Raw genomic sequence first — 72,089 nt, forward strand, 5'->3', positions numbered from 1 at the left:
CTGTACCACCTAGCTGCCCTCATATTTTGTCTTTTAATACCATAATAATTGAGACTTCTCTGATACAAATGGAGAGCCAAAATTTTTTTATGGATTTTTCAGATCATGAGGGTGCTGTACCCTGAACCTTGACAATGTGGAAGAGATAATTGTACTAAGTAAATCCAAAGAAGGCACATATAGTGGATATTTAGTCTAGCCTACACTATGCTCATCAAAGACCTTTACTACTGTGATGAAGAAGAACCAGCTCTGGGCACATAAAGCCCAAAATGAAACAAAATTTAAAGAAAGACAAAAGTAACACAACATAAATGATATTATATCGAGGGTGGAATAGTTGTAATTATTAGGGAGATAAGAAGGGTCTCATATAGAAGACTGCATTTCAGCTGAAAGGGTTGGAGCCAAAGTTTCTGAGAGGCAGAAGTGAGGGGTAAGAACATTTTGATATGGGGGAGTGGCTGGGCAAAGGCAACATGGATATATTGTTACATGAACAGAATTAATTTGGCTAATTTGCATGGACAGTAGAATTCATGAGTAAAGATAATGAAATTGGTCTGGAAAGATTGATTGGAGTCAGATTGTGAAAGCTTTTAAATACCACACAGAGGAGTTTGTATCTTATCCTCAAAGACATATAGAGCCACTGAAGTGTTACATAAAGCAGTTTGGCTTTTTCTTGGCATTTGGGCCTAAAGCTGACTTGCATGTATCCCTCAAAGACCAACTTTTTCTTTCTTAATACATTAGGGCAACATATCAAAGACTGTGAGTTCATGGGTATGTGAGCTCCCAGTGATGCATAATGCTACCATCTAGAATGTTACCATCTCGTGGTCTTATAGAGTCACTGAGATTCAGAGGGTTAAGCTGCTTACCCATGGTCACAGGGTTTGACCCCAGGAACTGTCCAAAGTGGGATTTAGAACTAACTCTTCCTGAATGTGAGTCCAGCAAGCATTGCCTCTGAGTGATGATCAGGCAGCAGGCCTTGCCTCACAAAGCGGTGAAATTAAAAAAAAAAAAAAACTCTTTTTAAATCTGCTCTGGTGACTGGATTGGCATCTAATCTGTTCACTGAGACAAACCACCAGACCCAGATTCCCAGTTTCAGTACATTCTTTCGCTTTTTTCTTTTTTAAACAAAGTTGTGCTTTCTTTCATCTGGCATGTTTTTATTATTATTACTACAACTCTGGAAGCCACATATATATCAGGATAAAAGCATCTATTTTAGATAATCAAACCTATAAATCTTGTAGCTGTTCGCATACAACCAATTAGCTGAGCTTTCTCTGGATAACTGGAACTACCAAATGTCCTAAATAGGGAGATGTAGATTTTGCAATTATGACAAGGCCTTGGTAACAGTATCCCAAGAACTAGACCTATGACTAGTATAAAGTGAATGTGCTCCATTATCAGATATCCACATCTTGTAGGGTGGCCGTGATGATACATTTCATTTTTGAAAAGGGGACTCTTTTATGCATCTTCCCTGTGCTGACTGTCATCTTTGATAGCTGACATTTATATAACACTTTAAGGCTGCAAAACACTTCACAAATATCCTGTCATTTGGTCCTTATAATCACCCTGAGAGATTGGTGTTTTTAGCTTTCCCATTTTACAGATGAGGAAACTAAGTTTGATTTTTTTTGTTCATTTCTTTTATTTGTGTGTGTCTCTTCACGACCCCATTTGAGATTTTCTTTGCAGAGATATTGCAGTAGTTTTGTCATTTCTTTCTTCAGCTCATTTTACAGATAAGGAAACCAAGGCATACAGGGTTAAGTGCCTTGCCAAGGATCACACAGTAAGGAAATATCTGAGATAGGATTTGAATTTAGTATAAATCTAGCATTCTTTCCACTGTGTCACCTGTCGCCCCAAGACTTGTCTTATGGCTATCTGAGGGATGACTTTCCGTTTCTTGAAAGGCACAAGTGGATCCATGATAGAGTTGCTCTTATTCTACCTTTCTCCTTGTGGCACTTGTTTTTAGACTCTCCTTTTTACTTTAGTGTCTCCTTCCATCTAGCCTGAAATTGTCCCAGGTTCAGTTTTGGCTACTTATGTCTGGGTTATAGGAAGAAGATATTTTTCTAGTCTTATCAACTGTACCCTCATTCACTTCTGTAGTCACTAAGTTAAGCAAAATGACTTTCTAGCTGTTTCTCAGACAGGACATTCCATTTCCATCTTCCATGCCTTTTGCATTGGCTATCTCCCATGCCCAAAATGCATCCTCTCTTTCTCTCCAACTCCTCTGAATTCTCTTTTAATTATTCCTCTTTATCCTATGGTTATCCCCCTCACCCAGGGCTATAAAGTTTCTTTATTTAAAGGCCCACAAAACAAAGTTTTTGTTTTTACTATAGTCCGGCCCTCCCACAGACTGAGGGACAGTGAACTGGCCCCCTATTTAAAAAGTTTGAGGACCCCTGCAGTTTGTTTGTTTGTGCATATTTATTTGTTTGTTGTCTCCTCCACTAGATCATAAGCTTCTTGAGGATAGTGCAATAAACCTTTGAGGGCAATACATTTATTAATTGACTGATTCTTTCTCTAAAAATCTCCTCTTTTTTTCTAAATTTAGGTCAAGTGCTCCCTTTTATATGACACTTTTCCTGATCCCTCAATTGTCTCTCATTCAAGCCACCTTATACCTATTCTGTATATATATATATATATATACACATATATACATATACATATATACATACATATATATACACATATATACATAATATATATATGTAAGTTGTACATATATGTATACATACATGATATGTATTATATTGTATAAACATAATATAAATTTTCTATATATATATAGTACTGAAAGATAGACTGAAAGAACCAAGATCTCAAATGCTTTGTGAAGGAGGAATGGCAAAGAAAAAATATCAAGAAAGAAATGTGCAAATATATGAGCTTTATTAATATTCTTTTTATTAAGGTTTCAAAATTTGATTTGTACACTTGTGTGTGTATGTATTTGTATGTGTGTGTATATGGATATATACACACACATACATATTATCTTTCCTGATTAAATATAAGCTATTAGAGGACATAGATTGATTTTTTTTCTTTTATCCCCTTCACTTAGTTCAGCTCCTGGTACATGACTTGTGCTTAATAAATACTTCTTGATTGATTGATTGAAGGTACAAATGTTTCCAAGTCCTTTAGTGCTCATTTGAATCCCAAATAAGACAATGCTTTTAGCTGTATGCTGATTTCTTCATTAGTGCTGTTGATGTGCTCATCAGTGCATTAGGACATTAGGAATGACCTTCTTAGAGCCATTGACATTTGATTGTCCAGAAGCTGAGTAGTTTCTTTACCTGAAAACATGGGAATATTTCCTTTGTTAAGGACTCTCCACATTCCACACCCACATTGGAATGATGCTCTGTTGCCTTGCCTACAGCACAAATGTGTGTGTGTGTGTGTGTGTGTGTGTGTGTGTGTGTGACAAACACACTCATGCCTGTGTGCATGCACATACGTGTTTAAGCCATACAAGCAATCTGCACAGAAATAATGCAGCCAATATGTGACTGATAAGCAATGATTTCCTATTTTTTTAATTCAGTTTTATCTTCATACTGGATTCCCTGGACAAAATATAACTAAGACAGTTTGATTCTTGAGTATTTGAATATTATAAACTGAACCTGAAGCACTTTCCTGCAAAACTCACATCCCTTGAACTTTCTGGGGCCAGGACTGTACCCTACAGGATCGCATGGGTTTGATTGCCTTTTGGTGGATATCAACATTTGATTTAAACCAGCAAACTTAATAAATGTTTTTTTTAATCACTAAGAATAATCACTTTTGGACATCTGGGATCCTGGCTTCTATTGAATTAAAATTTATCACATGCTTTTAATGTTGTGTTTTAAGAGCTCTGTTTTTTAGACAGCCAAATTTCCTCTGAATTCTTTTGTGTGTGTAATAACATGCTGAGCCAGCCTGGGAAGTGCTTAGATCTAGTTTTGAAACCTGAATAGAAAGAATGTTGACAAAGCTTGTGTATTTGCACATTTCTTTCCTGATATTGTTTCTCCAGTATCTCTTCCCATCCTTCTTCCCAAAGCATTTGAGATCTTGATTCTTTGAGTCTGTCTTTAAGTGTATGTAAGTATAAGTAGACTATTGGCTAAGTTTATTCTCATATACAAATTTTGCTCTCTGAAATATTTCCTTAATATTCATTTTGTGGTTTTTGATGAGTTGTAATAAGAAAATAATTGGACCCAAGCTATTCATTCCATATATAAATCAGTAGTTTTAGATATTTCTTTCAACAAGAAACTCAGCAATGGTATGTGAAAATTGTATTTAGTCATTTTCAGTCCCATCCAACTCTTCATTACTTCTTTTTAGAGTTTTCTTGGCAAAGATATGGATTAGTTTCCCGTTTCCTTCTTCAGCTCATTTCACAAATGAAGAAACTGAGGCAAATAGGGTTAACTTACTTGCTCAGTCTCAGACAACTAGTAAATATCTGAGGTTGGATTTGAACCCTTCCTGATTCCTGGTCTTCTTGATTTCTGGGCCGGCAGTCTATCCACTGTGCTATATAGCTGCCCATAAGAATAAGAATATGAAGTTGTTACAATTGTCCATCTACACAAGAATAAGTTTGTAGAGAGGGATAATTCTTATTCCAAAGATTAGTTTATTTAGTTAATGGCTCTTGAATTCATTAGAGTGGGTAAACATATATTTGAAAAGCCTGGAATATACTCTTCTTGAATTTGCTCTTCAGATAAAATGGAGGCCAGTTAGTCTGGGTATTAGTACAAGTGGGTTAGTAACTTTGAGGAGAGAAGATTAAAACAACTTTGTTCTGCTCCATGGATAGAATAGTAGTGCTTCTAAAGAGTGGCAAAAATAAATGCCATAGAAGTAGAAGTAGACATAAAATGAGCTAGTTGAAAAATGGGGTTATTCATTCCCATCTTATCCCTGCTCCTGGTGTTTGTCTTCAGAATCACACTGTGCCTTCCTGCCTCATTCCTTCAGTGCCCGGAGTTCCTCACCCTAGAATACCGAACCATTCCTGGATTTTCCCAACCTGGATTATCTCTCTCTAAGGTCTGCCTACTTCTCCCATTGGTGAGTTCCTTCTAGAGCCTCCATTTTATAGAGGATGCTGTTTATTCTCCTGATCCTCTTCCTGACTTCTAACTTCAAAACAATGTGCTAGCACCATGTGTGTTCCTTACTCCTTTCCCTTTCCCTTTTCAGCTCTTATCTTTCCTATTAGAATTGTAAGCTCCTGGAAAGCAGAACCGGGAATGTTGTCTTTTCCTTTTATTTGTATCCACAGCATTTAGCAAGTATCTGCCCATAGTGTTTAATAAAGGATTGTTTCTTTCCTTTCGTCCTTTATGCCAGAAGATGGAAATTAAAGGGCTCTTTTCACTTTTCAAGGTTAATTGGTAATTTAAAAACAAACCAAAACAAGCAAAACTATTTTTAATTCTAGTGAGAAATGAAGACAGGAAGTAAACCAATTTTTAATTTGAAAAAAAGAAATTGAAGTTTGTTTCCTTGGCTCTGATACTTACTAGATGTGTGAACATGAACAAATCACTGATTATCAAAAAAGTTATTTCAGCAGCTACATATCCCAAAGGGTCCTGTGTGATTTTAAGTTGGGACTCATCTTGATCAAGAAGAACCCTCAAGGCTGAATTTTGTTTGATGACTAAAGAATTTTCTAGGTACTCAAAAAACATTTTGCCAAGAGAAGAGATATGGTAACTATGTTTAGTCATTTTTCAGTTGTGTTCCACTCTTCATGATCCCTTTTGGGGTTTGGGGATTTTCTTGGCAAAGATATTGGAGTGGTTTGCCATTTCCTTCTCCAGCTCATTTTGCAGATGGGGAAATTGAGACAAGCAAGATTAAGTAATTTGCCCTGTTAGTAAGTGTCTGTGGTTAGATTCAAATTCAGGAAGATTAGTTTTCCTGATTTCTTGCCTGGCACTTCATCCATTGTACCACACCTAGCATGCCCATGTCAATACTTGTGGTAAACTAAGTCACACCATCTCCCAAGAAAATGAAAACCATTTGAGTGAAACAGAATATTTGGCAAAAGTTCCAACTTAGATCTACAAAGGAACATTTGAAGATAAAACAACAGACAGCAAATAAAGGCTAGCAGAACAAATCTGTTGACACCTTTTATACTCTGCTTTTATTTATGATGATATCTCTTTAAAGTGGGGCTATGCTTGAATTTAGAAGTTAGAAGTAATGAGTAAAACTTACAAAAAGTCATATTTTTGGCTTAATATCAGGAAAAAGTTTTACAACATGAAAACTATTCCTAAAATAGAATGAATTGCTGTATATGGTGGTGAATTCTCTATTAATGGATGTTTTTAAGTGGGAGTTAAATCAATACTTGGGAATGGTATAGGGCAGCTAGGTGACACAGTGGATAGAGTACTGAACCTAGAGAGTCAGGAAGACTTATCTTTCTGAGTTCCAATCAGGCCTCAGACACTTGTCATTTGTGTGATCTTGGGCAAGTTACTTAAACCAGTTTGCTCAATTTTCCATCCACAAAATAAGTTGGAGAAGGAAATGGCAAACCACTCTAGTATCTTTTCCAAGAAAACTCCAAATGGAGTCACAAAGAATTGAACACGACTGCAATGATTTAACAACAATATTCTGGGTTTACAAGTATAAACAAATAGGAATCTTCCCTGAAGAAGCATCGAGTCTAATGAATAAAGGTAGGACATAAAAGGGATCTTGAAGGAGTTATCACAAAATGATGTGGAGGCCTGGTTCAGGGCAAGATAGGGTGAAAATTCACTTAGCATAACCTAGAGTTCCAGGTACAGGGTTCAGGATCTGGTAGGAAAGGATTGAAGATGATTGGAGTATAGGAAACATGGTCTGGAAATGGTCAACTGCTACCATTACAAGGTGCGTTATCATAAGCAAATTATTATCTTTTCCTAGGTTAAATATTTTCAAATGTACAATGAAGAGGTGTGTAGGTGGTAGTGGTAGGATAAAAGTTAGATGATCTCAAATTGCCCTTTCTGTTCAAATATTCTGGTATTCTCTGCATAGAGGATTTAAGATCCTGCTATAACTATTAAGTGATTAATTTTCTTTTAATTTGGTTTAGAACTCCATCTAATTAAATCAAGTGAAGACAAACAGTGAGATGGATCAACTTTGTTGGAGGGAGAGAGAGGGAAATGTGGATAAATGTAGGAATAAATGAGAGTGAAATGAGAATGGAATAGACTAGTTTTGTCTGCCCACCCTACTGATTTTGTTTTCTTTCCCATTTGATCTCCTTACCCTCATGAACAATTTTCCTCTCTCTTACTCCAATTTAGCTCCCCCCCCCATTTTTTTTCTGGAAACAGTGCTGACATGTGCATAACTGGAATTTCTTTTTGCATTCTTTTCCTTATTCCTCTACCTCTTTGAAATATAAGTCTCACCATTTCAACCCTAGGTCACATAATATAAAAATAATCTACTACACTGTTCTAATTCATTTGCACAGTGAGGACTATTGTTAGTGTGGAGGAAGAGCAGGGGTTGGAAGAGTGGGCTTGGAAACTAGGCCAAAATTAGAGTAATAACAGCAGACAATAATTTTGCTTATGTACCATGCATTCCAAATAGCCATGCTTCTGACTGGCTTCCTTTTTGCTAGCCAAGGGAAATATAACCTACTAAAGGTGGTTACCTTTGTTTCAAGCCAACTGAGACTGAGCCAGCATTCAGTAATTACAGCCATACAGTTTCTAGGAGGCTCCTTCTTCAGCTCTGTCGTCTCATGTCCCTATTTGTAACATGGTTCATTATATTCAGCCTGCTGCCGGGCTCAGGAACTTTCAAAAGGCATTCTGGGGGCTATCTTGCTGTAGGACATGGATAATGAAATAGTTAGATGTGACTGGTATTATAATCGGCTCACCTAACCCTCATTTAGCTTGAAAAGTAGACTTAATAAAAGCAAGAGTGACTGGCACTTCATGTTTTTAATAAGGCATCTCAGATGGTATTACCTGCTGTTTTTCATTTTGTATCGCTTCTCCTGGTTTTCCTTTGAGAGACATGACAGAAGGTAGTGGAGACCGTCTCTTAATCTTTGAGCATTTAAGAAGCGATTGCAGTAATCTACCAGATCGATCAATAACTCCTGACTAACGGGGCTGATTGCCAAATAACACATGGGTATTTAGAAAGCTGGTCTAATCCACCTGCTAACAAGTCTAGGCAGGCTGGTTGGAGAGGCTTCCATAGTGGAACTCCACTATTCCTGAATGCACTATTTTCTATAAATGATTCTATATCTCTTATTCTCTCTGCTGCTCTGGTGGGCCCAGGATGATTTTAACAGATTAAGGAAAAATAGATGAGACATTGTCTTTTGCCAGGGCCGTGGTGTGCAAACATGGAGTTGAGTTCTGAGACAACTTAAATCACATAAGATAAAGGAGGGGGATCAAGTGAGTAAATGCCAGTGAATCAACTCGCAATTATCAAGCACCTAGACCAAGTTAGACACTGTGCTAGATGCTGTGATACTATGACACACAAAAGTGAAGCCCTCTCTGTCCTCAGGGAGTTGATATTCTGTCGAGGGAAGCCATATTTACTTATCAGAGAACAAAGTGACAAACCAAGCCAGTATCTTTGCCAAGAAAACCCCAAATGGGATCACAAGGAGTTGGACATGACTGATCAAGTAAACAACAACCACAAATACGTACATGTGTAGGTAGTTAAAGGAAAAGGTAGTTTTTGGGCTCGGGGCCGATTAGGGGATCAGGAAAGTAGGAGATGGCACTCAAGCACTCCAAATTAAAAAAAATATGAATAGGGTGTAAAAATCTTCTAAGGTGAAATTGCTTGCTTCAGAATTCTGATCAATGCCATAACAACTGACTCTAGAGGACTGATGGAGGTGATCCACATCTTGCTTCAGAGGTAGTACACTATAGATACAGAATGTGGCATATGTTGTCAGATGTGGTCAATATTTTGATTTATTTTGCTTAACTGTAGTATTGCTACAAAGGAAAATCCTATTAAAGAGAAGGTGTCATTTAAGAATTGATAGTTAAAGATGACAAGAAAAAATAATGATGAATGTTTGAGGGGATGCAGGAAAACTGGGACACTGATGCATTGTTGGTGGAGTTGTGAATGAATCCAACCATTCTGGAGAGCAATCTGGAATTATGTCCCAAAAGTTATCAAACTGTGCATATCCTTTGATCCAGGCTTATACCCCAAGGAGATACTAAAGAAGGGAAAGGGACCTGTATGCACCAAAATGTTTGTGGCAGCCCTGTTTGTAGTGGCTAGAAACTGGAAAATGAATGAATGCTCATCAATTATTGGAGAATGGCTGAATAAGTTGTAGTATATGAATGTTATGGAATATTATTGTTCTGTAAGAAATGACCAGCAGGATGAATACAGAGAGGCCCGGAGAGACTTACATGAACTGATGCTGAGTGAAATGAGCAGAACCAGGAGATCATTATATACTTCAACAATGGTATTGTAGGAGGATAAATTCTGATGGAATTAAATATCTTTGACAGAGAAGATCTAATTCAGTTTCAATTGATCAATGATGGGCAGAAGCAGCTACCAATTCTGAATCTCAAAGAAATCAAATAAGGAAAAGGACCCTTTGTACAAAAATGTTTATAGCATGTCTTTTTGTGGAAGCCTGGATTCTAGCACTATCTATTAATTAGCTATGTAACTTAGGGAATTCAGTTCAACAAGCACTTATTAAACACCTACTATGTGAAAGATATTGTGCTAGATGCTGGGGAAACAAAGACAACAATGAAAAAAATATGTTTTCAAAGAAGCTTATATAGTACTGGAGGCCTGATTTTGGGGTCTGAAGTTTCCTTATCTGTAAAATGAGTAAGTTAGATTGCCTAGTCTCTAAGGTTTCTTTTAGGTGTAGTCTCATAATCTTATTATATAGGTTTTGGACTTTAGGTAAGTAACTTAGTTTTTCCATCTATAACATGGGAGGATTGGGTTAGATGAAGTCTGAAGTCTTTTAGCTTCTGTGATTCTATGATTCTAGGGGCTGAAGCAAAGGTGGGTATAGTATCAGAAACCAGGAAGAACCCAATTTTGCATGTGTTTAGCAATAATAATAACTAATATGTATATAATGTTGACTACATTCTGGGTTCTGTGCTAATTACTTTGCAATTATTATCTCATTTGATTCTCCCTAAACTCTGAGAGATAGATACCATTATCATTCCCCTTTTTTCAGTTAAGAAAACTAAGGGAAATAGAGGTTAAGATACTTGTTTAGGGCCACTCAGCTAATAAGTATCTGAGGCAGAATTTGAACTCGGGGATTGCACACAGATTTACCTAAATGAGTAGGAACAGACTCTAGATGTGGGAATCAGGGGTCCCTGAACAAGTGTTAAGTACCTACCATGGAGAGCAAGGTTGCACAGTGGAAAATGAATTCTCTTTAGCCTCAAAAGAGCCAGTTCTGACAATACCTAGTTGTGTGGCTTTGGGCAAACTATGTTACATAATCTCTCTGATTCCACTTTCCAATGGATATGAGTACTTAGAATACTTTTCTCACAATGTTGAGAGAAGCCATTTCTGAGCTGTAATGTGCTATGTAAATGTGATAAATTATTATCATTACAATTTGGAATCACTGATCTGAAAGTACTAAGCAAGTCTCTATATGTGTACCTTTAAAATTCTTACACCAGCAGTTCTATGATATGGGGTATGATAAATTGGTATGAAGTGGAAAATTGGTCATTGGCCATGCCCCTGGGTCACAGATATGGTGTGTCTTCAGTTTGATCCTTTGAAATATTTTTGCTTTGTCTAAGACTAAAATCCAACATGCTTTGCTGTCGATTCACCCATAAATGGGCTCCTTCTGCTGCCTGGGCTAACTACTCAGTGACCAACAGACACCACTGTTTTCATGTACAAGGTGAAATGACATTTCTTGTGTCATTTTCATTTGGAAATGAGCCTCCTGAGTACATTAGGCCAACAGGAATATCTTAGGGTCTGTTGTATCTCTGATTCAGTTGAATCATACTGGGAAAAGCCATCTTTTAGACTAAAACAGGTTTTTGTTTTTTTTTTTTTTTTAACAGGCTGCATCCACTTAGATGGGGAAAAAATGTTTTCACTTCAAACTAAAATTTAACTTTTCCTTCTTTAATAAATTGTACACATGATATTCAAGGGAAAATACATCTATGGGATTCACCCGATTGCCAAAGAGGTTTTTGACTTAAGAAAAGATAATGGGACATTTTAGTGTGGGGGGTAAAATATGAAAAAACCCTATCCTAGTACATGTGACATTTTTTTCTTCTCTGTTGGTTATCAGTAACAGCTGATTCTCTAATAGGAGTCGCCTTTCAGTCACCTTTGTATAGTCCTGTGTAACCATTGCCTCATACAATGTTGGTCCTTAATAACGAGTTATTGATCGAACTTGATTTTCTTTCCCCTCATTCTGTATTCACTCAGCTCAATTCAACCCAATACTCATCTTGACCTGTCAGCCATGTGCAATGCTGATACTATTCTTCACCAAATAAATGAAATAATTATGTCTGTGTTTTTCTTTTCTTAAGGATGTCATCTAAATTTCACACAATGCCACACTGAAGAAGACTAATGCTTTTTAAAATTTTTTTCATTTACTTTTCAATTAATGAAAATTTATCCTTTCTCTAAGAAAAAAATAAAGAAAAACTAAGCCAAACTATTGTAAAAATATAAACAGTCAAGCAAAATAGATTTGGACATTGTCCATGTCCAAAAATTGTCTCATTCTGTATCTTGAACCCATAACCTCTCTGTTAGAAAGTAGCTATTGTGAATTATTTACAATGGCCTATTTGTGTAAATTATATAGCATTATATCCCAGCCCTAAGGTTTTACAGGGAAGAGCCAAGTTGTATGTATTTTTTTTTTTTTACATATATTCAGTATGGAGCCAACCTCATTTCTATTTCTTAAATTGGGAAATCTCTCTTACATTTAACTATTTTTCTTATATAGTAAGTGTATTGATTGGCTTTAGTTCTGATGATACAGAACATATTAAAAATGAATCTTCAAAATCCATCATTGAATATCTTGATTAAGGGAACTGATCCATCAGTATAGAAATTGTTCCAAACTCCTAATCATAGACTGACATGTAGATGGGTATGCAAATATTGGTTATAAAGGCAGATGAGATGTCAGAGATTGTTGGTGGTTCATTGGTCCCAAGTCATATTAGCCCCTTTCAAGACTCACTGGAAAGTTCCCTCAGCAAAAACATAGAGTAAGACCATTGGAAACAATCTCATTCAATCCTGGATTATTGGAAATCTTTATGCTGTTTTGTCTGGTAGCTGGTTCTGCCCCACTTTTCATTTCTCTATATATTTTTCCTGCTTGTAGAATTTGCATGTGTCTTTTATATGCTCCTGAGAATGAGTGCCCCTTAGGGGAACATATTATTTGAAGGGGTGAGAACGTAGAAGGAAGGATCAGAAGGAGTCTAGCTAGAGTCATTAAGTGAGGAGATGATAAAAAATGCTAATAATGTATTCATTAGATTGTGTTGGCTTTTAGGTGGGGTTTGATAGGCCTAAGGTCTTCAGTGTTTGTCATTTGAAGACAAGCTTCTGCCACATTAAGAGATATGTAGTATTCATAAGAAAGGAAGAACAAATCTCATTGTACTTCTTGTCAAACCATATCTGGATTATTGTGTTCAATTCTGGATCTACATTTTGTAAAAAAACATAGGAAAATTGGCCATATCTAGAAACATAGAGTTGGGGAGGAGCTTAGAGAGCATCTGGATTAGGTTCCTTCCTGATTGGATTCTCATTACCTTAAAAGATGCAATTTAAATAAAAATAGTTATTCATCTTCTCTCTACCCTTTTGTCAGTCAGTCAATACACATTTATTCAATGTTCATTGTATGTATGATGCTAAATGTTGGGGATATAATGTTAGTCCCTGCCCTTTTTATATTTTAATCTGGAAGGCAATATATATGAGTCTCATGTAAAATATGCACAGAATAGATGGAAGGTAAGCTCTGTGGCAAAGTGTAGAGAACTACAGAAGTGGGGTAACTCTGGGTGACGAAAAGACCCTTCAGCCCAGAGGGAACCTGCTGACAATGTCTGGTTTGGTTCCCCATTTCCCCTAAGGGCTCTCACCCTTCCTGAGAAGTCAAGAAGAGGGTGACCAGCTGTGTTCTTCTTGAAACAAGGGATACTTACAGTAAAGATTCATTTACATATCAATAGCAGTGTGCTTATGGTTAGCACTTGCCCAGTGTGCTGTGGTGATGTAATTGTACCAAGACCAAGGACTCGGGCTGGTCCCAAGGTCCTCCCGAGAGCTAGTCCAGATGGTATATTTTGGCACCCCAGCGTGGGATCTACAGAAAGCACACTACAGCAAGGACATCAATAGGTGAGGGGAACAGCAAGTATCTCTTGATGAAGATAGGATCTGAAGCTGAAGGAAAACCAAGAGGTAAGGAAAGGAAGGAGAGCATGACAGGCATGAATGATAGCTAGCTCATAAGCCCAGAGATGGGAGATGAGGTTTTTTTTTTTTTTTTTTAAATGTTATTTTTTTCCTATTGCATATGAAAATCATTTTAAACATTCATTTTATAAAGATTTTATAAGATTTTGAGTTCCAAATTTTCTCCCTTCCTTCCCTTCTCCCTCATTAAAATGGTAAGCCAGTTGATTTAGATTATATATGTGAAATCATGTAAACATATTTCCATATTAGTCATCTTGTGAAAGAAGAAACAAAACAAAAGGAAAAAAAACAACAAAAAAAAGTGAAAATACTATGCTTCAATATGCACTCTGACTGCATAGCTTTTTCTTGGGATGTAGAAAGCATTTTTTGTCATGAGTCTTTTGTCTTGAATTATTGTATAGCTCGAGAAGAGTAAAGTCAATCATAGTTGATTATTGCACAATGTTGCTGTTAGTGTGTGCATTCTCCTGGCTCTGCTATCTTCACTCAGTATTAGTTCACATAAGTCTTTCCAGTTTTTTTTTCCCTGAAATCAGTTTTCTCATCATTGCTTGTAGCACAACTGTATTCCATGACATTCATATACCAGTTTGGTTAGTCATTTCTCAATTAATGGGCATCCTCTCAATTTGAGGTAGAGTATTTTGTACAATGAGCATTACAAAGAATAGCAAAATAGGCCAGTATAACTGGATTACAGAGTGTAAAGGGAGTAGAGCAAAAGGATGTAGAAAAGGGGCAGCTTGTCAAGAATTGTAAGTGTCAAATAGAAGGCTTTACAATTGATCCTGTAGGTAATTGGGAGCCACAGTGAGTTATTGAGTCAGAAGAGAGAAGTGGTCCAACCTCATTGTCTTTAGGAAGATGAATTCATCCTCCACTACTTTGGTGACTTAGTGGAAGATGAATTCATGTAGGCGAAGGTTGAGGCAAGGAGAGAGGCTATTGCAACAGTTTAGGCAAGATGTGATGAGGTCTCTGAACTAGGATGGTAGTTGTATGAATGGGGAGAAGGAAGCATCTGTAAGAGATGCCATGAAAGTAAAAACAGCATTTGTTGACAGAGGATGACAATGAGGATGATGGAAACCTAGATGATAATTTTTTTTGTTGTTGTTGAGTTATTTTAGTCATGTTTGGCCCTTCATGACCCCATGTGGGTCTTTTCATGACAAAGATACTAAAATGGCTTGCCATTTACTTCTCCAATTCATTTACAAATGAGGAAACTGAGGCATACAAGGTTAAGACTTGTCCAGGGACATACAGCTGGTAAGTGTCTGAGGTAGCATTTGAATTAAAGAGTAATCTTCCTGACTCAAGGCTCTATATCAAGACTCAAGGCACCACTTAGTTGCCCCCTAGATAGTAATAGGGAAGTCCATAAAGAGGGAAGGGCTTGGGGAAAAGATAATGAATATATTTAGTTTAAAATGCCTGTGGGATATCTAATTTGAAATATCCAATGAAATCTGGAAATGGAACCTTTCCAAAATCCCACAGTCTCAAATTTGGAAAGAACTCAGGGGCTTTATTATCTAATGACCTTACCTACCTATCTTAACAAGGATTGCCTCTTATATCTCACAAATGATTATTTACTCTTTGCTTGAAGGTTTCTGGTTGGGAGAACCTATCACTCCCACATGAGACATTCTTGATGAGGAAGTTTCCCCAATTGGAGGTAATTGAGGTTAAGTGACATGCCCAGGGTCACACAGCTAACATTTGAGACCAGATTTGAACTTAGGTTCTGCTGGCTCTAGGGCTGGTGTTCTATTCACACTAGATGCCCCCAATTTGATTTTAAATTCTTCCATGATATCTATATATGTCTATGATGTTTGTCAATATTGTCGCTAACATGGCTGTAGAACTGATATGCTTATGATTCTTATCTCTCGGTGCTTGGATTGAGACTACCAGTCTCCTTCAACTGGTGGCTATGGGAAGGGATTACTGTCAGCCTTGACAGCTGAAGGCTTTCTGATAGAAGATAGGAGATAATTCTCCTTGATTGAAGGGAATTTTGTTTTTGTCCTTGTATTCTCAGAGTTTAGCACAATGTCTGCTACACAGGCTAATTTTAACCATTTACTCCATTTAACTAGTTACCCCAGAACATACTGCCTGAACTTTCATACACTTTTACCAAAGAAAAATTCAGTTTCAAGGGAATACTAAGGTTGATTTCTTCTAAATAGGTGAGATTCTTAACTTCCCTGTAAAGATGTTGACTCATTTTGAAATATAACCCTTATTTCCTTTCTCATTATTTCTCTATTCAGTAGGAAAAAAATTATCTTATTAAAAATATTGCTCTCAAATATTGTTGTGAGCCAATTAAAATGAAGGCTCTTCTGAGCTTGGTATGACTTGTGGTGATGAAGCTAATTACTAGCCAGGCACTAAGGCTTTCAAAGATTTCCCCCTCCTGCTCCTTAGACCAAGCTGGCAGCCTCATTATCCCACTAGCCACTGATCGGTCATCACCAGCATGAGATTGGTTTATTGACGAGTCTGGGAGGCAGTGAAGATGGTCCTCAAATGTTTTGTTTTCCTCTCAGTTGACATGGGCCGGGCGGTAATTGCAACATATTTCAAATCTCTGCATCCAGGGAAATGACTCGACCTATTATATAATACTCAGGCCATAGGCTGGACACGAGTAGAGACAAATTCCTCTCCATTTACAGCTTTTCCTGAGGTCTTAGGGATATCTGTGTATTCATCCAAAATTTCAGCCCCAATTTTTCACTTTAATGAGATGCCTGGTTGAGTTCCAAACTACTCCTTTATGCTGACACTCTGCATGGAGCAACATGTCACCATGTCATGCACATACTAGATTTATAAAACTATGAAACCAGCATGGCCTAGAGCCTCTCCAAATGGGCATGCAATGAGTATTATGCATGGGGAGGTGGAACCTATTTGCTTGTGCATCTGCCATCTTTTACTGACCTTGTTTGGAGTATGGAGTCGCTGCAGGCTCCCTGAAATTGATGTCCTGTGACGCGTTCTCAGTTCAGTGGGCAAACAGCCAAATTCACTGTGAGTTTTCTCTCTATTCTTTCTGGCCCATTTGCACAGTTGATAATAGTTACTGTTTTTTCTTAGATTGTGTTACTTTTTTTTCATTTGTGTTCTTTCGCCTGTTTAAGAAAGATAGTCCATGTTAAGGGAGGAAAGTATGTGTGATGGGAAGAAAATGTTAATAATCACAATAAATAGATGAGAAGTACTAAGAATGACAACTTGAATTTTTTATTTTTTTTATTCTTTAGCACTTTAAAGCTTTCCGAGAGCTTGGTATTTTCTCACTATAGTCTCAAAACCACACTGTGAGTTAGGCAGGATAGATATTAATTTTATTATTATTGTTTACATTTTATAGGTGTGGATATTGGGGCTCATTCTGATCATATAGCTAGTTAATTTGTCAGAGATCATAGGGAAGTTACAGAATGACTGCATAAGAAAGATATGGAAAATCCATTTTGTTCTTCACATACTAGAATTCAAATTCCCCTCCAGCTGGGATCCATCTAACTTTTGCTTGTAAACCTCTAGTAAGTGTGACTCTACTAAATTCTGTAATGACTCACTATATTATTGAATCTTCTTAATTTTTGGGCGGTTTTTGCTTACTGAGAAGAAAAAAGCTGAAATTTGCTTTCTACACTTTCCCATCATTGCTCCAAATCTGGGGCCAAAGAAAATGAGTGGATGAATCAATAAGTAAACTATGTCCCACCCTCTTCTTTTTGCTCCAGTGCTTCCCCCTCTCACTTAGGGGTTTTATTCAGGAAACAATTCTGTTTGCCTTTTTTGTTATAACTACTTTTCGTTATATTATCTCCAAAATAAAAATAATAGTCCATTTAAAACTCTTCCTACCTTTCCAGTTTTCTTATGCTTTTCAGTATACATTCTGTGATCCAGTTACACTGATTTCCTTTCTGTTCTTCATTTATAATACTCCTTCTCTGCTCTCCATGCCTTTGGACTAGCAGTCCCCCTTGCCTGGAATATGCTTGATTCTTACTTCTACCTCTTGGCTTTCTTTAGGACTTAAGTATATGCTGTTTTGGGATGCCCACTATTACTAGCACCTTCCCCTCTGTGATGACCTTCTTTATATTCTGCAAATATCTTAAATATATTTATTTATTTACATGCTGTCTTCTCCATTTGAATGTGAGCTTCTTGAAGACAGGGACTATTTTTGCCTTTCTTTGCATCCCTGGCATTTAGCATGCTATTGACACATAATAGATGCTTAATAAATGCTTGTTGATGGACTGACTACCTGAAACTTTTCTTAATTCCAGGGACATGCATCCTCATGCTCATCATACTGAATTGATTATTTCAACAAGTATTTGTTAAGTAAATGCTATATGCTAGGTGGTGTAAACATGGGGAATAAAAAGTCCAAATGAAAAGAGTTTTTGCCCTTGAGGAGTTTGCATTCTATTGGGATAAAAATACATGTGTACGTGTAAATAAATGGAATAAATAAATAAACATACACATGTATATTATATATATATATACTATATACAAACTGTGTATATATAACACACACATACATTAATATGTGAGTATATATGCACATATGTATATGTGCACACTCACACATATACACATACATACATTGTCCCAATTTCCTCCCAAACTGGCCCTTTCCACCCCTACTCACCCCCAGCTCTGTGGTTTCACACAGAAGGCTGACTTAGGTTTTCTTTTTCTTTTTGACACATCTGGAGTTTATTCCAAACCCCCCCCCCCTAAAAACAAAAACAAAACCCTCCAAATAGAACTCAACTAGATCTTCACAGATATGGATAAATTAGTTTCTTAGTTCCCATGTAGGTACTCAATGAAGCAGGTGCATATGGGCACATATTCACCTAACTCACCCAAAGACAATTTCAGAGGATAAAAAGAATTATTAGGAATCCAGAAACCAGGCAGATTAATCTCAAAACATTTTATGCAAAATGGATGCCAAAGAAACAGTCTTTCTCTCTTTAGGGGTTTGTGGGAAGTACCAACACTTTCGGATTCCCAATGGTATCTCTCAATTCAAAAACCCAATCATCTGGCTCTTCTACTCCTTACTGTCTCTTAGACTCTTAAGATAAAGACAAAGGTTTTAATTTTTCTAAGTGTGTTTTTATTTGAAAAGGAGTACATGTGTTTGTAAGTGTTACCTGCTATTTCTTATGGCTATATCATCATAATAGCTTCCTAGTTGGTATCTCTGTTACCAGCTTTTTAGTGTTCTAATTTGTCTAGTGTGTTGCTGCTAGACCAGATGGCTTAAACTCCATTGTTATCTCATCACTTCAGTTTAAGAACCCAGAGTAATTTTCCTATTGCCTGTAATATGAAATCAAATACCTTTGTCTGACCTTCAAATCTCTGCCCATTTACCAACCCAGAAGTCCATTCTACCAACCAAAAGGCTAGTTAGTTTTAGAACTAATAGATACTTTGTTCCATTCAAACAAATCTGTTTGTTAGATAAGTTTGCTCATTCCCATTTGGTGTGCCTACAATGAGTGGAAATAATAAAATGATTAAGTAATAAATGAGTTTTAGATTTACTCATTTCATTCCAATATATCCTCCTAGGTTCTGAAATTCCCTCCTCTACTCATTTGCCTACATCCCTTCCCCTTTCAAAACTCAGCTCAAAATCTGTACCTTTGGTTAACCTCAGCTTTATTTGCTTACCCCTTTGAGCACCTAATTTTTCCCTCCACATCTATGCTTTATTAACACAATTTCAAGGTACATCATTTTGCTTATCACTGGGTAAGAACAACTAAGACTTTTATGTTCCTCAAAGGCAAGAATCTACTTTTCTATTTCTTTTGTGTCTCTTTATAGGATCTAATATAGACATTTGAATTTATGGAGTGATTAATAACTTTAATTTTGATATTTTTGTTTTTACATAACCTCAATTTCAAAATAAGTTCTTCTATTACAAAAAAAAAGTAAACAAGGAAAAAAAAAGAGCAGTTCAACAAAATAGCCAACATTAATAAATACTGAATACAGTGCATGTAGTGTTCTACACCTCTAATGTTTTACTCCCAAAAGAAGGGGTAGTAAGGGTGTTTTTCTTCCACAGTCTTCCAACATTGACTTTTTCCATGTATGTCAATTTTCTGGATTTGGCATGAAACCTTAAAGTTGTTTTTATTTACTTTTATTATTAGTGATATAGGTCAAATCTTCAGTTTATTTCTGATTACTTGTATTTCTGAGAACTGTTTGCTCATATCTTTTGATCACTTAATTGGAGAATGGTTATGGGTCATATATATTTATGTCAGATTCCTATATATGGGAAAAATAAAAAAGGTGGTGCAATGAATGGAACGGAAAAATCTGAGTTCAAATTCAGTTTTAAATTCTTACTGGTTATATGATTCTAGGCAAGTAATTTAACTTCCTTCTGCCTTAGTTTCCTCTTGACATATGGGGAATAATAATAACACCTACTGTCCAGGAGTATTGTTGAAGATATGAGATAATTTTTGTAAAGTGTTTTGCAAAACTTAATGTGCTTTATAAACAGTACTTATTGTTACTGTTACCGTTATTATTTTATATTGAATCCTTACCATAGCTATTTCCTAATAAGATTTATTTTCAAATGTTAGCTTCCCTTCTTATCCAAGTTGCCTTGCTTTGATTTGTATAAAACCTTTTCAGTTTCATATAACTAAAATGATCATTTTATCTTTTGTGATTACCTTTGTGCCTTCTTTAGTTAAAAACCCTTTCCTCTAGTCATAACTCAAGAAAGTATCAGACTTAATTTTCTTTTTTTATGGTGTGACTTTTAATATTCAGGTCACATATTCATTTTGAGCTCATTATGGCATATGTTTTAAGATGTTGTTCTAAACCTAATTTCTGCCCAACTATGCCCGAGGACAATCAGTCTTTGTCTAATAGGAACCTTTCCCCAAGTCATTTTACTTTTAATTTACTGCTTGTTGAGTTACTGAATTCATCTCCCCTGATTCTTCCTTATCTAATCTGTTTTACTAGCCTAGTTTTCTATTTTCAGCCAAATAACATATAGATTTGAAGAATATATATTTCTGAAAAATTGTGGCTGACTAGAGTAGACATGTGAACTCCATATTTGTTGACTTGATTTTTGAATATCACACCTTCCACCTCTTCACTCCAATTCAAATCTTGATCTCTTCTTGATTCAGTTATTCCTAATAGCCTCCTAATTGGTCTGCCTGTATTGTGCCTTCGCCTCTCTAATTCATCCTTCATGTAGCCAGCGGACAAATTGATGGTCCTAAATTACAGATCCTTACCATATCTGTCAATTTCCTGATTAGAAAATTTCAGCAATTCCCTATTGCTTCTAGGAAAAAAAAAATATAAGCACCTCTTTTGGGCATTTAATATATTCCCCAAACTGGCTTCTACCCATCTTTCTAGACTGATATATTATTGCCCTTCCCAAACTCTACCTTTAGCCAAATTGTTTTACTTCTTTTTCTTATCAGATTCCATCTCCTTCCTCCACGACTTAGCACATATTGTCCCCTATGCCTGGAATCCTCTTGCTTATTACCACCTTTTAGAATCCCTAGATCCCTTAAGATTTATGTTAACTCTTTCAAGAAGCTTTTCTGATTCCTCTATTTGCTAGTGTTGTCTCTCAAATTTTGTATGTAATTTGTATGCATTTTGTATTTTATTATTTGTGTACATATTACATCCCCATAACAGATTATATGCTCCTTGAGGCAGGGATGATATAATTTTTTGTTGTTGTTTTTTAATCTACAGTATTAAGCACATTGTATATACTTAATATTTGCTTGATGAATTGAATGGTTGTTCAAATAGGGCAAAAAACTCTGGGGTTGTAAAAACAAAAAAAAAAGTATGTGAGATAAATTACAAGTTGTGTGTGTGTGTGTGTGTGTGTGTGTGTGTGTGTGTGTGGAGTGAGAATTCCATATAAAGTGTTTTTGTATTTTCCAAACCTGACAGCAAGAAAGACCTCACTAAGAATGCAGATGAACTTGATAGTGGAAGGCCCATTTAAAAGCAAGAAATACTCCCCGCTGGGAATAATTGATGAAATAGCCGTTATCTCAACATTTTTGTGATTTTGACCAATAATGTTAAATTAGATAATTAGCAGAAGCATTTTGAAGAGATGAAACTATCTGATACTTAAAAAACAGAAAATAGAAACAAATAAAAGCATCCAAAATTCTGAAAGTCATTGTTTGAGGTTTCTGAAGTTCCAAATGGAATACTTCCAGAGGCAGAGAGTTATTTATTGTGGGCCTTCCATAGGGTAAGAGTTTTAGTGTGGCACAAAAAAAAAAAAAAAAGGCAAGAAGAGAAGTCATGATTCCTTATGCTTTTGTACATCATGAGTGGCAAGAGTACCCAGGATGATGCCATGACCACAAGTATTCCATAAATATGGAACTGTGAATAATAGAGAGTAGGTATTGGGAAACTATTTCATCCTAATTAGCCCAGAGACTTGGCTCTTGCTCTCCTCAAGATATTTGGTGTTTGTCCAGTTTCAGGATTACAGCAAGTAAACATTTGGCTGTAAATGGGAAAGCCCATGGTAGCTGGGATGCTATTTCTATCCTTTAATGAGATACTTAAGGACCTTGGATTATAAAGGATCTCATAGCCCACCCAGTGTAGTGTTTGAGCTGCTTTTAAGGTACATTTTCTGTACTTTGTTCCTACTTGTCATATATGGCTGCTGAGAGAGAAAGATCTTAGTAACAAAGTTGACAGTGCAGAAATTGGGTAATTTTAATATTTTTAAAAAATCAATGAATTATAGGTGGTTTCATTCTTGTTCATTATTTTGCCTCAAACAACCAACAGGCATTTATTAAGTGCGTAATATATACCAGTTATTATGCTATGTGTTGGGAACATAAAGAAAAAACAAAATAATTCCTATCCATAATACTTTTGCATTTTATAGGGGACATAATGTACATATGTGAAGATAATAAATAAAAGGCAATTATTTGGGGGGAGAAAGTGAGAAAAGTTCTAGCAATAAGGATCAGACAATATAAATGCTTATTCATCAGACATTGACTTTGTGGTAGTGTGACTGTGTCAGACGTGTTACTAAGTGCTGAGGAAATAAAAAGAGGCAGAAGAGAGTTTTTGTCCTCAAGGATCCTATAATTTAATCTGAGAGACAACAAAGAGAAATATGTACAAACAATATATTATAGAATATATTTAAGAGAGGAGAAGCACTCAAATTACAAGATGTTGGGAAAGTCTTCCAGTAGAAGACAGAATTTTAGTTGAGACCTAAAGGAAATAGGATAGTTAGTAGACAGAGATGAAGAGAGAGTCAAGGCGTGGGGGACAGACAGAGAAAAATGCCAGGAATAGCAAGGAAGCTGTATCACTGGATTGAAGTGGTGTGACATGGATTAATGTCTAATTAGATTTCACAGGTAGGATGGGATAATGAAGGTCTTCGAATACCAGATTGTGTATTTGATCCTGGAAGTGATAAGAAGTCACTGGAGTTTATTGAGTAGGGGTAAGGGAGAGCTGAGTTTTAGCACTCTGACACCTAAATGGAGAATGGATTGAAGTGGGCAGAGGTTTGAAACAGGCAACTTCAATGGCAGGCTACTGCAATAACCCACAGTTACTAGAATGATGGCAGTGTCAGAGCAGAGAAGGGAACATATTTGAAAGATATTGCAAAGGTAAATCAATAAGCCTTGGCCTTGCTAATGAGTGAGAGAGATAGTGAGGAGTCCAGGGTGACTTTTAGATTGTGATTCTGAGGGACTGGGAAAATGGCATTGTTCTCCATGGCAAAAGGGAAGTTGGGAAGGAGAAAGAATTTAGGAGGTGAAGAAGAAAGGACTTATGGAAGCAGTGAGCCTTGAGCTGAACTTTGAAGAAACAAGGTTTTCTAAGAGGCAGAATTGAGGACTTTAGATATAGCTGAAATAAAAGAGAGACAATGTGTGGTGAGTGTCCTCAGTTCTAGCTTAGGCTGAATTTCACATAATCTTCCCATAACAACTTCTTACCCTTCCTACTTTATTTCCTTTCGGCAAAAAAAGTCCCAAATCAACTTCAAATTCACACAAAAAATTCAAACTTTACTTCTGAAATTCACTTAAATTTTGGTCTCCAGACTAAGTGACTGCTCCCTCACACACTTGTCTCTTATCAAACTGTCCAACTTATCCTTCTCCTTGTCCTTTACCTGTCAGTCTCCCATTCCTGTAATGTTTTGGTTCCTGGCCTTCCCTTCTTAGAATTTCCAGATCATTTAAAGGCTCAGTTTAGTCACATCTCACATAGGAAAACTTTTCTTACCTTCCTAATTGTTCACCTTCCCTTTTGGAAATAACTTTGGATTTATTTTATGTATATATTGCATTTATTCCTTTGAGAAATATGCTTTCCTTCAGGTCAAGTAGTGTTCCATTTTTGTTTCATTTCCCTGTCACCTAACACAGTGTCTGGTATATAATAGGTGCTTAATACATGCTTAATTAATTGAATTGAACTGAATTCGATCTTCCAAACACTTATTTTTAGAAATGCATATCTTGCCCAACCATAAAACAATAGGAAATAAAATGGCAAGTGACTATGTCAAAATCAGCTCTAGAAATAAATACTTCTCTCTGGTCTCAGAGAATTAGGTTTGTCACTGCTTTTCAGGGTTTTAAATAACATCTGAAAAATGGCACAAGACTCATTCTTCTACCTTTTATTACTTATTAGTGCACTGTTTGGTTGGGAAACAATGCCCTAATAGTGTCGACGGAAGATATCATGCCAGCCGAGGAGTTGCAATTGCTTCAGACAGAAACAATGGTTTTCTTTCCTTAGCCTGTGGTTCATAGATAGCTTTTTTGTTGCTGTCTTTTATTCTTTTTAAAGCAGGGAGATTCATCTTATTTACACATCTGGGAAGAAAAAAACAACAAAAAAAATCATTTCTAATGCCCTTGCTATTGTTAGATATTTAAAATTTTCTGTAAAGCTACTCATCACACCAGAATGTTGTAAGATGTGTTTTTCTCTTGGTGTATCTTTAACTCATAATACTCCCTGTGCTGTTAGAAAGCACTTGCTGAGAAATGGGAATGAAGAAGTAGATAATGAATTTCTACATGGGGGCTGTAAAAATGGAAAAACAAACTATCATATTCCTTAGTCACTGTGTGCAATGTGTAACATTTGTGTATATATGGTATATATGGAAGTCCATGCTTATTTGTGGAGTTCTGTGAAAATAAATATGGAAGATTTTAGAAGTGAGATTTGGAAGATTCCCCAGAAAAGTAAATTTGACTTCAGAAAGTCTTGGGTCAAGGAAAATCAAACAAAGGAAAGGGTTTAAAAGATGCGTTGTGAGCATGTAGACTCAATGATACTGGAGGATCAGCATGACTTCTTCAAGAGCAGATCATAGCAGAATAATTTTCTCTGTGATTGTTAATGGCAGATCAGAGGAATGTTGGGGATCTAGAATATGTCACTTTCTGCAGAGAACATTTGATAAAGCTCTTTCATGCTGTTGTGGAAAAGTAGAACTACTGGTGGCAAAATGATAGTACAATTAGGTGAATTTCGAACTAGTTAAATGAATGCAGAGAGTAGTCATTAATGAACTGATTCAGTTCAAATCAATTCAATTTAACAAGCATTTATCAGTTGTTAACTGTGTCCAGGAATTTCTAGGGATAAGAAAAGACAAAGAGGAAAATCTCTTATTTTAAGAAACTTACAGGGGAAAACATATTCACAGGGAAAGAAAGAAAAAAGTATATCTACATAAATACATATCTTAAATATATATTTACATATATAATATGTATGCATATAAATACATGTATATTTATATGTATTTATGCATATATAACATATGATATTTATAATATACAATATTTGTATATGCATGTCTAGAGACATAAATGTTATATGTGCATTAAATAATGCACATTTTATGCATTATGCAAAAAATATATGCAATAAATAATACAAAGTAATTTCAGATGGGGGAAGGAGGAAACACTAAGAAAAGGGTGAATCAGGAAATGTTTTTTGTAGGAGGCAGAGCATGAATTCATTTTTGAATGACACTAGGGATTCTGACAGAGGTAAAGGGAGATGTTTCAGATGGAGGACAGGCTGAGCAAATGCCCAGAGGTGGGAGGTTCAGTGTCATGCGTGAGGAGAGTTTGGCTAGAATATAAAGAACATTATAGGATATGATGTGAAATCAAGTCAAGTCCACAAAGCATTTATTAAATACTTATCATTGTCAAGTTGGCACATAGAGTTGCCTGAGACTTAGAGGCTTTAAGGACTATGATAAGGGCAGAGAGTGCAAATACAAGAAAAACCAAAAAGTCCCTGTCCTCAAGGAGCTTAAGTTCTAATATATTTGGGGCGGGAGGGGAGGGAGGGGGGAGGAAGGTGAGGATAAAGATAACATATAAAAGGAAGATGAGGGGGCAGCTACGTGGTGCAGTGGATAGAGCACCAATCTGGTCTCAGACACGTAACATTTCCTAGCTGTGTGACCCTGGGCAAATCACTTAACCCCAATTGGCCTAAGCAAAAAAAAAAAAAAGAAGAAGATGAAAAATTAGGAGTAGAAGGGAAGAAAGGAGAAGGCATTAGCACAGGGGTCATGAGAAAATCTGGAGAGTGAGTGGTGGAATTTGTAGAGGAAAAGGCACTTTCTCTGTCTTCTGGGTAATGCAGAATTCTGATAAAATTCCATTCTTTTATTTGATGGTTCCATTTCCAGACTCTTGAATTTTATGGCTTTTGAAATCAGTGTGGTAGATAGCTAGGAGGTGCAGTGGTCCTGAATTCAGGAGAATTTGAGTTTAAATCCAGTCTCAGACACTTACTAGCTATATGACCCTGAGCAAATAACTTAACCTGGATTGCCTCAAAAAAAAACAACAACAAAAAACAACAACAACAACAAAAAAAAAAAAACGGGAAAAAAAAAGGAAAGAAATCATTCTGGAAATAGATTGCAGACCATATTGGCCAAGGCTTCCAAAGTGTTAGAATCATTGAATCCTCTCATTTAGAGTAAGAAAGGTCCTCAGAAGCTATTTTCCCCCAAATCTTACCTCCAAAGAGGGTTGCCTGAGATTAGGGAATTTAAGTGACTGACCTGTGATTATATAGCCATAAAATGTTAGAGTCAAGCACTGGACCCTGGCATTCTTGATTTTAACTGACTATTCTCTCCATTAATCCCTACTGCTTTGCAGAGTCCAGCTTTTCAGTGCCCTTCCTAAAATGTGGTACCCAGAGCTACTGTGATCACATAGTCCTCCATATGTGTGGTCTGGCCAGAGTTGAGGTCAGCAGGACCCTCATACCCCTAGACTGAAGAGTCTAGCCACCAACCGAAGTAAAGACATTTTGTAAGTGTCATTTTTCATTTGTTTATTTCTGGAAAGGGACTTGTCTTGGAACTCTTTCATGAATCTGTACTGATTGGAAAATAGAATGCTTTTAGCAAGAGCAGGTGTTATTTTTTCCATAGAATATATTAGAGACAGGGTATTAGTATGGAGAGGGGCCTATACATATACAAGTAGGCTTGATTCCTTTGGGTTTTCTTTGTTACAACTGATATTTATACAGTGTTTTAAGATTTACAAAATGCCATGCATACATATTTAATTTGATCCTCACAACAAACCTATAAGACAGAGGCAATTATTATCACCATTTTACAGATGAGGAAACTGAGGCTCAGAGAGACTAATATTGTTCATCATTATGTACCTGGGGGTCTGAGGTAGGATTTAAAGCCAGGTTTTGCTGGCTCCAAGCCCAACTTTCTCTCTACTATATCAAATAATATCAGTCTCAAATAAACCATGAAATAAAAGCAACAACTTCTTCTTTCCACTGCCTTCCCAGGTTTTGGTGGGGAATTATTAAATGTTCCCATAACAAAGCCTTGGAAGGTTGGTATGAAGTGGGTGTGGCAAGTAGCCTGGTGTATGAGAGCTGGACCCGGAATCAGAACCCTGAATTCTGATGCTGCCCTTGACACTAGCCTTGGATTGCTGCCTTGGGTACCTCTCCAAGATCCTAAACTCTACATGGGCTTTTTTCTTTTGCTCCCTTTTCTAATATTTTCATCCTCTCTTTGCTACTCTGATGCACCTCCTTTCCACACTTCTGAATTATAACTCCCTTTCCTATGTTGTCTTCCCCCTTTAGAATTTTGGTTCCTTCAGGGTAGAAATGGTCTTTGTTTGCTTATCCAGGGTGTCTTCAAAGTCTTAATGAAGTTTAAAGGTATTTAAGTTAAAAGTCCACTAAACCTTCTGGGATAACTTATATTTGTAAGCCTAATGTAATGTTCTCTCTCTGTCTCTTTCTTTTTCTTCCTCCTTCCCTCCCTCCTTTTCTCCTTCCCTCTTTCCCTCCCTCTCTCCTTCCTTCCTTCCTTCCTTCCTTTATTCCTTCCTTCCTTCCTTCCTTCCTTCCTTCCTTCCTTCCTTCCTTCCTTCCTTCCTTCCTTCCTTCCTTCCTTTCCTTCCCTCCTTTCTTCTTTCCTTCTGATGTAAATTGAGATATTTTGGGAGGAAATGATGTAAATTGTGTCCCTTTAACTTTGGGGTGAACTCTGAAACTGTCCCCCTTCTCAGGGGAAGTTCCTGAGTTTCAAACTCTCCTCTGAAAAAGGCCTACCCTTCAGGGAACCCAGTTAGGTGGTCTCATTCAGTTGGAGATCTTAGCCAGGGACATGCTTATACCCTCTATTGAGTTGAAGATAGTCCTGAACCACTCCCAGTAGCTCAAACTCCCAAGATAAGTAATCTCTTTTCAATTTGAGATCGAGGCCTGGAGCATAATCAACATCTAGTGGCTCAAACTCCCAGTTAAATAATCTCATTCAATTTTGAATTGAATCGAAGCCCCAAGCCTCAGACAACTCTGAACCCCAAATCTTTGCAGATGTCCTAATAGATGTCCTTGCCCACTGGTAAAGATATCTTCTTCTCAGTGTAACCCACCTTTGCTTATTCCCTGTCCATTAAGAAGACTGACTTCCTAGCAAGCTGTCTTCTTAGGGGAAATAAAATTCCTTTTACCACAGATTTCAGGTTTGTGAATTCTTTCACATAAGACCTGCAGCTCTGACCAGAGGGGATCTCCCACCCTAATTCTCACATCTCATCATTTGGTTCCCTGACCTCATCATTTGATCTCAGTTTACATCACTTCTTTCCTTCCTTTCTTTTTCTCTCCCTGCTGTCTCTGTCTCTCTATTTCTCTCTGTATGTTTGTTTCTCCTTTTCCCTCTGTGTTTCCCTCTGTGTCTCTCTGTGTTTCCCTCTGTGTCTCTCTGTGTTTCCTTTCTGTCTCTGTTTCTGTTTTTGTATCTCTGTGTCTTTTTTCTCTCCATCTCTCTGTTTTTGTCTCTGTCTCTCTCTCTGTTCTCCCTCCCTTCCTCCATCCCATCAGTGTGGGGAAGGAAACATGCATTATTATAGTTCCTTCTATGGACCACAAACAACGATAAGCTGGACACAAATATCTCATTTTATATTTATAACAAATTTGTGAGATAAGTGCTATTATTATCCTTATTTTACAGTTGAGGAAACTAAAGCAGAGATTAAATGACTTGTTCAGGGTCATACAGCTAGTAAGGCCACATTTGAATTCAGAACTTTCTAACTCTAGCCTAGTGCTCTATCTTGCACTTCACCTACATGCTTCATGTTCTTTATGTCTGTTTTTCTGTATGTTTGCATCTATTTATATATCTATTTATCTTTTCCTTTGCTACCCTTTTTCAGATTTCCTTCGGGCACAATAAATCAGAAACTATCACTTTAATAAAAGTTGAGAACCTTGTTCTGTTTACTTGTTTGATTGGAGTTTGGATCTATCCATTGTTGTGAGAATTCCTCTGTTGAATATGCATGTGAACAACTAATAGATGTTGCTTCTTTGGTAGCAAATTAGGAAATCATTGATTCATTGCACTGTTAAAAAAATGGAAGCCTATTTTGTTCAGGGTAAAAAGAATGAGAGAATACTTAAGTTCTGCAATTTGTATTCAGGCTTCCTGTCATAAAACAAAACCCTGAAACCTACTAACAGCCATTATTTTGAATAATTATGAACTGATTGATCATAACTTAATAAAATGACTGCAAAACTACCTAAAAGACATTTGGGTCAGCTCCTTCAACAGGATATTCATGTTGGGGAGTGCAGTAGCTTGCTTAGGCTACTAGAATCCTAATTACTTTGTTCATCTGTTCCTTCATTTGCTCAAAGCGCCTTGTCAACCTTAAAGGAACAGTAACTGGACCTATGATTTCATTGCTCAACCCAAGGTGAAGACACTCCCTTTACTAGAGTAAGGTTGTTACTTCACTGAAATTTATTCCGTTGTAGAGCCACCTAGTGCATTGCCAAAGTAAATGTCTTGTGTGGGGGTTATATGGATAGCATATATTTGAACTCTGTTTTGACTCCAAGGTCAGTTTTCTATTGGCTACACTATACCATAGTTTCCTTTTCTTAACGCTTGCACAAATGTGATGATTACAGTGGTGCTCAAGATCTATTTCAGTTATTGTTTATTCATTGAGAGAGAGAGAGAGAGAGACAGAGACAGAGACAGAGTCAGAGAGAGACACACATACAGAGAGAAAGACAGAGACAGAGAGACAAAGAGACAGAGACAGAGAGAGAGGGGGGAGGGAGAAAAGGAGAGAAAGAGAGGGAGAGAGCTGGTTCAAGAGTCAGCAAAGTAAACTCTATATAGGTAAAAACCCTATTTCTTGTCCTTAATAACACAGAAATGTCACTAATTTCTTTTAAACCTCAGTTTCCTCATCAGGAACATGTAGTTAATGATATCTATAATCCCAAACTTCCAAAGTTGCTGTGATGATCAAAGGGGATATTGTATTCAAAACACTACATAAATGTCAGCTAATATTATTCCTTCAATGGGTTCATGTTGCAGCCACTACATGGCATTATTTATTATTATTATTATTGTAAAACAAATATATACTATATGCCAAGATGTTTAGAGGCACTGTGCTAAGCTCTGCATAAGACAAAATTAGGAAGAACACTGCCACTGTCTCCAAGGAACTAAGAATCTAGTTAATTAAATATATCCCCTGATAGCTATAATACAAAAATTTGTTTATGACTACTCTCAGTAGATCACCAAAAGAATTAAAATGTTCACATAGATTCTGAAAATGGAGCAAGAACATGGTGATCATTGGATTTGGCGTTAGAAGATACTGGTTTAGATTTTGGCTTTGATGCAATGTGATTCTAGGCAAGTCACTTAATCCCTCTTAATTCTCAAATACATGAATGGATCACTGATCACACTGATTCAGAAGTTGCAACACTTATGTACATTGTGTCTGATCCTATGTGAGTCTTGTCCATGTCATCTTAAAAGACCACAGAGACATTTCCCCCTCCCACCATGTACTGAAGGACTTGAATTTCTCCTGATATCACGAGGAAGTCAATAAATACTTATTAAATACCTATTATGTGTCAGGCATTGCACTAAGTGGTAAAGTGCTGGGTTGTCCATTTTTCATCCTTTTCTTACCATCCCATCTTCTTTTCTATTGTAAAATTTCTTGATATATCTTCTTTCTTTTTTTTTTTTTTTTAAGTTTCTCACAGCATAGATATTATAGCCTCCTCATATTTACCATGCATTTTGCTCTCTGTAGGGCATTCATTTTTGATTCTTTGTAGACTGATGTGTTTCTTTTCTTACGGTCATTTAAGAATATTGGTAAACTATTGATATTAAAAAAAAAAATGAACTGTTGTTCCCAATAGGTGCTTTCCAGTATTAACCTAGCTCTGTAATTTCCTAAAGACAATTCAAATCATCTCTTGCTTCATTCTGGACCCAACTGAGTTATTTCTCTGTACTATGTGTCCCAGGTACACATACTGATAGATAACTTCTATCCATTCAAATGTATATCATAATATGGCTATCAATCATCTTTCATCCATTTGATATTTAGTATGTGGATGATCATTTCAAACTCCTTTGTGTAGTAGAGTGTCATGTGAAGAATGGCAAGTAGGTCAGTATATGACTGACCATATAGTATAAAAAGAGGAGTAAAATGTGAGGAGACTATAAAGATTGGAAGAGGACAGGTAATGGAAAGTATTTATGCTAAACATATTTATGCTAAAATATTTGATTCTGAAGGTAATAGGGAGCCCCTCATGTTTTATTGAAAGGGAACAAGGGTGACATGGTTAGACCCATTCTATAGGTTAATTGCTTTGGCTAGTCATGATGCTTGTAAGCATTGTTATGGGAGGGAGACAGAAGCTGGTAGATCTGTAGAGCTTGGGAGTTCTGAGTTCTTACTCTTTGAAATCAATGTGGCAACTCTTAAAAGCTGGAGGACCATTAAGAAGCCTAAGAAGGAGAAGACCCAATTAAACCAGATAGAAAATGTAGTAACCAACTAATGAGTGGTTGAAATAAGTGAATGTCTTCTGCATTTTCAGCCTGGGTGATACAGGGAGATCCAGTCTTAAATAAAAATCTTTTTGGCAAATGGATTGGAGTAGGAGATATAAAGAAAGCTTGTTAACTAGAAAGCTATTATAATAGGTCAGTTGTGAGACTTAAGCTGCTACGACAGTTGTTTGAATGTAAAGGAAGCTACATTATGACATGTTGTAAAGGTAGAAATGATGACTGTGAACAATTTTGGTGAATCTCTGTTTTCCTGTTTTATGTTTTACCTGATGTTTATGAACAGAATAATGAAGTCTAGTTAAAGGTGTTATAACTTTCAAGGAATCTCAGATAATTTTGATAAATGCATGGGAAACACCTTGTTGTAATAGAGCCTTTTAGGCAAAATTTTGTCTTACTGATCAAAGGCTTTTTTCATAATCAACAAATACTTTGTTCTCGTTTCTACCTCTTCTATTACCACAGGCAAGACTATGATATTAGAATCCAAGTTTGGTTGCTCTATTAGCCTTGATGTTGAAAACAGTTTATTAGAAAAAACATTTACACATCTCTTCCATTTTTCTTTTCTTTGTTGTTTTCTTTCTGTTTTTAACCTTAGATTTTCCGTGGATGATTTTCTTGATTACTTTTCTTTGTGCTGTTCTTGCTCTACGCTCTTTTCCCCTGCTTTATAAGGCAATGCTGCTCAAAATAATTTTTCTTTGTAATAGTTTCAAAATAAATTTACATTTTAAACCAGTGTTGCTCCTATTATACACTTCCACTCAGGTTCCTTTCTCATATAGAAGAGGAATAGCACTAAATAACTCTCTTATCTCTGTGCCCCAACTTCCAGGTTCATGCTTTTTTCCTTTCTTTTCTGTTGCTTCATTGATTCATCTTCACAGGTGAAACTGATTAATAAAAACAGAGCATACACAAAAGCTTTAATTATACTTCCTACAATTTACTATAGTTGCAACTTAATGTCCTTTGACATTATCATAATCATAATAGTAGCCATTTATATATTACTTTAAAGTTGGAAAGCACTTTACAAAAATTACATAATTGTATCCTCATAATAGCTCTGAAAGATAGGTGTTATAATTATTTTTATTTTATATATAAGGAAGCTGAGGTAAAAAGAGGTTAAATGACTTCCCAGGGTTATATAACTCATAAATATATATAGTCAGATTTGGACATAGGCTTAGGGCTGTGTCCACTTTGCTACCTAACTGCTTTCTAAATCCAGTTCCAATCTTACCAAAATAAAAACCTCATTTGCCTTGATATATATTTCCCTCAACTGAAGTGTTCCTAGCTGAGATCTGTCTTATGGGAGCATATGAATCATTATTGGATCATAATTCTGGCTCTCAGGGATATAAAACCCCAAATCACAATAAATGTAGTGGCTTCAAGTCAAGAAATATCATTTTATTCTCACTGGAATCTCTTTGTAGTTTCTGCTGGTCACTACAAGTCTTTTCACTCTCTTAGTGATCTCTTAGGGCCACTCTTCTAGGTTAAATCCAAATATCTTTTTGCCCTTGGACCCAACTTATAGAGTGTATAGATATTAAGGGAGGTCTAATACCTCTCATGTGAGAATTTTCTGAGCCCTTTTTAGGGCTCCTCATCCACCTTTAATATCCACCTGGCTCTCATAACTTTTACTCGTGGCTTCAAGAAGCTGTAGTATGCACAGAAGCCACACCTGTCTCAGCAGGCTGGCTAAAATATGTTGAGGGTAACTAATGAACCTGTTAATGAATAATGGGGGTATTTACCTCAAATGTGATGATGTCTCTCAAAACAATTTTTTTCAAGAGCCATAAAGGTAGTTGGAACAGCCCCCAGGTCATTTCCCACCATCTTGACTCTTGTTCTGCCCCTGGACTGTAATGACTCTGAAGGAAACTAAAACTGACAGCTATGCAGTTCTACTTCATTTATATCCAATTCCATCACAAATCAAGGTATCACCCTACAATAATATTGGTCCTTTTGAAAATAAAGGACAAACAATGATAATAACTGTCCTTGAAATTCTATCTTCATCAGTAAGGGTGGGTTTGTAGAGGTTTCTAAAGTTAGCATTTTCCATGAGTCTAGTGGCTAAAGAATGAAACACCTGCATCATACAAGCTACCATTTCTCTCAACTTATTTACCTTTGCTTCAATCTCACATCTGATGTCACCCTTCTCTATCTGACCCCCATCTAGATACTCTATTTCATAAGATCATTGATTTAGAATTTTAATGGAAACTAGAAGTCATTTAGCCTGACCCCATTTTACAAGTGGGTAAACAGAGTCAGATAAGTTTAGTAATTTGTCTAAGATCACACAGAAAGTAAATATTAGTTCTAAAGTTTACAAATCTCTTATTGCCTCCTTCTAGGGGAACTGAGCATAGAAATCAATATCAGAATCAGTTTATTGTTAGTGAGGACAAACTAGTCCTATCTATATGACAACATGCTAGTTAGAAATGGAGAATGGTAGGGCAGCTAGAAGGCACAATTAATAGAGCATCTGCTCTGAAGTCAAGAGGATCTGATTCAAATCTGACCTCAGACACTTAACATTTCCTAGCTGTGTGACCCTGGGCAAGTCACTTAACCCCAATTGCCTCAGCAGAAAAAATATGGAGACTGGTGTCTGCTTCCTTTCTTCCAAATTTTATTTTTGTTGGATATGTGAAGCGATTCCATCCTTTATTTTTCATGAATTCATGTTCCAATGTCTCAGAGATGCCTCATTGGTGAGACACAGACATCTTGTTCTTCTAATTCTCAACAGGTTCAGTGTCTTCTGTACAAAGCATGGAAGATATCAGATGAACTTTTATCCTTTTCAAGTCAAGGAAGGCAATATAGCCACCTACCAAGAGATATTAGTGGAACTGAGCCCTGGGAAGAGGCAATAAATAAGATGCAATGTAGGAAATCAATCTTTGGAGAAAATAATAATTTTCTTTTTAAAAAAAATTACAAACTGAAGAGCCATCCAGTAAGAGGAGCTATCTGACAAATGTGCTCACTGATGCTTCCCTCATGGTATAGCAGTATTATCCACATTAGATAGAGGCTAACCTCCCTAAGCACTTTTATCCATTGGTACTCTTTATGACTAATATTTTTTGTAACAGTGACATTTTGTGATCCCAGGCTCTGAATGTCTCAATAAGTTTTATGGAATTCAGGCTAAAGTGGAATTGTTGTGGTTGCAATAACTATTTTATCCATTACAATCTCAGCTGCAGTTTCTTTTTTCAAAGTGTCTGTTGCTTTCCTTTTCTCTGGAAAGGCAAAGATATTTTTTAAAAGAGAGATTAACTGACATTGCATGTAAAACACCTAATTGCTCTGCCAAGACATGCATTTCTAAAGTGTTTTGTTGAAAAATGAGCTCATTTTTTGGAAGGATGGAATAAAGAGAACAGAATAAAAAATATAGCCATGAATGTCTATGTCTTAATTTCCACTGTGAATTTCTGTGACATTAATTTTATCTTGAAAATTGTGGGAGATGTCCCCATCCATAGGATCTCATACTATAGCAAGTCATTGGAAGCATATACATTTCATGCTGAGTTACTTTTTGGACTTCAAGATTTCAAAACATCTGTAATCTTATTTATGTGAATCTCTCTTCATTGGACCAGATCACAATTCTTCTACACTGTTGTAAATTCCATACTGTAGTTAATGATCCTCATGAATTGTTGTGTCTAAGAAAGAAATAATCCAGAGAACAACTGGATTATTAGGGAATGAAGTAAACTGTTCTTGGTAGTATAATGCTAGAGAAACTGAGACAAGATAGAGATTAGAGAATTTTTAATATTTTATTTAGATTTCTGAGAAGGAGAGATTTTCTGGGACCAAAGGATCCATTTTGGTCCCAGGGCTGATATCTCAGAGCATTCAACATCAAATATGAGATTCCAATGACATATAAATGTGGCTTTTGAGTTATTAGGATAGACAAAGGCAGGGTTGGAGTTCAACCTCTGGTGAGTGTGAATTTCCAAGAAGGGGACCATCAATCCAGTTCTGATAGGTTGGGGGTAAGACCATAAATTCTTACTAATTGGGAGTTAAGGAAGTGTCCAGCTAGAGGAAAGAAAAGTGGAGAAATAGAGGTAGAGGATACCAATTAGTTATCTGAGAGTTTTATCTTTTGTAATATCAAAATGACCAGCTATAAGCCTAAATTTTTCAGTCCTAATGAACAAAAAAGGGGGGTTACAACAAAGGGGATTGAGACAGAACAATTCAAGAAGCTGAGGCAGAATAATTTAGGGAAACTGAGGCTGGAAAATAAAAGGAAACTGTGGCACAACAGAACACCCAATCCAACCTGTAAGTCATCAATAAATCAATCAATAAAAAGCACTGATTAGGTATTATTATTTATTAGGTACTTGTCAACTAGCACAATGGCAACAACATAACTCATAGTCCATTCTCTCAAGGGATTTACATTCTGTAATTTTGAAAGGGTTTCCAGCTTGGTCAGATATTAAAGATTCCTAGGTCATCTACTGCATTCTGGCCATTACCAGTCATTTTGATTTTTAACTTGTCCCTGGACTTAAATGACTGGAGGATTGTACTTCCTGCAATTGTGCCGCACTTAAATCCAATTCATCTAGAAGTCAAGACATCATCCTTTAACATCATTGGTCCTTTTTCAAACAAAGGACAAGCAACACGCAGTGTTTATAATTGCAAAGCTTCATTAATTTAGGTTTGGTATGAGTTATTAAAAAGTTTGAATTACAAAGTATCTGAAAGGAAATGCAATTTTATTTCAAGTATCAGAACAAATCAAACTAACTTCAGAAAGTATTGCCTAACATATGTCCTTAGGGGAACTGCTTTAGTGAGTAGATAAGAATGGATTGTAATAAGCACAACAATTGTTTATATGTTAATGCTACTTCTAAAGGGCTTGAGGGTGCTTGAAAATGGTTTTATTATATGTCAGGTAGTTTAAACACTCCCTGCCCTCATCTTCTTTATATTATTAATTATCTTAGCAATGCATTTCCCCAATAGATAATGTAAAAGTAGATTTCAGCTCAGCTTTAAATTACCACAGATTCAAATTTATGCAGTCCAAATTAATGACATTTTATTGTACTGTGTAGGAAGCCAAATTCTTCCCAAACACAATCACATATTTAGCTCCTTCTTGCATTTATTTTGTATATGCTTTATTGGCTATATGTTGTTTCCCAAGGTAGAATGCGAGCTCTTTGAAGACAGGCTAGTCCACTTTTGGTTGTTTTCCCAGAATCCAGCACAATGCCTGCAAACATTAGGTTCTTTATGTAGGTTTGCTGCTTGAATTAGATCCGGGCCTTGTTTTTGGTAATGTTGTCACAGAGATTTCAGCAAACTCTGTGTGTGTTGGGGAAGGAGGAAAGGATAGTTTCCTGAAATGGTTCCTCTTGAAGATTAGATAAAATAATCTATATCTGCATATGTTGTGAGACCATGAGACATTCTTTCCATCCACACATACTCCTGGAATAGGGCAGCCAGCCTTCCTGTTCATAGCCTTTATTTGGAAGTAGCAACCTTAATAAACAGAGCTCAGGCACACTCACTGCTGACCCTGCTTTTTGGCCCCTCACATGTGAGAATGAATTCCTGGTCATAAAAGCATTTGATTCTTTTGACTTACACTTTTAGTACATACTTGTTAAAAACAATAAATTTCTTATCAAAATAACTTACCATTTCACTGACACATTTGCAACATTATGAGTCATATACTATAGGCTGTCACAATAGAAAAGTAGGCTACATTCTCCCTGCTCTCTCTCTATTGTACTATTTCTCAGTCATCCACAGGGGTAGGTGTCTGGTTGGTGACTGCTAATCTTCGGTTCTGGGGTAGCATTTGTGTCTCACTTTAATAATGACAGTGGCATTCAGAGCTAAAGGTATAATAGAACCTGAAGCAGCTTGACCACCATATGTGGCTGAATTTTGCAGGATCTAAGCTGGTTATTTGGAACTTGATTTTAGAAAATGTTGGACAGCTCCCACATAGCAATCCTGAGAAATGTCTCAAAACAATTACAAAAACATAGAACAGGACTTTTTAAACATCTATTTCTTTTGGTGTTGCTGACTCAGGCTTGGTTGACAAGCAAAATTAATCTTTAGGGATAATAGGTTAAAAAAAAACAATTGGGGGGCATTAAAATTAAATTATATATGAAGTGATTCGACTTACAGGCATACTGTATTCCCAGATTGTCAAAATGAAGGTTGCCAAGTGAACAAGGTGGTGTAGGTTTTCTGAGTATGTCTTTCAGTAAAATGGCCAGTAAATCTGATGACTTTCCAAAAGCTGACCTTCCACTGTGAACTGACAGGAAGTCTTGGGAAAAGACAGGTTAAAGAGCAGCCATTATCAGAGAAACCCTCCAAATACCAGAGATGGTTGTAAATATTACAGAACTGAAAATTGACAAGGATATCAGCTCCTCTGGCAGCAAAATAGAGGATGAGTGGCTAACTTAACAGGTAGCTAGAGACTGTGTATCTGGAAGACTCATGTATCTGTTGGGAGCCTGAGAATCTGTGGTGTCAATAATAGAACATCAGGATTTTGACAAAATACCAGAATATTTCAGTGTTAGTAGATTGCTCTCTCCCTAGCTGTGTGATCTTGGATGCGGTACTTGACTTCTCTGAGACTTGGTTTTCATCTGTAAAATTGGGATGATAATTTGTAGTTTTACTACCTCTCTTACAGGGTTGTAAAAGTTAAAGGAGATTATGTGCATAAATCATGCTGAAAATCATAGCATATAATCTACCAATCAATTGTATTATTACTATTACTTTGAAATCTAAAGTCATTAATGTGAATTTTTTTTCTTTTGGTTGAGGTAATATCATAAAGGCAGAGACCATCTTCTACGTGAAAAAAAAAATTGATTCCTCCATTTAGTTATTAGGCCCCTTCCTATTTGATGCTTGTTTTATATTTATTTTATATATAATTATTAATTAATTGTATTTATTTTGTGCATAATTATTAATTTATATAATTATTAAGATAGCTCTTGTTAGAATATAATCTCTTTGAGGGCATGGGCTGTTTCAATTATGTCTTTGTATTCCCAGAACATAGAACAATAGTTGGTACAAAGAAGGTGCTTGATAAATGCTTGTTGATTGATTGGATCAACAAGCCATCCATATCTTTTCATCTTGAATGACTCTTGCCCATATTCTGCCATAAATCCTTAATAAAGATTCATTCCACATCTTTGAGACCTACTCAGTGGCACAGTGACTAGAGAGCTAGGCCTGGAGTTAGGAAGAGGTTCAAATCTTGCCTCAAAGAATATGTAACTGTGTAATTTTAGGCAAATCATTTAATTTCTTTTGGTGTCAGTTTGCTCAATTGTAAACGAGATAATAATAGCACCTACTGGCCAAGTTTGTTGTGAGGATCAATGAGATAATTGTTAAAACAAACAAACAAACCAACTCAGCACAGTGCCTTTTGATGATGATGACAACATTATAGTTAGATAGTTCTAACTGTATAATTTAGTCATCATCAAAAGGCACTGTGGTATATATCTATAGATGTAGATATATAGATATAGCTATATAGCCAACAAGGATTTGTTGATTAAATAAGCACTTGCTTATTAAATGCCAGGCAATATGTGTAAATACTGGGGATACAAATAGAAACTAAAATAAAATTCCCACCTCTTGAAGCTTAAATTTTAATGGAGGACCTCATGATTCTATTTTTAAACCTCGGAAGTTTGTTCTGGGGCCTTCATTTGTTTTCTATTCTTCTAGTTGAGCAAAAGAAGTTTCTTGATCCTGTCCTTCTTCTCTTTCTTTCATGTAAATGGTTAGCTCTTTCTTCCTATGAGTTATTAGTTTTCACCTTGTTGCTCTACACCAACAAAGGACTAATTAATATATGTTTTTTGATAAACATATTTTATCTCTCTAGTAGAATATAAACTGGGTGGGGGGAGGAAGGGACAGTTTAATTTTTTTTGTTTGTGTGTTTATATCTCTGGCCCCTTGCACAGTGCTTTGCAGGTAGCAGGTTTTTAATAAATGCTCATTGACTGTCATTTATTGTTATTATTGTGATTTTTAAATGATAAAACCCACATCTGAGGTGAATGATATGATTTGGTTTCAGGAAATGACAATTGGAAGGGTAGGAGACTGAGATGAATAATGTAGCATATAAGGAATTGACCCATACTGATCCAGGGAAAGAAAGTAAAAATATCATATTGAGTTAGCAGATGCATTGATTTCAGAAGCACTAATGATTTTATCTAAACTTAAAAAACAAAAGTCACTTGATTAAAAACAATTCAACTTCTGGGAAGTAGAAATGGAATTTCAAAGCCAAGAATTCTATGTATTTTTAAAGAGCTGACTTAAAAAACAGCTCAATAGTATTTATAGGATTCACATTTTAAAGATGAAGTTAATTTCTATTTGTTTTTCATTTTCATAAATGCCAAAATATAACGTGTTATGAAAAAGGGAGGAAATAGAATTTTAGAAATGTCCTGGGCCCTTCATAATTGATCAGGGTGATCAAGGTCTACTCTGCCCTCCCATTTGGTTGGTATTTGAGGTTTGATAGGATCCAATCTGTCAAAGAACTAGCTAGCTGGTTTTTGGGAAAACTTCAGTAGAAAAGAAATGCATTTAAAAAGACTGTATACTCATTGTTCTACCTATTTTCTCTCAGCACAGATTTGTGATTTGTGTACTCATCCATGCCATATATATATCATAGCCAAGTGAAGGCATTGATTTAAATATTAATATTAAAATTTTTTGAGCACAAAGACCTTGTTAAATATTCTTTACCAATTCTCTATATCCCAACAAGGCCCAATAAAATATAGTGTGCCATGTTGCAATTCAGTACATATTTTCAGGAGAGATTTCTTTTGTTGATATGCTTTGTAAGTTATGGTAAACCTTAATTTGTGAACAGACTGGTGTGTGGATGAAATGGGCTAGACAAGGTAGCCTTTGTAGTTGATGAACTGAAGAATTAAGAAGTCGTTCAGTTGAACTTCTACCTTCTAGAAGAAGAGGGTAGAAGATATTGAAGTTTCTGAAAATTAGCACAGAGAGTGCAATGGACAGGAATACTGTGGTAAATATGTTAAATAATAATAATAAAAGTGTAGTGACAATATAATTAGGATATTAAATATAATAAAGTACTAAAGGACATATATATTGTACTTTTAAGTTTTGCAAAGCACTTCACAAATGTATTTAATTTATCCAAAATAATCTTGGAAAGTACATGCTATTATTGTCCCCATAGGAATGTGCTACTATTGTCTCTATCTTATAGTTAAGGGAACTGAAGTAATAGGTAACTTGCCCAGAGTTCACATAGTTAGTAAATGTTTGAGCTTGATTTGTATTCTTCCTCGCTCCAGGTCCAGCATTTGAATACTGCCTCCAATGGGAAGCCTTTTCTCATTGCCCTAGCAGTTAGTGATTTCTCCTTCTCCTTAAATATAATGCATTATTATTATTATTATTATTATTATTATTATTTACTACTTAGGTATTGTCCTACACTCTGGAGATAATAAAGACAAAAACAAAATAGTTTTTTACCTTCAAAGAGGGAAAACAACATTTAAACAGGAGGTAGGCAGTAGGGGTGCAATGAAAAGAACAGGATTTGGCGGAACTAGTGTCACTAGTCAGCTCATTATTACCTATGTGTTGTCCAGGCTGCTCAATCTCCTTTTCTGAAAGAAGAGTGTGTTAGATTAGGTAGTCCCTGACTTCTCTTCCAGGTCTAAATCTATGATCTTTGAGTAAATGCAAAATAAATGTAAGTAATTAGTGAGATGGATTAATAATTGGGAGAGGGGATCAGGAAAGTAGTTGGAATCAGGAAAAGGATTTTAAGAGACTTAGATGAGGAGGGGGTTTATTCTAATGGAAGACAGCATATACAGAGGCATGTAGGCTAGAGATAGAACATTGTTTATGGAAAATAGCAAAAAGTGCTGCCTTGGGGTGTGAAGCAGATATGTCTGGGGCTTTTCATAAAATGATGATCTCAACCAAGGTCTCATCAGTCAGGAGAGTTTGCCTCATCCCTTGCCTAGAGGCATCTTAAAATGGAAGGATCTATTTCTCCTGTTGTATATTAGAATGTGAGTTCCTTGAGGTCATGCAATGTTTTTGTTTTCTTCCTATCTGTAATGTCTGATAAGGTACCTAGTACAAAAAAAAGTACTTAACAAGTGACGATAAATTCTAGTAAAGAAAGGTTGATTAAAAGAGAAACAAAATGGGCTGGTAGGTGGTGCAGTGGATAGAACCACCAACCCTGAAGTTAGGAGGATCTGAGTTCAAATCTGGTTTCAGGCACTTAGCTTCCTGGCTATGTGACCCTGGTTAAGTCACTTAACCCAATTACCTCAGACAAAAAAAAAAAAGAATAGAAACAAATGTTCAGAGGAGATGTAAGGTATATCATGTTTTATTTCATAAATTAAAAATAAAATATAAAAAACTTAAACAAAAAACCAAATGTTGACTAGCCAGTGCAATAGGAAGTTTAATGTTATACTAAGTTCTGTCTGTAGAAATGAAAGAATAGAGGCCCAGAAGAGTTAATTTGTCTCAGAGCTTATCACACACTATCCAATTTGTTTTGGAGTACCTGCCCAGGTGAAGATTCATTCACATGATCTTGTGGATTTTTGAAGGCTCCATAGGGTTTCTACTGATTTAATTTTGGTTCTTATAAGCTATGAGATCAGCAAAGCAGCTAATGTTATCCCCATTCACAGATAAGGTGGCTGAGGCTTACACAGGCTAACTGATTTTCTTTAAGGTCACATAAATATTAGTATCAGAGCTAAATCTCAGTTCAGGTCTTCTGACTTTAAATTCGGAATTCTTTCCATTACCCCAGAGTTTATCCTTTCTCTTGTTGACTTTTTGCATTCTGAAGTTATAGATATTGCAAGTATTAAATTCAATATATGCTTATTAAATACCTACCATGTGCCAGGCAGCTAGGTGACAGCCTGGATTCAGGAAAATTCATCTTCCTGAGTTCAAATCTGGCCTCACATACTGGGTATATGACTCTGGGCAAATCACTTAACCCTGTTTGCCTCACTTTTTCCCACTGTAAAGTGAGCTGGATGAGGAAATGGCGAACCACTTCAGTATCTTTGCCAAAAAAAAAAAAAAAAAAATCAAAACAACTCCCACAACCAAAAAACAAAAGGGATGGTGACAAGTCAGATATAACTGAAAGAGCGGGACAAAAACAATGAGGGAACCCTCTCTGTCAATGCTGATAGGCTGCCCTATAATTTATAGTTTTAGAAGATTTGCTATAGGTCACCTAGAATTATATGATTTGTCCAAGTGCCACAAAGCCAGCATATATCAGGGGAAGGTCTTGGGTCTACTTTCTATATGCTGTACCATGTTGTCTCCTAATACTGAACAGTACCAAGATAGAACCAAGGGAAAACCAAGAATGTCAGCTAAAGGACCTTTTCTAATTCTTCCTCCTAACATTTAAAATATCATTTGAGATTTACAGAGCTTATCTGACTCAGGGTAGCAGTGGGAAAAATTTTTAAAGAGTCAAAGTTTGTCAATTTCCATCTCCCATTTCACCTCTCCCTCTTCTTTCCAAAGACTTTCAGCCCTTCTCTGTCTTCCCTGCCTCTTTTCCACTCCCTATTCCACAGTTACCTATCCTGTGTCTCATTCCCTAAGGCCTTATTTTAAACTAGCTGTCACAATTGAAAAAGGTTGCTGCATGACCCCTCTGAGCCTCAGTTTCATCATCTGTCAAATGATGAGGTTGCAGCTGGGTAATCTCTAATCTCTAAGGTCCTTTTTGGCTCTAACATTCAGTTCTGATTTTAGCTAAGATGAGAGTTAATAGTGATTTAAGAGATCCCCCCCTCTTAAGGATATATTTACATTTTAAAAGAGAACATTTGGGGAGTCTTCCAAATCCCAAAGGAATAACTAGAGAATGTTGGAAATTTAAGGTACTCTGGGAGATCAGTGAGAGAAAATTTTTGAAAGGTGTGTCTTCCCAGTGTTTTTCAAATCTCCATCTAAGTGACAGCTTAATCTGCCTCCTGACCTGCCTTTGATGTAAGCCCTGGAGTTCTGGACATAATGGCTAGACTGCCTTTTGTGCACTGTTATTTTTCCTTTGACACCTGGCTTCTTCATTTAAATTTTTTTTCTTTGTACAGTCCTGGGAAAAGTCTAAGAAGGTATTACTCAGAAATTTGGAAGGAGTAAAGCAAAGATGGAGGGATTTTCATTTTGAGAACTAGATTTGGAGTCAGTTGATTTGAGTTTGAATCCTGTCTAATAATAACTGATAATAATAGGTAGTATTTCTATAGTATCTACTATGTGCTGGGCAATATGCTAATCACTTAAAATATTATTGTATTTGATCTTCACAACAACCTTGAAAGATAGCTCATTATCCCTATTTCATAATTGAGGAAACTGAGGCAGACAACATGTCTTTCCTGGAGCCATATAACTAGCTGGATAGTTGGTCAAGTTTTCCTGGCTCCAGTCTCAGTGTTCTATCCAGTGTCTCATTTAGCTACTTTAAGCAGTATGGCCTTGACCAAATTATTTTCCCTCTCTGGGTTTTGCTTTCCTTGTATATAAAACAAGACTTCTAGATTAAATGACTTGTAAAGTCTGTTCCATCTCTTAATTTTAGAGGTGATTCTATATAAAGCACTAAATCTATAGTCAGGAAGACCTGAATTCAAATACAGTCTCAGAAATTTACAATCTGTGTAACCTTAGATAATTCATTTAAAAAAATCACTGCCTCAGTTTCTTCAACTGTAAAATGAGGATAACAGTAGCACCTACTTTCTAGAGTTGTTGTGAAGATCAACTGAGATCCAGAAGTGCAATCTGGGACTCCATGATAATATATGTATAGCATTAGTGCAACGTCTGACATATGCTAGGCACTGTAGAAATGCTATTATCATTATTAAAATCTATGTTCCAGTGATAGAGGATTTTTTTATTATTATGATCATTGATAATATTCATCAAATAAAAAAATAATTGTACATTGTTAGAATTGAAAGCAGTTTTGGAGATCCTTTAGTCCAATATAGCCATCTGATAGAAAATACCAAATCCCCAAATGGGAAGAGCCTTGTCCAAGGTACTAGATATTTCCTAAGTGTCTGCTACTTTCAGACTGCTGTACTGCACCAGGCAGTTTAAGACAGACAAAGATAAGTAAGATACTCCTCCATCCAAAAGAATCTTGTTATTATCTAGCTGGATAACATTTGTACAACGCTTTAAAGTTTGCAAAGTACTCTGAATATATTTTTTCATTGGATATTTGCAATACCTATGAATGAGTACAAATCTTTTATATGCTTAATGAGGCAGTCTGTCCTCAAGAAATGTACATTCTATTAAAGGAGATAGCACACATAACAAAGTGGCAGTCAGGCAAAGGAGTTTTGGTTTGAGGAGTGAACAGATGGCATGATAGGTAGACAGCTACCCAGGACATATGTAATTGATGAAAGCAGGATTAAAAAACATGATCTTTTAATGCTAAATTGCACTATATTGTGTTGATACATACTATTTAGACCAGCACTTTACAGCTGGGTGCTGCAGCTGAACCTAAAGGCAGGAAGACCAGAATTCAAATCTGTCTGCAGACATTTACTTGCCATGTGATCCTGGGCATTCTCTTATCCTCTGTTTGCCTAATCCACTGAAGAAGAAAATGACAAACCACTCCAGTATCTTTGGCATGAAGACTCCATATGGCTCATGAGGAGTTGAACACAACTGACTAATGAACAATAATAACTCTTCTATAGGAGACTCTCACTAAATATTTGTTGAATAAATGATATAGCTGTGAATGTGTTCTATCCAAAGGTAATAGACACTGTCTTGACTTGCATTGGAAATGAAGTATACAAATGCAAATCAGTTGAGGAAATATTATAGTAGAAGATGATTTTAATTTCTCCATATGAATTGAATTTAGAATAAGATAAAATGGGCTTAAATTGTAACAGAAAATTCCCCACATGCTGGAAAGGGTTATTGGGAGAAATCATTCAATCTTTTTTCCTAAAGGACTTTATAAACAGGATAGAATCCCATCTGCCTAGCAAGGATCTCAGGATCACAGATTTGGAGTTTGAAGGGACCTTGGAGATCAACCAGGCTAATCCCCATATTGCTAAAGTCTTGCTAAAGATTGAAGGATAGGTTAGGTTACATGGTAAGATCCTTTCATTTCTTCAATTATATGAGTAAAAGAATGAAGATGAACTGTGCTATGTAGTTATTTTTGTCGGGAGAACTGGGAAGAACCCGAAGCCCCGACATTCCATCTTATGAGTCATAAATTCTAAAAGCGAAAGTGTAAAATGAGAAAACACAGAGAATACAACTAGATAGTAAAGCAAATAAGCTTTATTGAGAGGACACACTTAAAAATATGAAGGTGGTCAGTGAAAAAAATCAAGTCCACTGGTTATGAAACTGGGTATCCTAATGGAGCTCCAGAGAGCATGGAGCAGCCCAAACTAGTAACATCTGGTGGTTTTATATAGCATTCTCATCTGGCCTAGCAGGATCTGATATTGGGGACATAGACCTGGAGAATAGCAATGCTTCATTCTGGGTGGGGGGATTGGAGGAAGGAGAAGAGACTCCTGGTTAGTAGGTATTTAGACTCCTGTCTTCTCCCAAAGGAGGCTTTGGACCCTCACTATAGATCTCCCTTTTGACGGAATAATCCAGGGATTTTGAGCTTTCTTGGGACTTTTTAGTTTAGCAGGATAGGGAGTATCAATAAGTATCAATCCACTCCCCGACCTGAACTGATATTTGAAATCCCATTATTAGAGTTTCATTTCTTTAGTTGATAATCTCTGTTAAACTGCAAGTGCTCCAGGGACAGTGGACAACTGAAACTGTAATCAGTTATTTGAACTATGGGGATTTGGATCAGAGGTGCAGAAAGCACCCATCTCCTATTTATAATTGTATCTTTCAGATTAAGCTTGAAAGCAAACACTTTCTGGCTTTCAGAAGTTGAATGAATTTGGAGATGTTAAACTCAAATTTTCAGGGAATATCAATCAAATTCATACTTCAAGCTAGGTGTTCTAGAATGGTTATTGGGTCCAGTGGGATAGGGAATGGATTCGTGATTTCAATTAATTAGAGAACTTCTAAGTATGAAACTTCCTTTCCCACTACAATCCTTTACCTTCTCTGTAACTTACAGTTTTATAGAGCTAATTACATTATGGAGAAGGTAAATGACTTGCCAAGGATTCCAGATACTAAGGACCTGAACCAGGTCTTTGTGATTTTGAAGTCTACTCTCTATTGACTATGTCCCTCTGCCTTCCTCCAGCCAGAAGAGTAGTAATAGTCACTTCCCAATTGTTAGAAGGTAACTCCAAGATTAGTATGAGGGCATGAAAGGCCAAAAATAAAGATAAAGCTGTTGGGATAAATAGCTAACTTGAGAAAGGCTGACAACTTATTAGAATGGCGGACTTTCCTACAATTTGATTAATTTTAATGGTCACTTTGTTTTTGTCTTTACACATATATATTTATATAAAGGACAACTTAAAATGAAAGTACAATATTTTCATTGAGACATCTTATAATGAATTCTCATCTTGGAGTCAGAAAATTTTATTGTATGTCTCAGCTCTGACACTATTTAGCTGTGGAATCCTGATTATGATACTCAACTACTTTGAATCTCAGTTTCCTCATTTGTAAAAGGGGGATAATGCTACTTTCACTAGCCAGTTTGTAGGGTGACAGTGAGAAAAGTAGTTTGTAAACCTTAATGTACTGTATTTTTCATTACTCTATTAATGTACTATCCAGGATATCCTCAAAATCTTAATACATTTTAAAATGGCACTAAAACTTTTGGGACACCCTATATAAAGGCAGTTATTATGTTGATAGACTTGCATAGATGTTAAGCAAAGGTCAGGCAAAAGTAGGTCACTTGACTGGATGTTGAATACTGATGTAGTCAGCTTTGCATTTTTTCTTTTTTGGAGATATTGATTCTGATAATTTGTTTCTATCCCATGCTCAAACAAAAAACAAGACAAAAAAAAAAAAAACTCAGAAAATAGAAACATCCATTGCTTTACTATCTAACAAATGAATATTTCCATCACGTCAAAATATGGACTGTAGAGAGGCAATGTGTTGTAAAGAAAAGGATGCTGCCCTCCGAGATCCAGAAATCTTGGTTTGCATTCTGCCTCTGACATTGACTAGTTCTGAGAATAGATCACTGCCATAAACCTCAGTTTTCTAGCTATAGAATAGAATAACAATATTTATACTACTTGAATTACCATGGGAAATATACCTAGTAAACCTTCCATCACTTTGTAAAGGTGAATTACCACTATTATTATAATGCAAACAAGAACAAATAATTAAAATTAATTAGCAGCTGCATTATGAGTCTCATTGTGAGACTCAATTCTCAAGTTCCCTCAGTTTCCTAATCTATAAAAGGGGGATGATGCTACTTTCACTAGCCAGTTTGTAGGGAGATATTGAGAAAAGCATTTTGTGTTTGTGTTTAGTGAGGTGTGATTACTGCCTTTCTTTTTCATAGGTGTTGACTTGGGTTGAATGTCCATTTGTTGAATAGCTGAGTTAATGAATGCTCTTTTTTCTCCCTGACGATCTGTTCCCCCTAATCAGCTTTGTTCTCTGTGGCCCCTGAAATTGCTTTGTTTTTATTTTGTATTTTCCCTTTCTCTGGGGGTACATGTATCTACTTCCCCTGTCTGACCATTTAAATTCCTTGAGTGATGTTTCCATATTGTCTTTATATCTGTAGTGCCTGGCACAGAATACATGACTAATAAATGGCTTTTGAATTTAGTTAAGTTGACTTATATTTGTGAAACACTTTGTGAACCCTAAAACTCTATTATGCTATTCTTTTATAGTTATATTATTCTTGTGTTTGCTCAAGTTACTTTGAATGATTCCAGGCCCATGGAGTTCAAAGGTAGATTGATGGATACTTTATTTGTAAGATGAGAATTTCAAAATGGGGATAAAAACAGATTTTAAAGCTTCCATTTTAGGTGACATAAAGAACAGGAATTTATTCTCTTGCCCCCTTACTTTCTCCCTCCATCCCCTTCCTTCCAAGATGTCTCGCATAAGCAAGGTTCCTGAGATTTTTTGTTTTTGTTTTTTTTTTGGGTGGCAGAATTTTGCGTTGTGCTTAAGGCTTATTTATTTCCTTTAAATGGAATCTCTGCATCTTACCCAGCTTCCAAACAAATTCTTTATTCTTTACATACCTTCTTCCCTCCCTAAACCTCATAATGACCTGTTTGAGTTGTTTCTGTCTTTCATATCCTATCTCTCATTCAGAAATTAAGGAGAAAAATTGTTAGATCAAATCCTGATTTTTCTTCTTCAGAAAAGTCTTACTTCTGTTGTATGTTTTTGCAGTGCAGTCGATCAAGAGTTTTCTTTGATAAAAGGAAAGAAAAAAGTCCAATCTACATATGGACTGTTTGTGAAAGAATGCATGATATTCCACCCTAAACCCCCTCCTCTAATGAAAAGAGGGACATTCACTTTCTCATCTCTTTTCTAGGAGAAGTTTGGTCTTTATATAATAATTGCAGTATTTGGTAGGGATAATAATAGTATGTACCTTACAAGAGTTGTTGGGATGAGATAAAAGTTGGGAATGTTAAAGGACTGTATAAATGCCAGTTATTATTATTGCTTTTTACTTGCATTGTGGCCATTGTGGATAGAAAGAAATCTCAGATGAGAAAAAATTGATAAATATTTACAGTGCCTGACATGGTAAGTGCTTCACAAATGTTTATTACTTTTCCAACCTCACACTCTTTCCTTTCTTTTCCATCTTCTGCTAGGCAGACATGACAGGGTTGACTTCAGAGCTAGGAAGATCTAGATTCAAATTCTATTTTGACTCTTACAGGTTTTTGACCTTAGGTAAATCACAATTTCTTCAAGCTTGAAGCAATTCTATAAGCTTAGTTGTAGACAAGATGCTGCCCTGCCTTGGTAGAGAGAGTTCCTTATAGTAATGAAATCACAGACCCAGTCCCTAGTAATATCCTCCAATATATAGTTGTTTTCCTTGTAATAGAAAGAAAAATGCATAGAGTCAGAGACCATATTTGTCTATTTTTTTGCCCAGCATTTATTAAGCACTTCTTGCAGTGTCAGTACTGGCTAGTTATGGAGAATACAAATACATAAGAGCTCATACCTGACCTAAAGGACTTTGCATTCTATTAGGTCAGAGATTGTTAACTATTTTTGTCAGTCTCAGTCAGTCAGTAAACATATTAAATGCTTACTATGCTATAGACACTATAAGTACTATTTAAAATACTTGTGTGTGTGTGTGTGTGTGTATGTGTGTGTGTGTGTTGTGATGGGATCCTTTTGCCAATCTTGTGAATCTTCTGGATTCTTCAGAATAATTGCTTTCCTATATTATAAAAATTGAAGGATATGCAAAATTTGTTAGATGTAAATAAAAGTAGAGATGTAATTTTTTTCTTCTCTTGGTCCATGGATCTTCTTAAATCTTTGTATGGATTGGACCCTTTGAGAGCATTGTGGATCTCATGTTAAGAACTCCTGTCCTAAGTAGATAGGATAAGTTCACAGATAATTGAATAAAGCACATATACAGGATGAATAAAGTAACAAGGGAATGAATTTAGTAATAACTAGTAAAAAACTATATATAAAAGATAATAAGAGTATGTTTGCATTACTCTGAGAAACTATTCATCCTGTCATTTTGGTAAGTCATATTAACTTTCTTCCCTTCCCCTCCCTTCTTTCCTTCCTTCCTTCCTTCCTCCCTCTCTCCTTCCCTCCCTCCCTTTCTTCCTCCCTCCCTCCCTCCCTCACTTCCTCCCTTCCTTCCTTCCTTCCTTCCTCCCTTTCTTTCCTCCCTTCCTTCCTTCTTCCCTTTCCTTCCTCCCTTCCTTCCTTCCTTCCTTCCTTCCTCCCTTTCTTTCCTTCCTTCCTTCCTTCCTTCCTTCTTCCCTTTCCTTTCCTTTCCTTTCCTTTCCTTTCCTTTCCTTTTTCCTTTCCTTTTTCCTTTCCTTTTTCCTTTCCTTTTTCCTTTCCTTTTTCCTTTCCTTTCCTTTCCTTCCTCTCTCTCTTTTGGTGGGGGTGAGCTGGAAAGTCATTCAGAAGGGGAGAGACATTTCTCTAAATGTCAATACTTATGAAACACCATTTTAAACCTTTATAAATGATTATCTTCCTTGGTCCTGATGAGGCATTTTCTCATTGCTGCTCAATTTATTTACTCAGGAGACCAATTTATTTCACTACCTCTGTACTAACTGTTTGCATTGACATCTAGGTCTGCTTTGAGCAAGCAACTGTGACAAGTTGTTTATTGAACTGTAAACAGGTATTGTCTGAATCTAAACAATGGGTTTATCTAATTAGGAGACCCTGGGCATCATCTTAGCCCCTTGTGGTTAGGCTAACCCAGCTTAGTTGCTCCTGCAGATTTTTTTTCATCCTAAAAAAAAATCTTGTTGAAGTAAATCTCTCCATTTGGGAGTAGAAAGAAATCCTTATTGTCTAATGGAACTTTACATCCTTATGTTGTGTACAAAGAGAGAATTGTCCATAATAGACTGATTAAAGAAAGTCTAAAACATTGAATATTTGAATTGGAAAAGGGAAAAATATATAAATATGAAAATAAAAGAAAGAATGAATGAATGGGAGATCCGTTGGTTTAGTTTTAATCCAGAAAACCTTTGTTCCCTTTCCCCTAGATCTTGGGGGAAAAGGATTCAAAGAAATGAGAGTAATATGGATTCTCAGGTTAAAAAAAATACAGGTGTGATTATGGAAAATATAATCGAATAGTAGAAGGAAAAAGTTAATTTTATAGACCAAGATTTGCAGCAGAACATAGATAAAAATATTTGGTATCTTATTTTCCCCAGTCTTACTTTGTGTCTGGGGATAGTAATTGAGTGTGCAATCAATGCTTTTTGTCTTTGTCTGTTGGTACTTCTCTTCCAGGTATCACCCAGTAGTGCAGGAAGGCTCTTGCCAAGAAGCTCTACTTTACTGAGGTTGTTATGATTATATTTTTTGTTCACTAGGGGGTTGCTAATTGAGATTGAGTAAAAAGTGAGGCTGCTGGGAAGTTTTCAAATGGAAGGCAATAAATGGTTCCCTTTTGTAATGGAGTTCTAAAGTACCAGGGTGGGTTTTTATTAATTGAAGTGTAGAAATCCTGAGAAATATCTGTCTTTGGACTATTCCTAGCATTTTGTACTTTTCCCAGGCCTAGAACTCAGATCTGAGCTAGCATTCTATGTCATTCATCCTCTGTAGACAAAACTGCTTTAACTGTGGGTCTTGACGCCATATAGGTCACAACTGAATGTAGAGGTCTTGAAAATTTTGGCAACAATAAAAGTTTTCTGAATGCAGTGACTAAAACTTAATTCAAAATCAAACACATAATAAATCCAAGGTATTTCTGGCAGCACTTCCCCATGTTGTACTGTGTGACTTCACTGCAGCCTTGGTTCTGAACATACAATGCGTGCACTATGCATGCACAAACATTGGCAGAAACACCTTTGTTCAAATTTGAGAAGAGGTTTTGTAAAAATTTCTCTGGTGAAAAGGAGTCATGGATAGAAAAAGTTTAAGAAATCCTGCTGTAGACAAGATTTCAGCAAGTGCGCTGTACTGCCTTATTAAAATCCCACTGCAGAAAGAAATTTCCAATATATTTACTTTAGAAATGAAGATGGCACTTTTTACAAAATGGCAATATAAACTTACTAAACTTGTGGCTTCAATAGACACAAGAACTAAATTTAAGTAGTCATGGTAATATTAAAATCTGACCATACCAAGAGATAAAAACTGAGAAGTACTTTCTAGATAATCAGATCACATCAAGTATATATTTAAGTTACTTTTTAAAAGTTTTTATTTCAATTTTTTTAAAAAATAGTTTTTAATTTTAGAGCTAAAAAAGTCTCTAGAGAAGAAATATTTTTGAAAAACAGACTAATGATTATTCCTTAAAAGAGAAAAATCAAAAAAAGCTCTACATTAAAGTTCTGGAATGCAGCAACTCAAATTTATATACTTGTGAGCAAGAATTTTAAAATCTCTGCTAGCAATCTTGTGCCTTTCTAAGCATTAAGAGATCAGATCTCTATAAGAACTTTGTGTCTTTGTGTAACTGAAAATAAGTTGAAAATCAGATCCTTTCTGGAATCCTGCAACTCCTCTATGCTTTTGAGTTATGATCACCAAACTTATTTTTTTGATTATGTTTTTATTAGTAAAAAATAAAATACACCCCCCCCAAAAAAAAACCCTACCCAAACACATGGGCATCTAGTTATTTTTGAATTACATAATATATTACTGAACAAATAATTATGTGAACTATAGACTTTATACTAAATAAACATTTTAAGAGATTGAGATAAAAAGGAAATAATATTTGATTCTGGAATCAGTAGGCATCACTGGAATTTATTGAGTAGGAAGAAGACATAGTGAGACAGAGTTTTAGGAAAATTACTTGACAAATGTGTGAAGGAAAGGATTGTAAAAAGAAAGGGACTTGAGACAGGAAAACCAATTAGAAGGCTACTCCAGGTGAGAGTGAGAAGGACCTTAATTAAGATGGTGGCTAAGTGAATAGAGAGAAGAGATTGGATGACAGAGATGTAGGTAGAAAAAACAAGATTAAACAAGTGATTGAATATGTGGGAAGAGGGAAAATGAAGAATCAAAAATTACATCCAAGTTCTAGGTTGGGTGATGGAAAGATGGCAGATGGTGGTATTTTCAGCAGAAATAGAAAGTCATCTTTTCCTTCTTATAAATAATTCTTTGATGTGTGATCTTATCACCAGAGGCCAATTTGCTGGCATTTCAGGGATTCTTTCAGGATTTCACAGTTACTATGCCAGGGGACACAAACCTCACTAGTTAGCATTTCCCATCTTCCCAGTATCTGTGCATCCTCCCAATGTATGCTGCCCCTCCCCATGCCATGATTGGGACTTCGAGGGAGTCACTACTATTACCATTATTGATATTAGACAAAACCCTCTGCTCCTCTCCTGTTGGAATTCTTTTTACTTTTTAAAAGCATTTTAGTCCTGAGATTTTTCCCTTCTTCCTGGACTGATTTCTCCCATGGCACTTGGATATGGATAACAATACTGTTCATTCTTTTCAAATCCTTTAAAATGGTTCTGTCAAAAACTTGAGGTTTTTTTGAGTTCCTTATAGTAATGAAATCATAGATCCAGTCCCTATTCACTATTCAATAATATCCTCCAATACATAGTTGTTTTCTTTGTAACAGAAAGAAAAATGCATGAGATCAGGATCTATATTTGTCTATTTTATTTTGCCCAGTGTTTATTAAGTACCTTCTGGGGTGGCAGGCACTGTGCTAGTCAGGGAGCATACAAATATGAAATGAATTCTTCCTTGACCCCAAAGACTTTGCATTCTACTAGATCAGAGGTTCTTAACCATTTTTGTTGGTAAGTTGGTAAGTCAATCAGTAAACATATATTATATACTTGCTCTGCTACAAGCACATTGTTAAACATTGCTTAAAAACTGCCGTGTGTGTGTGTGTGTGACAAAGTCCCTTGGCAACTTTGTGAATCCTTTGGACGTCTCAGAATAATTTGTTGCCTACATTCTAAAATTGAGAGAGATGCAAAATTTCAGTTAGAGGTTAGTAAAAATGGAGATGTAATTTTTTTTTCTTCTCTAGGTCCATGGACCCTCTGAAATCTTTGCATGAACTGGACTTTCTGAAAGCTTTATGGACCCTAAGTTAAGAACCCCTGTATTAAGGAGATAGAACAAGTTCACAGATAATTGAATAAAGTATATATATATATATATATATATATATATATATATATATATACACACATATATATATATAGTCATTAAAATGACAAATTTATTAAAAATTTATGTGCAAAAGAAAATAAGAGCATTTTTGTATCTTACCTTCTATCCTACCATTTTTCCCTCCTCATTTGGTACAGTATTCAGTAGAATATAATTCAAGATTTCATGGCTCCCTCCCTGTATTGAATGGGGAGGTAATGAGCAATTATTAAGTGCCTATTAGGTATCAGACATTTTGCTAAGCACTTTGCAAATACTATCTCATTTGATCCTCACAACAATCCTGGGAGATAGTTGCTATGATTACCTATCTTTTATAGATGAGAAAACAGAAGCAGAAGAGGGAAGACCGGCAAAATGATGAAGATTCTTGAGTCTATATTATATGAAGACTAGTCAAAGGAACTGGAAAAGAGAACATTCTTGGAAAAATGATAATGTCTTTATGTCTGAAAAGCTATCATATGGAAGAGGGTTTAGGCTAATATTCGGTCTCAAAGAACAGAACCAAAAATAATGGGTTACAAAGAAATAAATTTCAGCTTATTCTCAGAAAAATCTTCCTGACAATTAGAGCTGTCCCAAGGGGGAATGGGCTTCTTCAAGAGGTTATAGGGCTCTCCTTCCTACAAGTTTTGAAGCAGAGTCTGGATTGTTACTTGATTAAATTTTTCTAGTGGAGTTCCACATTATTTATAGCTTAAAGTAGCTGAGATACCTGCACAATTCCCAGTTCTATGATTCTGAATTCTGGAGAGAGGTAAATGTGAAGAAAAAAACCTTGAATTTTGTTTTGTACATGCTGAGTTTGAAGTTCCCACGGGACATTCAGAATGTCCAACAGTTAATGATATGAAATTGGAACACAGGAGAATGGATAAGGTTAGATGTATAATCTGAGAATCATCTACATAAAGAGAATACTTAAAACCTTGGGGAATGATGAAGTCCCTAAATGAGACTATACACTTTCTAAGTGAGAGTATACAAAGAGAGAAAGTAAGAATCAACAGTTTTGCAGTACATTCATGGTTAAGAGGTATATTATGAATGCTGATTTCATATAGAAGATTTAGGAGCAGAAAGGTAAGAGAAGAATTAAGACAAAGCAGTATCTTGAAAATCCAGAGAGAAGAGAGTATTCAGGAGCAGACAATGGTTATATTATCTAAATCAGAAAAGTCAAGAAAAGTCCAATAAATTTGGCAATTAAAAGATAATTAGTAACTTAGAAGAGAGCAGTTTCAGATGAATCAGGAATCAAAAGTTAGCATGACATTAAGAACCTGAGATATTTGGAGAGATGATGGTGCCTTCTGTGGAAATTCATAAGAGCAGTCATTTTGAAGGGCAAGATAAGTGATTGTAACTCATCCTTGATTATTCATCCTGTACCTCTCATTCTCATGGGAAAATGAAAATACTCTCTCTCTCTCTCTTCCTTCTTCCATCCCTCCCTTTCTCTCTCTCTCCCCATCTCTTTTTCTCTCCCTTTTGCTCTCTTTTTGTCTCTGAACATGCAAGTGTGTATGTGTGTGTGTGTGTGTGTGTGTGTGTGTGTGTGTGTTTCTGGGCAAATCCCAAGGCACAAAGTCAGATTGAGGGGCACTTGCAGCAACCTCAAGATGATGGAATTGGGAAAAGGGCAGTGAGATTTTTTTTCCTTCTACAATTATATTGGCTATGAAAGATGCAATCCATTTCCCTGCCCCTTTGATGGCTGTTCAAATAGCTCTTGAGGTCAAGCCATAGTCCCTTTAAGATCATTACTTGACCTCTTCTTTGGAGGTCTTCTCAAGAGATCAGGTTTTTGATAGCACATACTTCCTCTGCACTTGAAATCAGGTCTCAGCTAATACTTTAAATTACTACTATGTATTCATAATATTTTATTATATATTTATTATATATATTTTATTTCATCTCCTAAATTATAAGCGCCTTGAAGGTAGAGACTGGTTTTTTTTCCCTTTCTTTGCATCCCAAACTATGCTTAGTACATAACAGACACTTATCAGACTTCTGATTGTGTTGGGGTGAAACCTCCTGGTATAGGAATGGTATCCAGGGACAAAGTTACAACCACTCTATCACAATGTCCTGGAGGTTGGCGGGGACACAGTGAGGTTAAAGCACTTGTCCATTGTCACTCCACTAGTATAAATCAGAGGCAAGGCATGAATCCAGATTTCCCTCTACCCTATCCACTCTACTATCCTACAAACTTAATAGGTGTTTGTAAGCACTAAGCTCAATGAAAAATAAAAGGGAAAAGAATGTGGGTTTTGCTTCTCTAGAAAGGCTACTATTTTTATCGGGAAAACCAAATATAAATTCTTTCTATCTTGTCACAGGCATGCTGAGCTCTTTTTGGAGTTGACTCATTTAAAATTGGTGGTCACATGCCAGGTCCCTATTGGTGGGTTCATTTCAAGTGTCTAATGAAATATGAATCTCTTTAAAATTTAATGCTAAATCAATATTAATTCAATAAAATATTTTAATCCAGGGCATTAATATTTCATCTTTTTACACAGACCTGAAGATTTCAAAAGCCATTTTCAAGCTTTTGACAAGCTGTCCAGTTCTGCCAAGCTGACATCAGAATATTCCTACCTGTACCACCCTTGCTCTCTCAGCTTGAGCTGCCCAGGTCAATAGTTATGTTTATTCAAAGCCTGAAATGAATGCAAATGAGATGCCCAGCATAGAGCATCAGATAGAAGTTTGCCTTGTTTAATAGAGTTTATAGTTTCTCTTGTCTCTGCCTAGAATATACTTAGAGGGAGTTTCTCATTCAGCCTCTCAGGTTAATCCTTGTTCACACTAGGGTTTGACTCATATCAAACCTGGCGTGCTGAGGCACCTGAAGGCTGTCACTGACAAGGGGTTGTAAAGAGATGGACTGCCACTGATCGGCTCTAAATGAGCCGCTTGCACCTCGCTGATAAAACCAGAGATTTAGTGGAGCAGACAGGCCTGAGCTTAAACAGGCTTCTCTCTCTCTATTGAAACACTATCCATCAGTTTCATCAGTCATCTCCCCTGTCAAGCACAGTCAGCTAAAACAATGGCTCGGGTGTCTGAGTTTAGTGGAGAAAGGAAGAGGGGGGCTCAGATGTCAGATAACAGATACTGATGGGGTGCTCTGATCATAGGCTTGGCGGCTGGGTCCCCAGCTGAATTCTGATTAGGCCATCTGATAGGCTAGGTGTCCAAATCAAGCCATAAAGACTTTAGAGATAAGGTAATGATAATGAATTATGGAGAGAAAAAGAAAAAAAAAAAAAATGGGCAGCTCTGATTGAATCCAAGTAGTGTTGGGTGATGGCTAAAGCAATAAAGTTACCCCTGCTGGGCCATCTGCTTTCATTTGTCTTTAACATTTCTGTGCTACAAGAGGTCTGGGCTGTTGGGGTGAACTGCGACAATCTCCCAAAGAAGAAAATGGGAATTGAATATATTTAGAATTTTTTGGCCAGTGGCTACTATTGTGCCAGAAGTTTCAAACGAACTAATATAATCAGTGTGTGTCCCAAGTCCAGAGAGCCAGTCTCTATATGTGTAAGTGTGTTTAGGATATATGGATTGCTCTGGAGGGGATACAGATAAGAAGAAGAAAGATGAGCTAGAAAAAATAGTATAGAAATCTGGAAACAGGATTTGGGTGTATTTATTGTTTTTTTTTTTTTGTTTGTTTGTTTGTTGACACTGATATAGACCGTTTATTGCTGTATTCTCTAATCACAAAAATATTTAACAAAGCATATTGGAAAGAAACACATGTAAAGAATACAACCAGAACATTAGGTTTGAAATTAGAGAACCTTGGTTTCAGATACTGCCCATTTGGCCACTTGGTCTCTGGCCTTAGTTTCCTAATCTGTAAAATAAGGGATTGGACTAGATGGCCTCTGAAATTTCTTTTAACTTGGTGGAAATAGTATGGTACAATGGAAAAAAGCTCTAAATAAGGACCTGGTATTGATGTTTTCCTCCTTGAATCTTGTTTCTGACAGTTTTATGTGGAGTTGATGGATTGTTACTACCATCTTCTCTACCAAGTACCTCAGGAAGTACAGTGTCCTGTGAACTAACACCACCTCTGCCATGTAACCACTCTGGGCCTCAATTTCCTTATTTATAAGAAGAATGAATTGGGCAAATGGCCCTTCAAGGTATCTCATCCATCTCTAGATCTATAATTCTGTTACTCAAGAAAGGAAAGATACATGTTCTGCTTTTGGTTAGTAAATATTTCCTGCATGAGTTAGTAGTTTACTTAGCATGGATCTCCATTTCCTCTTTGGTATGACAGTATAATGGACTTTCATGGGCCCTAAAGGGGAGAAATCTTTTTCTCCATTCTCTTTTTGTTCCTCCTCTGAAGAGCTATCATAGGTCATGACTACCAGGATATTCACATCTGGTGTGTGTGTGTGCTTTTTTGTATTCAAGAATGTGTAGCTCCTTTCCTCTGATGCTTATATAAAACTTTTCCCCATCCTTAATTTAGTTGATTGTTTTGTGCTTGCATATGCCTATGGATATTCATTATCATTATTCATTATTCATTGTCCCCCTCCCCTTCTTTTTCAGCTCCCTCCACCCATACTTGGTCTTGGAACAAGGGAGTTGAAGTTGAAAAATGGAACTTCTACTGCTACCAAGAGAGCAAATCAGGGAAAACACGGTCCTTTCATTATCTATAGAAGAGAGATGAATTTTTAGTTTCCCAAGTTAGAATATATAAAAACATTAGTATACCAGAGAGAAATTTCAGTCTGAGGTCTAAGAGGAACTCAGAGGTCTACCTGGAGAAGCAAAGTAGTAGTGGGGAGGGAAAAGGAGCACATGATATTGTTGGTTCAGCCTCTTATAATCAGCTTTAAGGGAATCTAGGCCTTGTGGTCTGACAATATTTCTTTCTCCTCCAGCAAAATAGCATGGTACTCTGCACACAGTTGATGCTTAATATGTCTTTGTTTATTAGAGAAACAGCTTGTTGTCCTGGAATCAGGAGAAGCTTGATTTTGAATCCAGTCTGATACCAGTTCTAGGATCCCGATCAAGACATTCTACACTAATGTGCCTCAGATTCCTCATCTGTCAAATGGGAATTAAAAACACTATGGAACCAATCCAACAGAATTTCTGTGAAGCTCAAATGAGGTAAGATATATAAAGCATTTTGTAAAATTTCAAATGTCTTGTGTTTATGATTTATTCAATTAATGAGTAGACATGTCAGACAAGAGTTATGCTCATTTTTAGGTTGCTTAGATATGCCCAGCTTTATACTAAGTCAAGTCAAGTCAAGAAGCATTTACTAAACTCTTAATATGGACTGTAATATGCTATAGTAACTGATCAAGCAAATACATTCCAGCTGATCCTGTCCTTACAGCCCATCTTCAAACAGAGTTCAAATAGATATAAAATGACATAGAACACAATGTTTTGAGAAAAAGTTAAAAACAAAAACAAAAACAAACAACCCAACCCTATTTAAAATCTTTTAATTTTTTCCTTAATTATTATTTTAACCTCTATCTTGCTGCCTTTGCCTAACCTGTCCTCTATGCCCAGAATGTTACCTTTTCTCATTTCTACTGTTGGTAACCCTTAATCCCTTCCAGATTTAGCTATTCCATCAAAAGGTCTTTCAGACTGCCTCAGCTCTTAGTGTGTACTGCCCCCTCTCCAAATCACTTTGTGATTATTATGAATATTTTAGTTGTATATGTCACCTTTTGTGAACTTCATGGACCAGGCACTCTTTCCTTTTTGTTTTTATATCCTCAATATCTAGAACAGTGCCTGATATAGGTAGATGCTTGTTAAATACTTGTTGTTTGTTTTCATATTTCAAAGGGTACTAACAACTATGTAGAAGAGAAGAATTTCAATAGAAAGACAAGAAGAATTTTTTTGAGACTCCATTTCTCCCAACCTGGAAATACAGCAATGATGCCGTTGCTGATCAGCAGGAGAGTTTTGAATTATTCCATTTCCAACTTGGAGTAGTTTGTCTTTCTTTAGGCAGCCATATTGATACTGGACTTAGTGCAGCCACCCACCCTGATTTAGAACACTGCAGAACTCAGAATTCCCAAGCTAAAGTTATCTACCATCCTCAGCCTCTCCAAGAGGCATACAGACATGAGCCACTATGATTGGCCAAAAATATATTCTTGGTGTTAGGGGAGCATACAAAAATAATTATTAGGGGGTCCCTGTCTACAAGGAACTTACATTCTAGTAGATGGAAAAAGGCAATATGCAGATAAATGACAGAAAAATGGACTGGCTTACAAATAGTTATTTTGTTCTCTCAAAGGTCAGCTCTTTTGAGAAGGTGATATAATTTATAAGAATTCAATTTGCATTAAAATTGCAAGATGATTGATTTCAAATCAATATGGAAATACTTTTCTAATAAATATATTTTCTCTTCCTCCTATAGTATCTGAGCTACAGAGTTCAAATCTCATTTTATTATGGGTGGAATTATGATCAATTCTGTTATATTCTAGGAACTTCATGCTTTCAGGGGACTTTCCTAGGTTGAAAAAAAAATTGGAATTAAAAGTTTCTACTGAGCATTTTTCTGAAAGCTATTGAATTCAATTAACACTGTATAAATGTGGGCATAGATTAAAGGTAGATTTTATGAAAGGAATCTAGATAATGGATTCTTAGTCTTTTTTTTTTTTTTTTTTTTGTGTGTGTCATGGACCCCTTTGGCAATCTGGTGAACCTTATGAACTCCTTTTTAGAATAATGGTACTTTTAAATACTAAAGAAAAAATATATAACATTACAATGGAAACCAATAATATTGAAAAACAGTCAAAACATTAAAAGAGTTCACAGATCCATTAAGAAGTTAAGTTAGAAGTTCCTCTAACTCTTTTGTAGATTGTTTATTCCTGTATTAGAGCCTTGTAATTACTGTCTTTGGGTTCTACTATATGTTTTTTCATTATGGTAGAATTCCCTAATAAAAACTTTATTAAGGATTGATTAATTTATGATTCTTCCTTCCTATTCTGTAATGGCTATTCCGCAATTTATAGTAAATTACCAAATATCATTAACAACAGCTAGAATTTTAATTGCACTTTCCTATCAGAAAAACACTGTGCATGTATTATTTAATTAATGACCCTGGGAGTTATTCCCAATTTACAGACAAGAGAAATGAGGCAGACAGAAGTTAAATGACTTGCCCAGGAGGTCACACAACTAGTAAGTACTTATAAGAAATTGGGTCTTCCTGACTCCAAGTCTAGTGTTCTATCTACTATTCTACCTAGCTATTTCAGAAAGTAAACTAGGTATACTAAGAGGTTATTAATTGTTCATATAGCTCTTCATACAAACATCTTTAATTATAAAATGTGTAAAGAGAGTCTTAGTATAGTAGAGATGTGGCATTATAGTCAGGAAAATAGTAGTTGTGTATCTGCCATATATTCTTTGTATGACCCTCATCATCTTTTAGGAATGTTAATTTGGAATGTATGGGGAGGATGAATGGGAGAGATAAGAGGGTAGAAGTAGGAAGATTAATAAGGAGGCTGTAACAATAGTCAAGATGAGAGATGTTATAAGTCTTACAGGGCTAGTATTTTTTGTGTGAGTAGAAAAAGGAAAAGAGATCCTAGAAATGTGTAAGTAGAATCGACGATACATTGCAACTGCAGTTATCCCTTCCACATTGCAAATTCCCCACATTGTAGTTTTGATATATTGTAGATAAAAATAAGAAATTAAATGGAAATTTTGGGGGAATTTTGCAGAAGCTGAAGATGACACATGAAGGCCAGGAGACAATACAGAGTCTATCACCAAATAGTTAACTCAAATTTTATGATAAGGTATTATAAATGCTCTATTAAAAATAGGAAAATTCAGATTTCTTTTCTGTTATGAAGAGGGAGCCAATGTGAATTTTCCAGATTGGGAGGGGTATATAACAAGTCCTTAACTCCCTCATTGTGAAAGTGATAAGTATGAACTAGTTATTTGAGAGATAAGAAGATGAGTCAAAAGATAATTCCAAGATTGTGAATCTAAATGACTGGAAGAATGGTAATGTCCTCAGAAGTAATTTGTAATTTTGGAGGAGGAACATATTTAGATGGGAAGATAATGAGTTCCATTTTGTACATGTTGAGTTTAAGGAATTGATAGATCATTGAGGTGGAAATGTCCAGAAGACAGTAATTCATGTGGAAATAGACTTTACAGAATAAATTAAAACTAGCTATATGGATTGGGAGCCATTTGGGTTAAAAAGAATGGAAACTGGTGAGACTACAAGAGAGTTTCAGAGGAGGAAAATACAAGATCTTGGAGATCACATATAGTTAGTGCATGGGAATTGTAGGATGGTCTACCCAATGAAATTTAGGAAGAACTTTAGAAAGTTATGAAGAGAAGTTATAGCTTTGTAATCTGTGTTCAATTCTGTCTTCAGATACTTAATAGCTATGTGGCATTGGCTAAGTCACTTAACTTCTGTTTGCCTTAGTTTTCTCAATGGTAAAATGTGGATAATAATAGTCCGTACCTCATAGGATTTTGAAAATCAAATGAGATAATATTTATAAAGCACTTAGCAATAGTGTTTGACACATGAAAGGTGCTATATAAATGCTATTGTTATTAATTTCATCATTATCATCATCACAAGTTAACATAAGAGACCATCTCCAGCAGGATGATGTGGTAGTCACTGTCAAAAACTTCAACATGCTAAAGTACAAGAAGAAGGGAAAAACGTTCATTAGATTTTGAATAATGAATAGATTATTGGTTACCTTGGTGAGAAAGATTTCAGTTGAGCATTGGGGCCAGAAGCCAGATTACAAAGAACTGAGAAGTAAGTGTGAAATTAGGAAATAGAGCAAAGAGTTTAGATCACCCTTTTTAGGAGTTTCAATATGAAAGGGAGAAGGGATATGGACAATAGTTTGAGGTGAATGGTAGTCAAGTTTTTGTTGTTATTGTTTTGTTTTGAGGAAGGAGACCTGGAAATGTTCTTAAATAATAATGAGAGCCAGATTGAGAAAGAGAGAGCAAAAATCTAATGAGAGAGAGTGGCAGAAAAACAGGGAAAGAGAACAAACAGAGGGAAAAGGGGAAGGAGGGAGAAAAGCAGTGAGAAAAGGAGACAGAAAGAGTTGGAAGGAGAGATGGAAAAGATGGAAAAGAAGAGAGAGGAAGAGAGCAAGAGAGAGAGCAAGAGAGGAGAAGAGAGAAAGATAGCGAGAAGGAGGAGAGAAAGAGAGCGAGAAGGAGGAGAAAAAGAGAGGGCAAGGGGGATAGGGAGAGAGAGATATAAAGAGAGAATGAGAGAGCAAGAACAAGAGCAGGAGAAAGAGAGAGAGCAGGAGAGAGAGAGAGACACAGAGAGAGACAGACAGAAAAGAGAAAGAGAAAGAGAGAGAGAGAGAGAGAGAGAGAGAGAGAGAGAAAAGAAGGAGGGAGGAGAGGGAGAGAGATTTATAAAAATGCATCCTCCAAAACACCTATTGAATAGACGTGCCTAGGGCATACAAGGACCTTAACCTGGCCTTGTTTAAATGTCAATAATTCAATTCATAAAGGACCTGTGATTTTATTAGTATTTGGTATTTTCTTCAATGGTGTTGGTTGTAGCCTCAGATGCTGTCGCTGAAAAATTCATCAGCCTCTGGATACTTTGGTAATGAGTCTCTCCAATCTTACTTAGGCTGGTTCTCAGATAATAGGCATGCAGCCCATATCTGAATCTAGGCTCAAAACTTTCAGGTTGATAACAGAATTTGGGCTCTTCTGGTTTAAGCTTCCTAGAGAAGCAATAGTAATAATAGAAAGAGAACTGGAGTCAAAAGTTCTAAGTTCAAATCTTATCTCTGTTATATACTATCTGGATGACTTTGGACATTCCATCTCCCCTCTCAGGGCCTCAGTTTCTTTATTTGTAAAAGGAAGGAAGTTGAATTAAATGACCCCAATGTCTTTTCTAAATCTACAATTTCATTATCTTAAATTCATAGGGTCACTTCTACGCTATCTGTAAACCTATCTATAAAATGAGGTCAAATGTATTGATCCTGAAAATGCTTTCAAGCTCTAAAACTTTGTTATTCCAGAAGAATCAAAGCTCTGTCAATTCTCTCTGCCATGCTAGAGAGGCTTTTGTGATGGAGTGGGTAGTTGTTATCTGAAGGATGATACTAGCTAGATTTCTAAGAAGCTTGTATCCAGATTGCATCCAGAGTGATGGGACATTTTTGGCCATAGCAACTCTCAAAGACCATTCACAAAATTGTGGAGGCTTTATAATCTGTATCAATGAGAAAGTGCTCATATTAATGAAAGCATACATAGATCCTTGAAATACAGACATTGAGATATCTAGGTGGTGTAGTAGTTAGAGCACTGGCAACAGAATCAGGAAGACACCAAATCTGGCCTTAGACACCTAGAAGCTGTGCGATCTTTGGCACATCAATTAACCTCAGTTTCCTTATCTACAAAATGGGGATAGTAATAGTGCCTATCTCTCCCATGGTGGTTGTGAGAAGCACTTGAGACACTAATTTCAAAGTTCTTACTTACCACAGTGCCTGGCTTATAATAAGGAGTATATAAACATTATCTATCATTAATATTACTATATAAATGCTATAATCATCAAGGATAACAGAGATCTCCTATACTTTCACCTGCAATGTTTTGATTTTGCGTAAATTTTATCTATATTGTAATTTTTGCATTCTCTTTTCTCCCCTGCTGTGCTCTCTTCTCTTCTTTCTTTTCTTCCTTCCTTTTTTTTTTTTTTACTTTTTCTCTATTTCTTTGTGTCTGTGTCTGTTTCTCTCTTTGTATATCTCTTCCTTTCTTCCTTCCTCCTCCTCTTCCCTCTTTCCCTCTATTACTGTCTGTCTGTCTATCTCTCTCTGTTTTTCTTAGTCTCTTTTGGTTTCTTTGTCTTTGTATCTCTTTGTTTCTGTCTTTTTGTGTGTCTTTCTGTCTCTGTCTATCTTTTTGTATTCGGAGATGAGTGGCCATGGCCTTAAGTCTATGTCACATTGAGATTATTGGAGGAATTATGCATGTTTAGTTTGTAGAAGAGAAGGCTCTGCGTTGCCATTATTGCTGTCTTCAAGTATCTTTCATGAGGTAGAGGGATTTAACACCAGAAGAACCAGGAGCAACAGGTAGCTGTCACAAAGAGGTTGATTGAGGCTTGATATCAGGAGCTACTTCTGTTGAGAAAATGGAAAAGGCTGCCTGAAGAAGTGGAAACAGTGGTAGAGATTGTGGTCCCTTTCCCCTTCTTTGGAGATCTCCATACAGAGGATGGACCACCATTGACTGGGTATGTTATAATGGGAGTTCTTTTTATATAGGGGTTGGATTAGTTGGCTGCTGATCTTCCTTTTCACTCTCAAATTCTGTGATTTTGTAATTCATAGGCTGGAAAAAGTTAAATTATTACCTGCCTACCAGCACTTTTTCTTTAGGCTATGACAAATTATTTTATTCCAATTTAAACATATTGGAAATATCACAATTTGTGGAAGTTAAGTATGGAATGTCTTCAAGGAGGCTCATCCTCAGTTCTGCTCAGATCTTCCTTCAGGTAGAGAAATTACTTTCACATACAATCTGAGTCTTCAACAGTGTCAGTACAGCTTGGTAAAGCAAGTAAATATTGTCTTAAGCACTGCCTGTGCTCTGTAACCTTTTCAATCCACACAGTCCTGTCAGGAAAGGGGAAATCAGCAACGCCACCTCTGAGAGCTTTCATTATATGTCATTCAATGCCCTGAAAGGAGAGGTTACATTGCTTCTTGCTCTTCTCTCCATACAGCCACATTCCTCTGGTTGACTTTTCATGCCTAGAATAAATCTTTTGGTGTCTGTGTTTTGACATTTTGCTAACCACAGTGTACAGAGCAGGATCTGCGTCTGTTGAGGAAACACTGCATGCAGGATATTGGAGTCTTCCAGGGTGAGGAGATGCCAATTTTTCATGAAGCAATCAATCAGTCACACATACATCATAAATCTAGAGCTAGAACAGATCTCAGAGACCATTGAGTCCAACTTCCTCATTTTATATGAATAAAGGTTTGTGTTCTAATCTACTTATTGTTTGACACTGGGCAAGTTACTTGATCTTTCTCATTTTCAATTTCCTCATCTATATAAATTTTCATGTATAACCTCACATACATTTATAATTGATATGTATATACATATATGTATACAAACAAAATATATACTTTCATTTGCATAAAATGTGCATATATATATATATATATATCAGCTTTCAGTAATGTAATTGAGTTGATGGAAGCCTATGAGATCATTAAGTGAAATACCATGGATGGAAAAAACAATAAGGTCCAAAATTACACTTAGGAGGATAACAATGATTAGTGGGAATGCCTTGCATAAAAATTTAGCAAAGGGAACTGACAAGAAAGTTTACACATGAAGAGGAGAACCAGGAGACACCAGCGACATGAAAACCAAGAGAAGAGAAAATCTAGGAGAAGATGGTGACTGACAGTGATAAAGATTGCAAAGAAGATAACAAGAATGAAGATAGACAAAAGATCTCTGGATTTGTAATTAATAGATCCTGGTGGTTTTGGAGAGAACAGTTTGAATTAAATGATGAAGCCGGAAGTCATATTATTGAGGGTGTAGAAGAGAGTGAAAGGATGGGTCGTGGAGGCCCCTAGAATAAGTAACTTTCTCAAGTTGTTCAGTGCTGGTGTTGAAGAAATAAAATAAATAATAATAGCTGCTGAGAATGGTAGGTTCAAATGAAGGTTTTTTTTGTTTTTTTTTAAGGAGTGAGAGAAAAAGATATAGGTATTAGAAAAGGACACAGTAGATAGAGAGAGATTGAAGATTAGTAAGAGTGGAGATCATTGATAATGGGGGCAATCTGCCGAAGAAGGTAGGATATAAAGATTTTGCTTTCATAAAGAGAAAGGAAACTTCATATAATACAGATGTGTAGGAGGAGAAAGTAGAGGAAGATGCCTGAGTTTTGAGAAGAGGAAGAGAAATTAGAGATAACTCTTAATGTATGGTCTCAAATTTTTTTTTTTTTTTTTTTTTGGTGAAATATGGAACAAGATCCTCAGTTAATAGTTGAGGGATTTGGTTCTATAGGAGCCTTAAGGGAAGACTAGTAGGTTTGGAATAGTCTCTGTCATTAGCAGAATAGTAAATTGACTGGGGAAGTAGAAATGAATTGCCCTGGAAGAATTTGTTATGGGAATTGAGTAGATTGAGAAATTGAGAAATTGGATTAGTTGAGAGGGTTATCAATATGTATGCTGAAGTCCCCTAGAATTTCCTGGTCCAATTTGTGCCTTTCTCAGGTGGCAATGGAGAGGGGAAAAAGAAAGATTATGAGCTAGATACCAGATTCATTGTGGAAGATTCAAAGGAAGAGAGCTCTGAGTAATATTCGTAGACCGAGAACTTGGAATTGGAAATGGGGAACAAGGAGTATTTCAAGTCTTTACCAGCATCAGTGAATGAGGAAGAAGGGGAATTATCTGAGTAGTAACAGTGAGTAATGCAGCCCTGATCATTTTCTTTGGAAAATTATCTTGATCTTGATAGTATGTTGATAGCACAATACCTAACACATAATAGGTCCTTAAGAAATGCATGATATCTTCCTGAGTGACTCTTTGGATAGATTAAAAAAGGTGTCTTACAGACCCAGTTGCTTTAGAGATAAAAGTACAAGGCAGGAGGTAATGGATCCACTTATATCAGAGAGAGGCCATGTCATCAGGCAAGATCACAAAGAATGAAAGGAGGAGGGATGTCAAGTCAGACATAGTGGGAACCTAAGTACATAGGCCTAGTGCAAGGACATTTTATATAGTTCAACTGGTTTCTCAATAGCTACTACCTCTGGGAGGCTCAGAAGTTCCTCTTTACCCTTAAGGAGTAGAGCACAGGGAAGAAGTAGAGTGCCTTCCCTCAGCTATGGACACTTCAGGAAGTGGACCTTTTGTTTTCTTAGATGAGCTCAGTCTAAAGAAGAGACATTTGAATTATCTCTTCATAGGGACCATAGAGACTAGTTTGAGGATGAACTAGGGCTTTGTTTTATGGTATCAAAATAAATATATATGTATTTTATTTTATGAATGTGGAACTCAAGCCTGAAAAAGTTTTAATATCTGTCCAAATTCACAAAGGTAAGTAATAGAGCTGAGATTTGAACCTAGATTCTCCAGTTGCAAAGACAGAATGCTTTTGACTATCCTTTCATGCCTCCTACAACATATTTTGCCATATTTTTCCTTGTCAGCTCCTAGTGCCTTACAAACTGCTTATATAGCTGTATAATGTATACTTATACTCATCAGCTTATATAGCTGTATAATGTATACTTATAAATATACATGTTCTTTCACTTGGCTAGACTGTAACCTCTTTGATGGCAAGAACTATTTTCACTTTTGACTTTGTATCTCTAGTGTCTAGTACAGAGTCTGAAAAATAATAGGCATTTAATAAATGTTTATTAATTGATTGGTTGATTATAATGAATAGGTTTTGCTTGAGACAATGTTACAGAATCTGGGCATCCCTGGTGTCTGGGCACTACTAATGAAGAGTTATTCTTTTCATCTTCCTCTATTTCAGTCTCACCTGGTTTGAATGAAATCTGTCATCTCTCCTTCTTAGATCTCTGAACAGACAGCATCACAGGAATGGAAATGATATGGGGAAAGGGACAGCAGTTGAGTGCTATTGGTTTGAAAGCTTGTCAGACTAACAGCCTTTCTGCCACATGCCATCGATGGACAGCCAGATAGTTAAAACAGCAGAGCTTTCTAATTTAAGACTGTATTCCTAGTATTGATGCAGGGACCTCCCTTGCTCCATTTTATATCTTTGATTTACTGTGATGTTTACTGCCCATTAAGCAGTCAAGCCATACAGAAACATTTTGATGATCGACACAGAAAGCTAAAAAAAAATGCCCCTAGCTTGCCCCTAGAAAGTCACAAAGACAATTGGAATAGCGAATTCCTGCCCATAGCAAAGCTGACTGTTGAAACCTGGGTGTATATCTCAAAGAGTTAATTGCCAAAGTCCTAATTAAGCCTAGTCTTAAAAGAAGAATGCCTACATGATCTTGGCAAGAAGCCCATAGGAAAAAAAAGAAATATCTGTCACCATCTCAGAGAACACAGTAATTAAGGTCTGAAATGCTTCCCAATCCAAGAATAAGAAGAGTTCAGAGTTAACTGTTTGAACAACATCTCTTCCTGAAATGGCCCTGTCACTGTATGATTTGGAAGGACTTTCTTGTGGTGTTACTGTTTGCTTTGGAAAAGGAAGAAAAGTTTCTCTTAGTTATTGTCTGCTGGTGGGTGGTTTGGGTACTTTATCATCTTGGATCATTTGGTACTTCCTTCTCGCTTACTTCTCATGCCTAATTAGTTGTTAAATCAGGGCGATTCTACTATGACATTTCTTTAGTTAGTCTCCTCCTCTATAGATGGGTCCAGTGACTTCCTTGTGTCCCTAGGATAAAATAAATGTAATCTTTGTTTGGTTTTTAAAATTCCCCATAATTTGACTTGCATTTCTCTTATTTTACCTCATATGAATCTCTTCCACACCATTCTCTATTTCAGTCAGACTCCCTGCTTGCTTTTCCTCATATGGAACTATACAGTTCCTATCTCCATGGCCTTGTACAGTCTATCATGGAATGTTCTGTCTTTTCAAGTTGGATTTTAGAGTTTAGCTTTTTTCATTGCTCAAGTAACTTCTACAGGAAACTCATTCTAATCACTACCCATTTGCTAGCTCCCTCCATCTTGAAAATGATTCTGAATATATTTTTGTTCCTGTGTAGATATGTTGATGATGTGTTTCCTTTCCACATCCCTCTCCCACCTCCCACTGAATGTAATCTCTTTGAGAATAGGGCACACAAATATTTGTTAAGGTAAATTGAAGTGAAAAAACATTGCATGTGTCAAAAGACCTTGGTTCAAATCCCAGCTATGCTCTGGTAGAATGGTATAATGGAAAGAGGGTGGTAGATTGGGATCAGGAAGACTTAAATTTAAATCTTGCCTCTTACAATAGTTGGGTGATTTTTAGATAAGTCCCTTAACCTTTATGAGCCTGAGCTGAAAAGGGGAATAATAAGACTGTTAGTACTTTTCTCACTGGGCTATTGAAACACTTAGAGTCAATGATCTATGTAAGAAAAGTGCACTGCAAACCCACGATGCTTTTAGGGGAAAATTCATATCTCTAAATATTTTCATCAAATAAAGAAAGATCAGCTTAGTGAACTAGGTATGAAACTAAAACAGATCTAAGAGAAACATTTTCAAATCCTAATTTAAAAAAACACAAAATCTGAAAATCAAAAATTTACAAAATGTTAACAATACTATTGAATTGTTAAGGTTAAAAGCTGTAAATTAATTTACAGCTTTAAAATAAATAATTAGCTAATCATCAAAAAAAGTGAATGAGAGAAATCCAAACAGCCAGTGTCAAAAAAAGGGAAGATTTAGAACAATGAAGAATTAATAAAGAAAAAGATTGGAAATGATTTTTCCCAATTACATGTCAGCAAATCTAATAATGAAATAGATAAATATTTACAAAAATATAAAATACTCAGTTAACAAGAACAATAAAGAATTTAAATAGCATAATCCCAGAAAAGAAATTGAACAATTCA

The sequence above is a fragment of the Sarcophilus harrisii genome, chromosome 4 (genome assembly GCF_902635505.1).
Source record: "Sarcophilus harrisii chromosome 4, mSarHar1.11, whole genome shotgun sequence".
NCBI lineage: Eukaryota > Metazoa > Chordata > Mammalia > Dasyuromorphia > Dasyuridae > Sarcophilus > Sarcophilus harrisii.